Source organism: Halichoerus grypus, chromosome 3 (genome assembly GCF_964656455.1).
Source record: "Halichoerus grypus chromosome 3, mHalGry1.hap1.1, whole genome shotgun sequence".
NCBI lineage: Eukaryota > Metazoa > Chordata > Mammalia > Carnivora > Phocidae > Halichoerus > Halichoerus grypus.
In genome coordinates this window covers 173581230-173653318 of record NC_135714.1, presented here as the reverse complement: position 1 = coordinate 173653318, position 72089 = coordinate 173581230, and positions in this window count along the sequence as shown.

Below are 72089 nucleotides of genomic sequence, written 5' to 3'. Positions count from 1 at the left end.
GATTTAAGTTAGGTTTCAGTCCCTTGTTGTGAAAGTGAGTGAGCTTCCCTTCGTGCTTAGGACCCCTCCCCCAGAGTTTCAGACCCTCAAGGGGATGAAGTGGCCCCAGGCAGCATCTCCTGGCCGAGGTGTCCGAGGGACCCCGGAGACACTACTCTCCTGACCGGGTGGGGAGCCTGCCTGGTACCCGCTGTAAGGCCATAAGGATATCACTTCCCTGAGGCTTAGGCTCTCCCTCTGTTATTCTTCTCCTCTTGCTTCGTTCTGTAGTTTCCAGCGCATGCTTTTGTGTGCGAGCGAGCGTGCATGTCCCCTTTTCTCCTACCTTGCTGGATTACCTTAAGGATCAAATGGGATGATGTAGGCACAGTGCCCAGCTCAGTGCCTGGCACTTACGGCAAACCCTCTTTCCCTTTCCCATCCCTCCTCTGGATTCAGGATGTGATTTAAGAGTCTGTGATATATTCCAATTTTCAATGTCCTGGATAAATAATGGGGAGTTGGAGCAGAGTTGCCAGAAAGTTGCACTAGTTTTAATTAATTTTATCTGTTTAGAGTGAGATACCTCAAAGTCATTGACTAAATCTATGTCACATACATTTATGCAAATCGGTATTTTTCTTTGGAGCTGACAGCTGAAGTCCTTGTTTTGTTCCAGGATGCGGCAGCAGAGGCAAAATGTGCCATGTTTTCTCAAGTGATGGCTGACAGTTCTCCAAATGTCACGGTGGGTGAGGCATTTCCCATGGGGGAGAGCTCCAGGGTTGAGTATGGCCAGTAAACATCTACAAGCCTGGTTTTAGTCTCTTCATTTTACAAAACATTTATTTTTCTTTATCAAAGTTATAAAATAATTCATACTTACAAGTCAAACAATAGAATATATAAAAAAGTACTGTTCTTAATCCTCAGTCTCTGAAGTAAACAATGCAAGCAGATTCATGTGTATCCTGACACATATTTTCCATACACAGTTTTCTACATATACACATTTCCCCACATTTTCTACATATAAACATATATAAACATATATATATAAAGGCTACCTCTTTTAATTTTTAAATACAAAGATCATACTCTGTAACTTGCTTTTTTTTAACTTAATAATCACAGATCTCTTTTTAAGTTAACGTATGTAGATATAACTCATTGTTCTTCATGGTTGCATTGTTTTCTTTTTAAATTTATTTTCTTTAAAAATTTTTTATTTTATTTAAATTCAATTAATTAACATATAGTGTATTGTTAGTTTCAGAGGTAGAGGTCAGTGATTCAGCAGTTGCATATAATACCCAGTGCTCATTACAACACATGCCCTCCTTAATGCCGTCACCCAATCATCACTCCCCCCCCACCCATCCCCCCTCCAGCAACCCTCAGTTTGTTTCCTAGAGTTAAGAGTCTCTTATGGTATGTCTCCCTCTCTGATTTTGTCTTATTTCATTTTTACCTCCCTTCCCCTATGATCATTTGTTTTGTTTCTTCAATTCTACATCTGAGTGAGATCATATAATTGTCTTTCTCTGATTGACTTATTTCACTTAGCATAATACCCTCCAGTTCCATCCACGTTGTTGCAAATGGTAAGATTTCTTTTTTTTTATGGCTGAGTAATATTCCATTGTGTGTGTATATATGTGTATATATATATATATACCACATCTTATTTATCCATTCATCTGTTGATGGATGTCTGGGCTCTTTCCATAGTTTGGCTATTGTGGGCATTGCTGCTATAAACATTGGGGTGCAGGAGACCCTTCGGATCACTTTGGGGTAAATACCCAGTAGTATGATTGCATTGTTTTCTACTGTATGGATGTACCATTATTTATTTAACTAATCTATTTTTTAAAGATTTTATTTATTTATTTATTTGAGAGAGAGAGAGAGCACAAGCAAGGGAGGGGCAGAGGGAGAAGCAGACTCCCTACTGAGCAGGGAGCCCGATGCGGGGCTGGATCCCAGGACCCTGGGATCATGACCTGAGCGGAAGGCAGACGCTTAACTGACTGAGCCACCCAGGTGCCCCTTTAACTAATCTATTAATAGGTTTTACAACAGCTTTTTGCTGTTACATATAATGCTGAAATAAATAGCTTTGGGAATATATTTATTTATATTCAAGGAATCATTTGGCTGTTAACTTTTGGCCCATGAGCTACATGTGAGGGAAACTTACTGTATCAGCATTGACTCAGCGTGTCCGTCTGTCCACCGCACAAGACAGCATCCTCACTCACTTTCCCAAGGCAGTGTGCTTAACAGAGCACTGTTTGAAAAACACCGTTCTGTGAGTGCAGAACTTGGACTCCGATGTAAGTCCAGCCTTCCTCCAGACATGACCTGGAGGAGTGATTTCTCTGTTCCTTTCCTTCGCCTTGCCCTCAGCGTTCCGGCCACCTCCATAGTCAGTGACAAGATGCTACTGGAGTCAAAGGTCTTTGAAGCCCAGATAAATGAGATAATCAATCTCTGCTCTCCAGGGATGCAGGGCGGAGTCTGTGCCTTCTGAATGGACTTACCAGTGCTGTGTATAGAGTAAGTACTTAATTAATATGAAATAAGAACAATAAATCCAGAGGCAGAAGTGATCCCTTTGAAGTTCAGGTCAACTCTGAGCCATGTGAGAAGAATGAATGGAATGGATAATTGAAATTCATAGATAACCCCAAAGCTCATCCTAATACAGTCAGGCTCTTTACCTATTAAACGCTTCCTCAGAACTGCTAAAATAAATCCCTTCCTGTGTTTATTTTTTCATTTTTGTGAGGCAAGTAAAATTGAGCAGTGAAATGACCATCAGGAATGTGAAAGGAGAAAGAATCAGAGTCGTGAGTGAGACATTCATAGATGTCTCATAGGCAACTTCTGAATCACAAAGTGTCAAGTCTGCCAAAAGGCCTAGCTAGTGATGGACACAGAGACCTAAGCATGGGAGCCCCCTAGGGCTCCTCCAAACCTGGGTGGGGTGAGAGTCAGGCTCTGGGAGAAGAGGTAAGATGGCTCTCAGTCTATGGCCACCTAGAGATGCCCCAGCTTTGCTTTTGAGGTTAGTCATGGATGTCAGCCTTTAGGATGGACATCGGTGTTTCTTTCCATGGGAGGGTCTAGGTGCATTTTAGTTAAAAGGAGTGATCTCATGACATCCCTAAGGAAAATGGAAAAAGAACACACTGTGTGGAGGGGGATGGAGGTCTGGGCAGCGAGGGGTGGCGGTGGTTGGCGGTCAGGGCACCCGGGTCCGCACCTGGCTTTGCCACAAGCTGATGGCGTGACTCCAGGACCTTGGCGTTGGTTTTCTCCGTCACAGTTCCTCTCTCTTTAAAATGAAGGGGTTGAAATGTAGGATTCTAAGATTGGGCCATCTCTGACTCTGGAAACAGCCCCATAAGCCTGAAGAATTTCACACTGTCACTCCATAGGGGGGTTTCAGCAGGAAGGCGGGACAGATGGCTTTCTCTGGAACGGGTTCAGAAATGTGGTGTGTGATGTACGGTGTGAATGAAGCGTGGTGCCCTTTAAACACAGCTTCACCCCGGGAGAGCTCTGCACTCCGCTGCGCTGTCTGGCTTTCATTCACATTCCAGCGTCACTCCGGGCATGCGCAGCCCTCACGGGCGGGCTTGTGCACTGGAACACACACGCACACACACACACCAGCTCTGACACGCACTCGATGACTCATGAACTGACAGGAGCATGACACGCATGGGCTGATTCATCAGGGACACTTACACACACAGGCTCACACTCACTGTGACGTGTACGTGTGCCTGAGCCACTGTGACAGTCACTCCCCCAGGAGCCTGAGTTGACTATCACACCAGCGTCTGCAAATGATTTGCGTTCTTGGCTCCTTGGAACTGCCTGTTCTTTGTCTTACTGTTCACTGTTCAACCCTTTCCTTCCCTTCCACCCCCTACGTGGCTGCTTTTGGTCTCTTGCTCCAATGCTCCAAGGCCAGTTCCCTGGCCTGAACCCCACAATCTCTAAATGTCTTTTCCAAGTCTGAGGCTCTTTGTTTCTGATCACTCCTTAGCTGTGCTGAGTCCTTTCCCCATGGGGTCCCCTCCCCTCCCTGACCTGGGCCTGACTTCCTCAGAGGGTCTTGGCTCAAGGGTCTCCAATATCTGGGCCATTGGAGCCAGCGCCCTTCCCTAGATGAGGGGAACCGAGGGCAGGTTACATGATAGAACATGCTGGCAACTTCTGGAGTGTGGTCTCCAGCGTCTCTGAGCGCATGCCTTCTCTTCCCAGCAGTCCAGGTGGAGGGAAGTGTTGGGATGTCCCAAGAACCCAGCTCTAGGAGTTGAGCAGGAGCAGCTGTTTCTGAAGGTGCAGAGAAAAGAAGATGCTGCACATCCAAAAGCAGATGATGGGCTGTAGGCCTTGGCTCTTTCCAGGTGCTTACCCCAGAGTGGGGACAGGCCAGGGGTGGGGAGAGATTGCGGAGGAAGGAGGGGCTCACTGAGCACCAAGATCTGTGTGGGGTTGTCCCTGACCTGCCTTCACCTGAATGTGGCTGCTGGCCATGGTTCTAACAGGAACACAGGGGAACCAGTCCTGGTGCTTGCAGGAGTAGAGCGGTCTCTCCCCGGTGGGTCCTTCAAAAATGAGAGGGAGTATAGCAGAGTCTGGTGACCAGGCCAGGATCAGGATGCTCAGGCACTTATTCAAGCCTTTAAGCATGTCGCTCACCACTGTGAGCGTCTGCTTCTTTGGCTGTTAAGTGCCCTAAAAGCACTCCTCTTTCTGCTCCAAAGATGTGTGCCTGGGGAATCCGGTGAGATTCTGGACATGACTGTGCTTGGACAAATTCCTCTCTCCAGGAGAGAAGACCGTTGGGGCCTTCCTCGAGGATTGCGCCTCCACGGCTATGCTCTGAGACAGTTCACATCTAAGTGCATGCTAGTTCAGTGACACTGAGAACCAAGGGGCCCTGTGTGCCTAGAAGCATGGAAACTCTTGACTAGCTGCTTATAGCTGAGGGTTGAAATGCCCCCTTTCAACTCTGAAATTTTAAGGATCTAGTCAGCCTTGAGAGCATTTCTCCCTGTTTCTGTGTGAGAACTTAACTCTGACCACATTCTAGCCATCTGAAGGCCTAGAATCTGGAAGGAACTACCTTGCCTTAGTTGTAGACAGAGTCTACCTCAAGCCTGTACCCCTTGAATATTGTCTGGGCCCCTCCCCACTTCAACACTGGAAAAGGCCTGAGCAAACCTAGTAAGAGAGATTTCCCCATTAACTACTTCCTTGCAACTGATTTGCTGACTTTGGATTTAAAGTTACTTTGCCTAGAAGAGCTAAGATTATCTTGGAGATACCCTGGCAGGCTAAGCAGGTCCCAGCCTGTTTCTGCCAAGACCCCAAACCCTAAAGGGGAGAAGCTCTAAGATGAAGAAGAAGACAGAATTGATCTGAAGATGCCATGTTGGGCTTTCAATAGAAGTATCTGGAAGTTTCCTCACAAATTCTTTTTTTTTTTTTCAAGATTTTATTTATTTATTTGACAGAGAGAGACATTGAGAGAGGGAACACAAGCAGGGGGAGTGGGAGAGGGAGAAGCAGACTCCCCGCTGAACAGGGAGCCTGATGCGGGGCTCGATCCCAGATCCCTGGGATCATGACCGAAGGCAGACGCCCAACAACTGAGCCACCCAGGCACCCCTCCTCACAAATTCTTAATCCTCTGGGTATAATCTTCCGGAGAATGGGGGACGTAGGGCAGAGACTAGAAAGACCACCCTATATTTAAATATGCATTGATGTGAAGGAGGACCAATTTCCTGTAACCCAGCAAATGATCCACAGTATAACATGTTTGCACCTCTGTTCAGATACATTTGATATATGGAAACCTAACATGATGTTTATTGAACTCTCAGTTAAATATTTAACTTATATAGCACTTACTATGTGCCCGGCACAGCCTCTGTTCTCTTCCCTCGGGTCTACAGAGAGATGCGTCTACAAGAGAGAAGCCGGGGCCCTTTCCCTAACTGCCTTCCCTCGGCTCCAGGGGAGTCCTGCGGAGTCATTGTTCTCCCAGCCCCAGCTCCTGGGCCTCTTTTGGCAAGGGCCCTGCGGCTTCTCTTATTTACCCATTAACAATTAAGCTCTAGGCATTTAACATATAAACACAGAAAACATCAGCATAATTACAGCAAAGTTTCAAAAGCTCTTTGGCAAGGAAGGGCCTGAATATTTACTTAACAAAAGAATTCCTGACTTCAGTCCTTAATAAAGAATTTACAATAAGATTTAACTAGCCAGCTTCTCTAGTAAATTAAAAACATTCTTTTATTCACGAGGAATATGATTTGTGCTTTAACACATTGTGACTCACACACAACTTTTCAAGAGAACACTCACAACTTTTTCTGAGAGTTCTGTTGCCCACGTTATCCTTCCAATGGTTCTCACTTGTTGAGAGGGGCCCTTCCTGAGCAGAGATAGACGGCGTGTGTGAGTGTGAGTGTGAGTGTGTGTGTGTGTGTGTGTGTGTCTACGCCTTTGGGCCTGAAATTGTATCACTAGAGACTCTTCCCTTTGTTTTTAAGCTGTCTTTTACACTTGGACTTCTTTTATGACCCATGAAGAGTGTTTATTCAGAGTAATGACTTTTCATTGAGTATTTCTTCTGTGATTAAGCCAGTCCGTGAAAGCCCAGAGCCCTTGGGAGGGGGAGGGAAGAAGGGGAGAAAACACGAGTGGGTTTATTAGAGACAGGAGGGACATTCACTTGTTCATTTGTCTGTTTTTTGAGTCATCCACAATGATTCTTATAGTCCTACTATCGGCAGACATTTGGGATACAAAGATACTTAAGAAAATAGGATAGTCAGGAAGATAGCAAAGCTACACAGCTAAGGAAGGTGAAAAGTCAGGGTGGAGTTCCTGATTTTCCTTGGCTCAGGGCTGATGGATTAGACACGGGGACAGTGTTGGGGAAGTTTTCACAGAGCTGACTGCTGAGTTTCGAAGGTTGAGGAATAATAATAATAGAAAAATATAACACACATTATATTTGTTATGTGCCCAATACTATGCTAAGCATCTCACATTTTAACTCATGTAACCTTCACAAAAATACTATAAGGAAAGTCCTATTACTATTCTTATTTTACAGGTAAGGAGACTGAGGTTCAGAGAAGTTAAGTAATTTCTTCAAGTCCCAAAGCTAGAAAGCTGCAGAACAGAGATCAGAGCCCAGGCAAGTGCTCATGGCAAGCGCCCTAACCGCTAGGAGGTACTACTGTGTGCAGTGGTAATTATTTTCGTTATGAAATACTTCAAATATCTAGAAAAATTCAAAGAATAACATAACGAGGGGCACCTGAGTGGCTCAGTCAGTTAAGCGTCTGCCTTCAGCTCAGGTCATGATTCCGGGGTCCTTCAATCCAGCCCTACATGGAGCTCCCTGCTTAGTGGGGAGTCTGCTTCTCCCTCTCCCTCTGCCCCTCCCCTCTGCTCCTGCTCACACACACACACTCTCTCTCTCAAATAAATAAATAAATAAAATCTTTAAAAAAAAAAGAATAACATAATGAAGTCCCATGAATCCACCATCCATATCCATTGAATTCTAATATATTGCCTGGCTTGCTTAATTTTTCTTAAAAAAAAAAAAGAAGAAGAAAGAAAGAAAGAAAAAGAAATTACAAATACAAATGAAGTCCCTTTGGATATTCTACCCTGAACACATTCCTCTCCTTCCCCTGAGGTTGTACCTAAACTGAATTTGTGTTTCTAGTTTCCCAGGCCTGTTTTTTTATGCTATTAAGGCATGTGTATATATCCGTTAACAATACATAACATTGTTTTGCATGTTTTCAAACTTTATATAAATGATGTCATTTTACAACTGGCATTTACATTACATTTTTTTAAAGACTTTATTTTTAAGTAATCTCTTTACCCAATGTGGGACTCGAACTCACAATCTCAAGATCAAGAGTCGCACACTCCACCGACTGAACCAGTCAGGCTCCCTGCATTCTTCATTCTATCTTTGAGATTTTATCTATTTCAATTTCACATAGTTCTAAGTTCATTTATTTAAAGTAGCATATCATGAAATAACACTTAAAACAATGTATAGTATTCCATTGTATAAATAATACATCATCTATTAATTCTCTAGCTTCTAAAAATATTTTACTATTATAGACAATGCTGCAATTAGCTTTCTTGGATATATCCTTTTTCTTTCTTTTTTTCCTTCTATGAGAATTTTAGAAGGAGCATTGCTGGGGGAAGAGCAGACCATTTTTAGCTTCATCTTGTGAAATTCCACTCCAAAGAGTGTATTCCTACCAGTAAATGAGAGTCCTACTGAATCCTCCCAATATGATCAAAAATAGTCAAACAAATGACTTTATGGTTATTTTAATTTCATTCTCTGATTACTAGGGAAGGTGAACATCTTTACAGTTTTTGTTGGTTTCTTTTGTGAATTTCCTATTTACTTTTGTCCACTTTGATATTTATTCATCTGGTTTTTTCTTTTTTTTTTAAAAAAAGATTTTATTTATTTATTTGATAGAGAGAGACACAGGGAGAGAGGGAACACAAGCAAGGGGAGTGGGAGAGGGAGAAGCAGTCTCCCCACGGACCCTGGGATCATGACCTGAGCTGAAGGTGGACGCTTAACGACTGAGCCACCCAGGCGCCCCCATTTGGCTTTTTCTGATTTTTTTTTTTTATTTTAAGAATTAACAGTAAAATTGACTTTTTTGGGAGGGTTTGCAGTTCTGAGTTTTAGCACATATATAAATTGTAACCATCAGAACAATAGGGATAGAGAACAGTTTCATTACCCCAAGAAACTATCAGAATACTTTAAATGATGATTTAATTTCTTTACTAGGTATAGGACTATTTGGTTATCTATCTTTTCTTAGGTAAGCTTTGGTAATTTGTGGCTTTCAAGGAATTGGTTCATTCTATCTAAGTTGTGAAATTTCTTTGTGTTGAATTGTTCATAGTATTCTCTTATTATTCCTTTAATGTCTGTGGGGTCTATAGTGAGAACCTCTCTTTCATTCCAGATATTGATAATTTGTGTCTCTCCCACCACCCTCCCCGTTTTTTGTTGGTCTAGCCAGAGATTTATCAATTTTACTTGAAATTTTTAAAGAATCAGCTTTTAGTTTCATCATTGATGTTCTCTATTGGTTTTGTTTTTAATTTTATTGGTTTCTTTCTGGTCTTTATTCTTTCCTTCCTTTTGATTGTTTTGAGTTCACTTTGCTTTTCTTTTTCTAGTTTCTTAAGGTAAAAGCTTAGAATATTGACTTGAGGTCTTTCTTTGTTTCAAATATAAGCATTTAATAGTACACATTTCCCTCTAAGCACTGCTTTAGCTGCATCCCACAAATGCTGATATGTTGTGTTTTTATTCAGGTCCGAGTATTTTCTAATTTCCCTTGAGTCTTCCTCTTTGACTCATGGATTATGATGTTGTTTAATTTCCAAGTATTTGGAGGTTTTCCAGTTATCTTTCTGTTATTGATTGCTAGTTTAATTCCATTACATACTTTGTATGATTTCAAGTCTATTAAATTTATTAAGGTTTGTTTTATGACTCTGGATAAAATCTATCATAGTGAATGTTCTATGTGCATTTGTGAAGATTGTATATTTTGTTCCTGTTGTATGGAGTGTTCTATAAATATCAATCGGATCCAACTGGTAGATGGAATAGTTCAGTTCTTCTGTATATTTACTGATTTTCTGTTGGCTGTTCTATCAGTTACTGAGAGAGGAATGTTGAAGTCCCCAACTATAATTGTTGATTTGTCTCATTCTTTCAATTCTATCAGTGTTGCTGCATGTATTTTAAAGCTCTTTTGTTAGGGGCAGACACATTTAAAATTGTTGTCTTCTTGGTGAATTGACTTTTGTTATTATGTATTGCCCTTTTTATTTCCGGAAATTATCCTTGCTATGCAGTCTCTATATATCCCTTGCTATGCTATATAGCCACTTTAGCTTTCTTTTGATTAGTGTTTGCATGGTGTATCTTTTTCCATTCTTTTACTTTTAACCTACCTGTCTTATAAAATTATAGATGGCAAATAGTTGGATGTTGTTGTTTGTTTTTAAATGTAATCTGACAATCCCTCTCTTTTAGACAATTTTCATTTCATACAAATATTGATACATTTAAAATTAGGCCTATATTTTTAATTTTGTACCCCATTTTAATTTATCTGTTGAGTTTTAAACTGTATCTCTGCATAGTTTTAAAAAAATGCAGTGATTGCTCCAGGGATTATAATATATATACTTAATATTTCACAGACTACTAAGAATTAATATTTTATTACTTCATGTAGAATGTAGAAAACTTACCACCATATAGGTCCCTATACCCTACCACCTTCACTGTGTAGTTATATGCATTATATATACATACACCAAAAATTTAGTGCACCTTGTTATCCTTTTGCTTTCAATTGTCATGCATGTTTTAAATAACTTAAGAATAGTCTATTATATTTAACCATATATATTTTAAAGATTTTATTTATTTATTTGACAGAGAGAGAGACACAGCGAGAGAGGGAACACAAGCAGGGGGAGTGGGAGAGGGAGAAGCAGGCTTCCCGTGGAGCAGGGAACCCGATGCGGGGCTCAATCCCAGGACCCTGGGATCATGACCTGAGCAGAAGGCAGATGCCTAATGACTGAGCCACCCAGCCGCCCCATATTTAACCACATTTTTTTTTTTTAAGATTTTATTTATTTATTTCACAGAGAGAGGCACAGCGAGAGAGGGAACACAAGCAGGGGGAGTGGGAGAGGGAGAAGCAGGCTTCCCGCAGAGCAGGGAGCCCGATGCGGGGCTCGATCCCAGGACCCTGAGATCATGACCTAAGCGGAAGGCAGACGCTTAACGACTGAGCCACCCAGGCGCCCCTAACCATATTTTTATCATTTTTGTTTCTCTTTCTTCATTCCTGATGTCTTAAGTTTCTTTTAGGTATCGTTTTTCTTCCATCTGAAGAACTTTCTTTAGCATTTATTGTAGAACAAATCTGCTGATGACAAGTTCTCTTAGTTTTCTTTTATTTGAGAATGTCTTTATGTCACTTATTTTTAAAGAATAATTTCACTGGATATAGAAATCTTTTTTTTTAATTAAGGTAAAATTCACATAATATATAATTCTCCATTTTAATAATTTTATTTATTTATTTATTTATTTATTTTTAAATTTTTATTTATTTGAGCAAGAGAGTGTGCAAGAGAGAGCACAAGCAGGGAAGAGGAGCCTAGGAAGAGGGAGAAGCAGACTCCCCACTGAGCTGGGAGTCTGACGCAGGGCTCGATCCCAGGACCCCAGCCGAAGGCATACGCCCAACCGACTGAGCAACCCAGGTGCCCCCATTTTAATCACTTTCAAGTGTACAGTTCAGTGGCTTTTAGTACATTCATTATGTGCAACCATCACTACTTATCTAACTGCAGAGTATTTACATCACTCCCAAAAGAAACTTCATACCTATTAAGCAGTTACTCTTATTTCTCCCTCCCCCCAGCCCTTGGCAACCACTAATCTGCTTTCAATCTCTGTGGATTTGCTTATTCTGGACATTTCATATAAATGGAATCATACAATATGTGACCTTTTATGTTTGGCTTCCTTCACTTAGCCTCATGTTTTGAAGGTTCATCCACATTGTACCATGTATCAGTACTTAATTCTTTTCTATGATTGAATAATGTTCCATTGTATGGATATATCACATTTTGTTTATCCATTCACCACTTGACAGACATTTGGGTTGTTTTCACTTTGGGGCTGGCATGAATAATGCTGCTATGAACATTCATGTACAAGTTTTTGTTTGAACACCTGTTTTCAATTTTCTTGGATATATAACTAGGAATGGAATTGCTAGGTCATATATAATCCTGTGTCTAACTTTTTGAAGAACTGCCAAACTGTTTTTCACAGTGGCTGCACCACTTTACATTCCCACTAGCAATGTAGGAGGGTTCCAATTTTTCCATATCCTAACCAACACTTGTTATTTTCTGTTTATTTTATTTTATTTTATTTTGGCCATCCTAATGGGTGTGAAGCAGAATTTCATTGTGTTTTTTTAATTTGCATTTTCCTAATATCTAATGATATTGAGTGTTTTTCATGTGTTTTCTGGCCATTTGTAAATCTTCTTTGGAGAAATATCTATTCAAATCTTTCACCCATTTTGAATTGGGTTGTTTGTCTTTTTGTTGTTGAGTTATAAGGGTTCTTTCTATATTTTAGATACTAGATACGTGATACATAAATATTTTCTCCCATTCTGTAGGTTGTCTTTTCATTTTCTTGATAGTGTCTTTTATTTATTTATTTATTTGTTTGTTTGTTTGTTTTTAAGTAAGCTCTACACCCTACATGGGGCTTGAATTCATGACCCTGAAATTAAGTGTCACATGGTCTGCTGAGAGCCAGCCAGGTGCCCCTTGATAGTGTCTTTAATGTACAAAAGTTTCAAATGTTGATAAAATCTAATTCATGTATTTTTAATTTTGTTGCTTGTGCTCTTTGTGTCATCTGTTAAGACTCCATTACCATATCTAAGATCATAGAGATTTACACTTACGTTTTATTCCAAGAGATTTATTGTTTTAGGTCTTATATTTAGATCTTTGATCCGTTTTGAGTTGATTTTTTCATATGGTATAATGGAAAGGCCCAACTTCATTCTTCAGCATCTGGTTATCTAGTTGTTCGCATAACATTTGTTGAAGACTATTCTTCCCCATTGAATGGTCTTGACACTCTTGTCAAAAATGAATTGACCTGGTGCACCTGGGTGGCTCAGTCGACTGAGTGTCCGACTCTTGATTTTGGTTGGGGTTATGATCTCAGGGTCCTGAGATCGAGCACCCCCTCCCCCGCTACCCCTTGGGCTGTGCGCTCAGCATGGAGTCCACTTAGGATTCTCTCTCTCCTCTCTTTCTGCCCCTCCCCCTGCTCGTGTGCTCACCCTGTCTCTCTCTTTCTCTAAAATAAATAAAAGAATAAAATCTAAAAAAAAAAAGTGAATTGACTCTACATGTATGGGTTTATTTCTGGACTCTCGGTTCTATTCCTTTGATCTTATATGTGTATACTTATGCCAGTACCACACTATTTTGATTACTGTACCTTTATAGTAAGTTTTGAAATCATCAGGTATGAGTCCTCCAACTTTGTTCCTCTTTTTCAAAATTGATTTGGTAATTAGGGCTCCCTTGCAATTCTATATGATATTTAGGATCAGTTTGTCCATTTCTGCCAAAAACAGTTGGTATTTTGATAGGGACTGCATTGAATTAGATGTAGAAGTCTCAGTTCACAGATGTTTTCCTTTTTAGCAATTGAAAAATGTTGTTCCTTCTCCTGGCCTCCATGGTTTCTGATGAGAAATCTGTAGTCATTCAAATTAGAGATCAACAAACAATGGGAATTTGAGCCACATTCTGGAGACCACAGCCTCTCTGTGTTCCTCTGAGTTTTGGCACCTGCCAATATCATGCCTTCGCGTTGTTATTGCCTAGGGGCTGGAGTGGGAGAGCACAAAAGAAGAGGAAAAAAAAATAGGGCAGTGCTTCTGACCCTTAGTAGTTTCCTTTCCCCTTTTTAGCCCAGAGAAAGAAAGTTTGTCTTGCAGCTCTTTCTATCCTCATCTAGTATGTACTTGTGCGTTTCAGGCTTCCTTCCGGTCAAGTGATATTGAAGGGAAAAAAAATGGTAACCTCACCACTAGTTGGGTAGAACCTTGAGTTCTAGTATCCTCCAGTTGACTTATTACCAGTTACTTTTCAGTGTCCTCAGATAGCTAGTTGCTCCGTAGAGTCTGCGTAGGATTCATTGGTACATTCAATGGGAGAGACAAGATGGGGCATGCTTATTCCATCTTGCTGAAACTGGAGCCTCTCTTAAATTGATTTTTAAGAGGTCCTTATAAAATGTGGATATTCATTTCTTTGTCATTATGCATGCTGCATGTATCTTCTGGTCCTTAGCTTGTCTTTACATTTTTAGAAGTTATCTCATTTAAACTGCTGTTTTAGATTTTATTTTAGTCAAATTACCAATCTTTTCCCCTATGCATTAGGCTTTATAGTTTAATGAAGTATTCTTTTTAAAATTGAGGTCATAAAGGTATCCTCTAATATTTTCTCTTTTTTCCTCTTACATTTTCTTCTAAAAGTTTTAAAATTTTCCCTTTTCATATTTGTATCTTTTGAACACCTGGAATTTATGTTTTTTATGTGGTGTAAAGTAGTCATCTAATTTTTTTCTAGGTGAATAACAAGTGCCCTAGTACCATTTACCAAATAATCCCTCCTCTTCCTACTTATGTTTAGGGATATCTCCTCTGTCATTTGTCAAATTTCCAAAGATATGTGGGTTTGGAGGCTCCTTATTCTATGGTGTGTTTGTCTATTACTCTTCAATTATCTTATTGAATTAACTATTAAGGATTTAAAAGGGGTCTTGGCATCCATAGGGCAAGTTCTCTCATCTTGCTCTTCAAAATTGTCTTAGCTTTTCTTGACAGGTGATCTTTTATGTGAATTTTGGGATAAGCTTGTCAAGTTATAAGAAAAAACTAGTTGGGATTTTGGTTGGAATTGCATTGAATCAATATATTAATATTGGTATAATTGATACCTTTATAAGATTGAACTTTCTGTCTGTAAATATGATATAGCTATCCATTTATTCAAGTCTCTTTCTAGGTTCTTTAAAAATATTTTGTCATTTTCTTCAGAAAGCATATCTTTCATGAGATTTATCCCTGGATACTGGATTATTTTTGTTGTGAATAGTATACTTTTTCTTTTCTTTTTTTTTTTTTTTAGGATTTTATTTTTAAGTAATCTCTACACCCAATGTGGGGCTTGAACTTACAACCCTGAGATCAAAAGTCATGTGCTCTACCAACTGAACCAGCCAGGCACCCCATTAGTATGTTTTTTCTATCAGATTTCCTTGCTGAGCTTTAATATTAGTTATAATAGTTTATCAGTTTTTTTTTTAGATTTTCTATATAGTAACATATGATCTGCAAATAAACGGAGTTTTGTCTCCCCAACCTTCAATTCTTATACCTCTTCTTTCTTTCCTTATTTATTGTATAGGTTAGGACCTTCAGTACAGTGTTGAGTAGAAGCACAAGCATCTTCGTCTCATTCTTGACTTTAATGGTAATGCTTTTAAGTTTTACTGTAGAAGGGACTTGAACACTAAGATTGATGACTTTTGTCAGGTTCAGGACATTGACTTCTGTCCCTATTTTCTTTTAAAGTTATGAATGAGTTTGAATTTCCTTAACTCTTCATTAAGAAAATTAAAACACACACAAAAGTAGGCAGAGCAGTATAATAAACTTTTGTCTGCCCATTACACAGCCTCAATAGTTGCTAGCTCACGGTCAGTCATGTTTTATCTGTACCTTTGCTAACTTTTCCACATTTGGTACCATTTGAAACAAATGCTAGACATTACATCATGTTATCTGTAAATATTTCAGTCTGAATCCCTAAAAGATAGTAATTCTTAAAAAAAACTATAGTACCATGATCAAACAAATTTAACAATAGTTCTTTCTCATTATTAACTATATTCTCCATGTTTACATATCCAGTTATATGAGCATTGAATTTTAGTAAATATCTTTTCTGAATCTATTGTGTTAAGTTTTTTCCTTTAATCTGTTAGTGTGCTTTTATAGATTTTCTTATGTTGAACCATTCTATTCTTGAATTACGAAGATAAACATAACTAGGTCATGCTTTATTTTATATATATATAATATATATATGTATATATCCCTGAATTTAATTTGCTAGTGTTTTATTTAGAGGCTCTGCATCTATGGTCATAAATGATATTGCTTTATAATATTTTTGTTTATTCTGTGCTTATTGGGTTTTGGTATTAAAGTTTAGATTCTTATAAAGTGAGTTGGCAGCTGTATTTGTTAGGGTAAAAGCTAAATCCCTATAATCAAAACACCATTCAAATCCCGTTGCTTAAATAAGATGAAAGTACATTTCTCATTTATAGTCTGGACGTGAATGGTCGAGGCTGGTGGGGCAGTTCTGCTCCATGTAGTCATTTGGAGGCCCAAGGTTATTCCAATTCGTGTCTCTGTTTTCTCCTAAGGTGCTTGTCTTCATCTACATGGCCAAAGGTGTTTCTGCTCTATGTCTATGTTCTATCCATAGAAGGGAAAGGGGAAAATAGAGAAAGTGGAGGGCAAACAATTTCCTTTTAGTATTATGTTCCCCCAAATTCAAATGTTGAAGTCCTAACCCCTATATTTCAGAATGTGACCTTCATTTGGAAATAGATTAGTTAAGATGAAGTAATACTGGAGTAGGGTGGGCCTCTAATCTAATATGACAAGTATCCTTATAAAAAGGAGAAATTTAGACATCGACACACCAAAGGGAGAATGCCAGGTGAGCATGAAGACAGAGATTGGCCGTGGAATACCACAGATTTCCAGCAAAGTATAGGAAGCTAGGAGAGAGTGATAAAACAGGTATTTTCTCATGTAACTCTCAGAAAGAACCACCCCTGACGACACCTTGATCTTGGACTTTTATTCTCCTTCTACTGTAAGAAAAAACATTTCTGTTCTTCAAGCCACACAGTTTGTGGTACTTTGTTACAGCAGCCCCAGGGAAGTAAGATAGTGAGTGAAGGAGAATTAGCACACCACTTGTGCTCAAAACTAAAGGTGAGCATTTAGTTACACAGCCACACCTAGTTGCCAGAGAGGCTGAGAAATGTAGCCTATAGGTGGGCAATGTTATGCCTTGCAAAAAATCTTATCAGAAGAAGGATTTAGGAGACAACTGCCACAGGGACTGAAAACATTTGTTTAAGAGAGTTTATGTGGAGTGTCTGGCTGGCTTAGTTGGTAGAACATGTGACTCTTGATCTTGGGGTTGTGAGTTTGAGCCCCACTTTGGGTATAGAGATTTTTTTTTTTAAGATTTATTTATTTACTTTAGAGAGAGAAAGAGGGGTGGGGCAGAGGGAGAAGGAGGGACAATCCCAAGCAGACTCCATGCTAAGCATGGAGCTTGTTGGGGGCTTGAGGCAGGGCTTGGTCTCATGACCCTGAGATCACGACCCTGAGCTGAAACCAAGAATCAGACACTTAACCAACTGTGCCACCCAGGTGTCCCTAGAGATTACTTTAAAAAAAGAGAGTTTATTTGTGCCTTAAATGTTCAAGAAAATGAGTCTCTAATATCATCTGGACCAGATATCTTTTAGGGTGAGAGCCTTTGATTATCAATTCAAAAAATTTTAATAGTTTATTTAGACTCTAGTTGTTTTTGCACCAATTTTGATTATTTATTTATATCTAGAAAAGTGTCCATTTTAACTGAGTTTTCTTTTCTTTTTTTTTTAAAGATTTTATTTATTTATCTGAGAGAGAGAGAGAGAGAACGAGCAGGGGGAGTGGCAGGCAGAGGGAGAGGGAGAAGCAGACTCCCCACTGAGCAGGAAGCCCGATTCAGGGCCTGATCCCAGGACCCTGGGATCATGACCTGTGGCAAAGGCAGACGCTTAACCGACTGAGCCACCCAGGTGCCCCTGAGTTTTCAAATACATAAAGCTGTTTGCAGTATTTTGAAAATTTTCTGTGTAAGTAGAGACTGCGTCTTTTTTATTCTTATTATTGTTTGTTAGTGGGTCTTTCCTCTTCTAGTGGTCAGGCTTGCTAGAGATTTGTCTGGTTTACTAATTTTCTCTCCAAGGAGCAGCATTTTACAATGATCCTTTCTATTTGTTTCTTTGGTTTTTGTTCCATTAATTTCTACTCTTCTCTTTTTTAAAATTTTATCTTTATTTGAAATCATACATACATATAAATTAAAAAGTTAGTCTCTAAGACTTGTTATGAAAAACAGCAGTCCCCTACTCCGTGCCTCTCATTTCCCCTTCTTCAGAAGCAACGTTTTTCAATTCTTTGAACTGATTCTTTTGGTGTTTACCTCTGTATTACTAATAATATGCTTATATTCCTGCCTCTTTATATTTCAGCTATAGGTATTATTTTCAGGTTTCCCTCTACGGACAATAAGGCTTTAGCTCTCTTTCACTGCCTTCCCCCAACCACATACAGATTTTCTTTTGTCCCTTAATCCTATCAATACCGTAGTTATGGTACAACATATTTATATTATAACTATATTAACAGCAAGCCATATTATCATGACTATGTTAGCGCTGAGCTGAGCCAGGCAGTACACTATGATTAATTTTCCTTTTCTGCACAGATTTTTATTTTCTCAGGAACTCATGATTGTCTTTCTTTTTCATTTGCTTAGTGTTCTATATTCATATTATTAATTCAACCCCAGTTATGTAAATCCTCTCTCTTAATGTTCAAACATTAAGCCGTCTATCACATTTAGTTTCCTGAGGAACTCTTCCCTGGAGCATTCTGATCTGCTCCAATCCAGACCGGCTGACTTCTACATTTATTACACATTCTATTATCCTGTTATCTCCTTTTACACCAACCTAGGAATTTTCATCTTTGGGGGGGGGCAGTGTCTGATTTCTTGTAGTCCATGCTTTCCTCTTTCTTGGTTTGCTTCCTTACTTTTGGTAGAACACATGTCCAGTACCTTCCTGGGAGAGGGTACTTAGGAGATACTTTAAAAATATTTCTTTGTACATCTAAAAATAGTTTTTATCTATCCTTACATTTGATTATTACTTTGGTTGAGGGTGGAGTTTTATGGTAGAAATCATTTTTTCTTTAGGATTTTGAGGGCATTGCCTCATTATCTTCTAGATTCCATTTTGGCTTTTGAGAAGTTTATTCATTCTGATTCTTGGTGCTGTGTGTGCGATTGGTTTCCCCCTCTCTGGAAGCTTGTAGGAGTTTTTATTTTTTTTTTAAAGATTTGATTTATCTATTTTAGAGAGAGTGCACGAACAGGGGGAGGGGCAGAAGGAGAGAGAGAGGGGAAGCAGACTCCCTGCTGATCAGAGAACCTGATGCAGGGCTCAATCCCGGGATCCCAAGATCATGACCTGAACCGAAACCAAACGTAGACACTTAACCAACTGAGCCACATAGGTGCGCCTGTAGGAGTTTTTCTGTATCCCTAATGTTTTAAAATTTTATTATGATGTGCCTTGCTACGGGTCTATTTTCATCGTTTGTGCTGTGCATTAGGTAGGCTCTTTCAGTTTGCAAACTTGTATCCTTCAGCTCTAGGAATCATTGCTTGAATGATGTCTTTGTTGAGTTCCTTCCCTCAGTTTCCCCTGAGTTCTATTTCTAGAACTCCTATTATTTGAATGTTGGACTTTCTGGACTTGTTCTCTAATTCTCTAATCCTTCTCTACTATTTTATAACTTTTTTGGGGGGTCTACTTTATGGGAAAAAGTAGTGTATCTCCAAGCACAGCCAGTATACCTTTATCAGGCAGGAACACAGAAACCCCCCGCTGGGTACTACAGATAGAAAGGGATTTCCCATAGGGATTGGGTGCCAACAGACTTTGGCAGGAAAATCAGGGAGTGTGCCTAACGTTCAGATTCACCACCATAGCTATGGCCCTGAGAGTAAGGAAATTGCTGTGACCGTCCCGATATCCGGGAACTAGAGAAATCTCCGCTATCTCTCTTGTCCTGCAGCCCTGGAACAAGTGTGATGACTGGCAGGGCAGTGGAGTCCAGCCAGACCCTGCAAAAATTATGTCTGACTGTGCCTGGGTACCTGCTGCCTCAGCTGGAGGAAGAAAATGACTTCAGGCTTTAATCTGCCTTCTCAATCTTTGGTACAAAGATTGGTAAGAATACTGATAGAAATGGACAAAAACAGCCCTAGAGCACCTGGGTGGCTCAGTCAGTTAAGCGTCGGCCTTCAGTTCAGGTCATGATCCCATGGTCCTGGGATGGAGCCCCGCGCATTGGCCTCCCTGCTCAGCGGGGAGTCTCCTTCTCCCTCTCCTTCTGCCCTCCCCCGTGCAGGTATGTGCTCTCTCTCAAATAATAAATAAATAAATAAATAAATAAATAAATAAATAAATAAATATCTTTAAAAAAAGAAAAGAAAAGAAACAAACAAAATAGCCCTGGGGCTGGCTCAGTCAGTTAAGCAACTGATTCTTGATCTCAGCTCAGGTCTTGATCTCAGGATTGTATGTTCAAGCCCCATGTTGGCTCCATGCTGGGCATGGAGCCTACTTAAGAAAAACAAAACAAAAACAACCATATGACCATTTTTCCCGTTCTATTTCTTGTAGCTCTCCCTTAGATAGAGTCTTTCAGTCTACTTCATGTCTTAATGTCTTTTATTATTTTTCCCTCTTTGCCTCTCTATACTGCACTTTGGATGATTTTCTTTTTTATCCTCTAACTCATCATTTTTTTCTCTTTGACCATACTCAATCTTGAGTTAACCTGAATACTGAGGCTTAAAAAAATTCAATGCCTATTTTTTTATATCTAAGATTTCTAATTGGTTCTCTTTTCGCCCCTAATTGGTTCTTTTCTTTCTTTCTTTCTTTCTTTCTTTCTTTCTTTCTTTCTTTCTTTCTTTCTTTCTTTCTTTCTTCTCTCTTTCTTCTTTCAAGATCTGTTTTATTTATTTTGGGGGGGGTAGAGGGGCGGAGGGATAGGATCTCAAGCAGACTCAGCCTACATGAGGCTCTATCTCATGACCCTGAGATCATGACCTGAGCCGAACTCAAGAGTTGGTCACTCAACCGACTGAGCCACCCTGGCGCTCCAAGTTGGTTCTTTTCTATGCCCACTTGTTCTTGTTATCTGTTTTCATGTAATACTTCTTGCTTATTTTTAATAGACATTATGCCTTCATGATTTCTTTGAGCAATGTAAAAATACCTGACAGTCCTTTCCATGTTACTCTATAAATTGATAACAATTGGAATGAACTCGTGTTATTGACTGATTTTACCATCTTTCTTCATTTTTTAAAATGTGTTTTGGGATTTTGGTTTTGCAGATCCATTTTGAATGCCAGTTTTTCCCTTTCTGATTTGTTTTTTGTCTTTTCTTCCCTCCTCTTCCTGAATGTGCAGTTTATAGTTTTGTAGTTGCCTCCACCAAATCTCCTAAGCCCCACTTCCAGAGCAAAATCTTATTTTTTTTTAAAGATTCTATTTATTTATTTGAGAGAGAGAGAGAGAGATACAGAGTGAGCATGAGTGGGGGGAGGGGCAGAGGTAGGGGGAGAAGCAGACTCCCCACTGAGCGGGGAGCCAGACGTGGGACTCGATCCTGGGACTCCAGGATCATGACCTGAGCCGAAGGCAGATGCTTAACCGACTGAGCCACCCAGGCGTCCCCAGAGCAAAATCTTATATGTTGTTTTCTCGGTTCCTGCTCAGTGCTAGAACAAAGCCAATGCAGATGCAGAGCTAGTAGGCAGTTCCTCAGTGCAAGACCATCCTCTATTCCCACCCCCGTACTTCCCTACCTGGCCCAGAGTATCTGGAAGCAGGGACCCCAGTAGCTGACTGGCAGCCCCAGTCTCTATTCAGCCTCTCTTCATACACAGGAAAGCCATAATCAGGCTCTGGGTTTCAAGCCATGGATATGGATCTGGTCCCCTGTGTCCCAGAAAAACATTTTAAAATCTCCTGCCCCCAGCCAATGTGGAGCACAATGCGGGCCTTGAACTCACAACCCTGAGATCAAGACCTGAGCAGAGAGCAAGAGTCAGGTGCTTAACCAACTGAGCCACCCAGGTGCCCCAGGAACACATTTTTAAAAGTAAACTTTTTAATTGAAGTATAACATACATACAGAAAAGCACGCTAATCACAAGTGAGCAGCTGGATACGTTTTCACAAATGAAGGCCCCTGTATAACAAGGACCCAGATCAAGAAAGAGAACATTAGTGCCCTGGTGCTCTTGCCAGTCACTACCCTTTCCAAGGTAACCACACTCCGGACTTTCATAACAACCAAAGAGAACTTTGAGTCTCCGGGATGCCATAGCAGCCTAGCTTGTGGCGACCGCTGGGACGCAGAGCCCAGCAACACCCTCAGTCATGGCACCACCCAGTGACTTCTGTCTCTGTTCTGCTTCTTGGTCACAGTTGTCTTGTTTTTGAACCCAGCTTTGTGTGTTAGGTGATTTTTAAAAATGTTTTATTCATCATGGCTTTGTGGTTGGGGTAGAGAACTCAACACTCCATTTTTAAAAAATGGAGATATAATTGACAAACATTCCATTAGTTTCAGGCATCCAACATAATGATTCAATATTTGTATAGATTGTGAAATGGCCATGATGAGCTTAGTTAACATTCATCGCCACCCATAGTTACAAATATTTTTTCTTATGATGAGAACTTGTAAGATTTACTCCCTTAGGAACTTTCACATACACAGTACAGTGTTGGTAAATATTGTCACCATACTGTACATTACACCCCCGGGACTTATTTGTCTTATAACTGGCATTTTGTACCTTTGGACTTCCTTCATCCATTTCCCTCACCCCTGCCCTGGCAGCCACCAGAGTCTGTTGTCTGTATTGATGAGTTTGGTTTTTGTCAGCATCCACGTGTAAGTGAGATCATACAGCATTTGTATTTCTCTGTGTGACTTACTTCACGTAACATACTGCCCTCATGGTCCATCCCATGTTGTCACAAATGGCAGGAGTTCCTTCTTTTTTATAGCTGAATATATTCCATTGAGTATATACCACAACTTCTTTATCCATTCAGCCATTGATGGGACTTAGTTGCTTGCATGTCTTGGCTACTGTGAACAACGCTGCAATGAACGTGGGGGTGCAGATATCTTTTCAAGTTAGCGTTTTCGTTTCCTTCAGAGAAGTACCCAGAAGTGGAGCTGCTGGATCGATTGAATGGTAAGTTCTACTTCGAATTTTTTTGAGGAAACTCTGTACTGTTTTCCACTGTGGCCAATTTCACCATTCCATTTTGACTGGAGGTCCAGTAGGACCCACTGAGGGAACTCACTACTGGCTGAGGACCAGGGAAATGGTAGTAGACAGGCTGGGTTGAGCGCACAGAGAGCTTTGCACGCTCACTCATAAAGTCAGACTTTGTCCTCTAAGTAGCAGATGGACAACAGCATGCAGGCAAGTGAAGTGATTTTACACCTATGCCACGTAGAAATACTTCTCCGGCTAACCTAGAGAGGATGGGGTGAAGAAGAGCCACACAAAGTCAGGGTGGCCAGATAAGAGGGTAATGCCAGTAATCTGGGGGAGACATGGCCAAGGCTCCGTGAAAGCAGTGGTGGCAAAGGTGGTGGGATTCTAGAGACACATGTGGGAGAGAAATATGAGAGGGTGAATCAGATGGATGTCAAAGGTGATTTTCAGGTTCTGGAAAACTGGCGGGAGGTCTTGCAGTTTGTTGAGCTCATGGAATGCAAGGGAAGGCGCGGTTTGTAAGAATTCCCTTTATTTCACGGTTTTGTTAGTGGTTGGCTCTGCATGTCCTCGCTCAAGGTTTTGGTCCCATGGCTCACCGGACAGACACATGTTTTTGAGTCCCTGCCGAGGAGGGCTGAAACCTGGGGAGAGAGGGATGAGCTAGAAGACAGTGCTACCCTCAGGCTGGGGCTCATTAGAGTAGGCATTCCTTGGGGTTCAGGAAATGCCAGTCCACAGGAATCTGTGTGGGCGCCCAGATTCCACCAAAGCTTGGGACCCTTTGAGAAAACTAGGGGGTGGGAAGCAGAGAGAGTCAAGTGTATGAGAAATAAATAGAGACACAGAGAAAGACAGACCCGGGGGCAAGGAATTCCACTTTCCTTTCTTTTGGTTAGTCAGAATTCAGTCCTTTACCGCCTGAATAGAAACTTCTGCTCTTAAAGGTTCTTTATTACCTAGAATCCAGCCTCCTACTGTAGATCCCCCCGCCAAAGAGAGATCCACAGGAGGGGTGGATAATTGGATAATTCAGTGGCTGGATACAAAGGAGTCTTGGAGTTAGGAGGGTAAATTTTGCCTTCTCTGTGACCCTGCAGAAGATGTTTGGGAGGTCTACAATGTCTCCCCCTCCTGCCCCTTCTCTGTCTCTCTTTACCCTCAACCTCTCTCTGAACTTCAGTCCTCCTCAGCTTTTCCGTTAGCCAGGCTGGGTGTGGCCGTCCTCCCCCCCTGCGCAGACTGTTATCTGAATCCCTAGCAGTCTGAGCGGGTTCCAGAAACACGTCACTGGAGTCTGGAGCTTCCAGAGTCAGCTGAGACCCTGGAAGTTTATTCTGTGGAGGGCCAACGCACAGAAGGCTGAGTGGGGAATAAGCTGGAACACATCCCCTTATCTCTCTAGGCCTCACGCTAAGCTCCTATGGAAACAGATGGGCCCTGCTGTCATAGTCTTGCTCACACTCTTATTCTCATTATTTATTTTAGACAGAAACAGAATAATAGGATGTTAGAACTGTGAAATTATAATCCAACCCCTGCATTCCGTACATGAGGCTCAGGAAGGTGAAATCACTTGTTCAAGGTCAAACCAGGAACATTTCACTTTGCTCTCCCCCTCCCCACCCCATCCTTGGCTCCCAAAGGGCTTTAGGGCCAACATAGTGAGCTCTGTGGTGGCTTTACTCTTGCCAGGAGAGATGCTGACAACCTTTGTGGGGAGGGCTGGGAGCTCCTTGGTCCCATGGGGAAGGGCAGTGTAGGATCTGAATTTGAGGTCTCATCAAAATCTGGGGTCCTTGCATTTCTCTGCAGCCATGAACACGGGACAGGCTGCTTATATTCAGTGGGTCTCACCCCTGCAGGCCCCTGCACCTGGGATTGGAGGAATGAATAGGGACCTTGTTTGGTAGGAATTTCTTTCCTCTGCTGTTTGCTTTGGGTTTTTTCCCTCTCCATTCCTGGCTGCTAACCCAATATTTGGCTTTCTATGAGCGCTAAATATAATTCTTGATTTAACCCCCAGAATCATGGTTTCCTACCTGCTTCCCACGACCGGATCCACAGCCTGGAATAAAAACAGAACCCAGAGGGCATCAGCAACTCAGGGCTGGGAGGGTGGGGGTGGGGGTTCCGGGGAGGGGGAGGAGGAGCAGAGGGAGGGAGAGAGGGAGGGAGCACTCACCCACACTGGGCATCTCTCAGACATCCTGAGAAGGAGAGGGACAGAGCGAGGGAGGCGACTCATTGGCTTCTGGCCTGCTCCCTGCAACCAGGGCCCTGATCCTCTTCTCCTTACCTAAACAGAAGCCCGGTCCCCGCCCGCGGCACCTCGGGGCATCCCAGCATTCCAGGTTCAGGGAATGGAGGGCCTCTGTGCGGGGGCCCCACCACCCTCCTGCTCTCCTCACTGTGAGCAGCCAAGACAGCCACACAGCAGGCAAGAGCTAAATCAGACTGGGCAGTGGAAAATTCCCCTCTGGAGCCTCCCGGGAAGAGCTGTAGCAGCTGCTATTGACCAGGGCCGGTGAGGCACCTGGCTTTCAGGTCCCCCACGTAGGCCGAGCCCCCCAGCCAGGGAGAAGGTGGCTGGGCCGGGAGGGAGAGTCAGGGGCCCTGCTCCCCCAGCACCGGCCCATGGGAATGCCTGGTAAAAATCTCCTTTTAAATCAGAGGCCGTTTTCCAGATTTGGGAGCCCGTGGCGGTACATTCCGTCTCCCTCTGCTTGAGCAGGAAAACAGGAGACAGAGCTTCCTACCACCTGATTTACAGCCTTGGCGTCTTTTTGACACACAAATCACTCCGGAGAGTGAGGCTCAATTCTGGTTGTGCAGCTGCCGTGCCGGCAGGCGCTTCCTGCCTGGGTGGGGAGGGCCGGCGCTCAGCCTCACACTGGCCTCATCCCCTGAGGCGTGGGAGCCTCGGCCCCGCCTGAAACCCTGTCCACCGCCGGCTCCCACGTGTGCCTGGCACCCCAGTGGACCGTGTTGGGCCCTGGGGTTGGCAGTCGATGGCCAGGCAGGAGGCAGGTGGTTAAGCAGGCCATTCTGACCTCCCTCTGTCCCCTTGACCTCTTCCTCGCTTGGACCTGACTTCATTTCTTTGCCAGGCGCTGAGCACTGTGGTAGCTGCTGAGGACGCAGAATAACAGCAGCAGCAGCAACAACAACAACAATAATGCCCTGCTCTTGGTGCCATAAGGAAGATGAGACAGGAACGCATGTGCCTGCAACAAAAGGCAGAATGCAGTTAGGGCCACAAAGCAGGTTCCAGACAAGGGCCCTGGGGATTCAAAGATCTCCCTCCCCAGCTGGGGGCAGAGGAGGCTTCCCTGGGAGGTGACAGCAGTGTTTGTGCCTGGGGCAGGAGATTCCCTCTCTACAAGGCTGACGTGGGTCTATGGGGATTTCCTGAGGAAGGCCAGATCTAGAACTTTCCTATTTTCTCTCTACACCCCACTCCCAACTAAAACCTGCTCAGAGCGCCTGCTCCTTTTTACTCTTAGATTAGTCAAACCCAGGTGTCAGGGTCTGCCCTTCTGTCAGGAGCCATGGGGTTTCTTCAAGGCTGACACCAGGCAGGCATCAGCCCTCTGCCTGCCCCACTCGCAGCACACGTGCGCTCAGCTCTCCCTGTAAAGTAAGGAGTGCTTTGGGCATCCGTTCAACTCTTACCTCTTGTGAGAGGGTCTTCCTGCAAGACTTCAGTGGATTTGGCTGATCCAACTGACTAGCTTTGGTTGTGGGGGAGGGTGTGTCCTTATCTCCTTCCCATTCCCGGAACTGGGTGCTGGTTCTCTGGCCAGGGTGGTCTGCCACTCAGTGCTAGCTTCCCTGCCCCCACTCCTCCCAACCCCGCAGACAAGGGGAAGCCTCCCCTGTGCTCTCCACGGGATGTGGTATGGGTGCTGCTTTATCCCACACCAACGTCAGTAATAGAGCCCAGGTCACATCCGGGCTGATCTGGGTGCCGGGGCCACAAAGATAAAGGAGAAGATTTCCCTGCCCTGGAGGAAGTTACAGCCCATTAACATTTGGATGTTGCTCTCCCGATTAGAAAGCACTTAGACTCACGGGCTGCATTTGGTTTCCCTCACAGGGCTGGGAGGTGGCTTGGGAAGGTGCCGTTGCTGCTACTCCCAAGACGGAGACAGGTGATACAAAGCTGAGGTTCTTGGTGTTTTGCCCACATCTTGCCATCAGCTGGGGGGACTGGCTTTCAAGTCCTACTCTTGCTACTGTGATCTTGGGTCGTTTTCCATAAAAGACCAACCTCACCAGGTTGTTGTAAAGATCAAACATGGGACATAACATTTGTCTGGTGCGTAGAAGGCATACACCGTGAAGTTCATGTTCCATTCTCGGGCACAGGGGCACATTTTATATTTAGGTGAATCTCCCTGAACGTTGATTGAGATGGAAGTCCCTGCTTCCATCTCTCTCCCCTTCCCTTGATTCTTTATAAGGGTGAGGGGGGCTGGGATGAGGCTGGGGCGAGGGAGGACGGTGCTGCCTACAGGGGAGGAGAGAATCTGGGGCTTTATTAACACAGGAACCGCATCCCTGGCTCATCCCAGTGGGCGGAGGCTGGATGTGTTGGTATCCTGCCCCGCCTGCTGGCGGAGGCAACTTATGGATTTGGTGACAGATTCTTCCGAAGACATGAATGAAGCAATTGTGCACTTGGTGTAGAAAAGATTCCAGATAGAGGAGATGTTTTCAATGGCAATAACCCTGAGATGAAGTATTTTGCCGAATCAACAGAGTTATCGGCGCTGGCTTCCCTTTGATGGTCCTGTGAGCACCTGTAAGCCTCCGAAGCTGTTCTTGGCACGGATGGACCATGTCTGAAAGCTTTTATTCTCTTCTTCTCTTCTTCACCCCTCCTACCTCCTGGGGGGGATCCTAACTCAAATCCTTGGACAACAAAGGCAGCTAATGGAATCCCAGAATCCCGGTAGGTGAGGTCCCAAAGCAGAAAAATCGCTTCCATGTAACTCCACAGATGACCCTCCTCCCTCAGCACTGGCTTCAGAAACATCTGATGACCGGATTAAGAGAGGCCTCTGAGGAGTTTGGGGGGCTTTGTGGGGAGAAGGGCCCCCATCACCTGTTTATCAGAGTTTAAGAGGATAGGTGAGGGCTGGCTGAGGGCAGAGATGGACTTGCAGAAGGTTTGCTTGGTGAATACTAGATTTTTAAAAATCCTCTTCTGGAAGGTGGCTGTGAGGGTGGCCGGGCCAGAGCGGTGGAGAGCCTCAGGCTTCTCAACCGTGGAGGGCAGGCCCATTTAATGCTGAGGAGAACCGTACAGCACTGAGCATGAAGCAGAAAGAATGGGGTGTGGGTGGGGATGGAGGGTGAGATTTGGGGTTTGGAGGAGGGGACAGTGCTGGTCTGGAGATTTCAGGGGAGGTGATTACCTTCTCTTCTAAAGACTTAGAATCCTCTTCTATCTTGGCCTTAGAATTCTTAAGAAGGTACCCTCAAACCGAATATTCTGGATGTGCCAGGGATTGCCTGGGGATTGCTGAGAAAGGGGAAGGCTTGGCAGTGCAGATGAGCCCCCAGGTGCCAAGCCCCCCTAGGTGGCACTTTGGCCTGTGGTAGTGTCAGCCAGGCCAGTGTCCTTTTACTGACACCACAGCCAGGCAGGGCAATGTGGTGGCCCTGGGGGGGGGGGGATGGGGAGGGGGGAGTGAGGTCAGAAACAGAAACTGTAATTAAATCTTTTTTTACCCACCCTCACCCCCAGCAGGAAGTTATTCTTGGTGCTCAGTGAGGGGGAAGAAGGGGCGGAGTGTGAGCAAAAAGGTCGCTTTTGACCTTGTGGCCTTCCTGGTGATGGGGTGGAGAGGTTTTTAGATTGAAGAAGAGATTTCCTAGAGCATTTTCTGGAAATAGTGACCAAGACCTTGAGCTTGCCTCTTGCCAGACTCTACTGCTACTTTGAGGCGGAGGGGAGGCCAGAGCATGGGACACTGGCATTCTCTGGCTAAGCCCAGCTCCCCACTCTTCTTCCCTTGGACGTCAGGGTTGAGTGGGGACAATACCCTGGAGACACAAATGTTGTCACCACTCTTGTGTAGGTGGAGGCAGGTGTGACTATGGGTCAGCCAGGGGCTTGTGTTTTCCAGATCAGGGGCCTGTGTGTTGGCCATGGTCTTGGAAACACGCTCCATCAGCAGCCCCTCCTGCACCTCCTCCTCTTCCCCTGCAGTCAGACGAGGGTGGGGACGCCGGGCCTGAGGATGCTGAGCGAGAAAGCAGAGGCACAAGGTTAGGTGTTTTGCCAGGGCTCCCCTTCCTGTCTCTGCTTGCAGGGGCTGTTGGAAAGGGCTGTCCGTCCCTCCTGTGTGCTCTCCACCCCCCCAGCCCCCAAGCCCTGTCCTCTCCCCGCCTCAAATTGAAGCCAGGACCAAGGAACGTGGCCAAGAGTGCAGCTTGCTGTGGTCCCCTGCGGAAAGGATTCTAGCATCTCTCATCTGACAACAGCCAGAGTCGACAAGATATAGAACGTGGGGTTCAAGCTCTTGGAGCAGGGACCGCAAACACTTCACCTTCAGGAAGAAAAATGACCGGCCACGCAGGGAGTTGCCTCCAAATGAAGACTCAGGATCCTGTTCTGCACCAGCTGCTCCTTGGGGCAAAATTCTCTTCCACTTGCATTTATATATATATATATATATAATCTCCGGGGCGCCTGGGTGGCTCAGTTGTTGAGCGTCTGCCTTCGGCTCAGGTCATGATCCCGGGGTCCTGGGATCGAGCCCCACATCGGGCTCCCTGCTCCGCGGGAAGCCTGCTTCCACCTCTCCCACTCCCCCTGCTTGTGTTCCCTCTCTCGCTGTGTCTGTCTCTCTCTCTCTGTCAAATAAAATAAAATCTTTAAAAAAATAATAAAATAAAATCTCCATCTCATGGGGAGCATCTGTCTTCTTTAGTTCCTTCCTCCTGGAGCTCACCCTCTCCATACCCCCCGCCCCACCCGTGGGGCCAGCTGGAGCCGGAAGCATTTCCCACACGTGCATGTTCAATTTCCTTTCGGCCAAGAAGCGTTCATCGCCCTGACCGTGGCAGCGTGCTGCCATCCCCAGCATCTCCACCGAGGCTGCCCGGGCTGGGGAGGGGAGGAGGGTTCTGGCAGGGCGCTTATCTGAACGGTGGCTGGGGCTGTCCAACTCTGCCCTCACATCCACGATGCTTCCCCTCCTCACCCTCCACCTCCACCCACTGCCAGTCCTGCTGTGTCTTGTCCGTGTGTGGCGGCCCCTACGCATACACGCACGTTCGTGCACACACATGCTATCCAACACCTCTGCGTGGTTTGCCTCCCTTATGGGACTACAATTTCCAGGAAGAACTTCCAAATGGACCCCCATCCCCCCAGCCACTACCATCCCACCTCATTCAAAACACACCCATTCAGTTTAGGTGTCCCTTGATCTCTCTGTTTTTTGCTGCTATTGGCCACTTCCTCCTTCTCAAAAACTCTCATCTGTAATGCTTTCCATTGTGATTGCCCCCCTAACATCTATTCTTTCTATTTTTGGTAATATGGTAATTACCTTGTTTTTTAAAATTATTATTATTTTTTTAAGTAATCTCTACACCCAACATGGGGCTCGAATTTACAATCCCGAGATCAAGAGTCGCATGCTCTACTTACTGAGCCAGCCAGGTGCCCCTACCCTGTTTTTTATTTAAGGAATCTACTCCTCTGTCTATGTGTTTTGTGGAAAATCAGCTCTGTCCCATGCTCTGAGTCTGGGGAAAATGGTTTTGGCATAAACTGATCAGAGACACAGAAATTGGTTCAGGGGCGGGGATGTGACCAAATTCGAGTCAATGAGCTTGGGAAAAATTGGTGTGTTGGTCTCTTTGCCCCGGACTTGGAGGGGGTGGTATGAAACCTAGGAGCCTGGGCAGTTGGCATTAGAAGAAAGCCAATCCTGCAGAAGGCAGAGCCAACAGCCTGAAAGAAGCTGGGTCCTTGAAGTCCGTTGAGCAGCTGAATCAAACTGAACCTGAAGTCTCTATACACGTACTTTTTTTTTTTTAAGATTTATTTTTTTATTTTAGAGAGAGAGAGAGCACAAGCAGGAGGGGCAGAGGGAGAGGGAATCTCAAGCAGACTCTGTGCTGAGCGCAGAGCCCATCGCGGGGCTCAATCTCATGGCCCTGAGATCATGACCTGAGCCGAAACCAAGAGTCCGACACTTAACCGACTGTGTGACCCAGCTGTCCCTACGTGTACCTTTAAATCGCTTTTATTATCTAGGCCAGTTTGAATTGGCTTTTTGGGTTACATGCAGGAAAGTCCAATTGCATTCACCCTCTTTCTCCCCTGATTTTTCTCCTATCTCTTTGTTCACTCCTTTCAACTTTTCCTAGGCTTCTCTTCCTTCCACTTTCTATTATATGAGGATGTTCCTGGGTGGTGGTGGGGGAGTTATCCTCGTTGTTCTTTACAAACTGGATGACCTCAGTTATGTGTATGACTGCATTTGCCATTGTCTTCCAAACCTGTAACACCAGAGGTCCAGGTAGGACTATCTAACAGCTTTCCAGAATCTCTTACTTGTCCCACAAATACTTCAAACTCAGTAAGTTCACAACTGAGCTTTTCATCATTCTCCACAACCCTGTTCCTTGTCTGTGTTTCTTACCTTTGTTAACAGCTCGACCACCTCCCTGCTGATCAAGCTGGAAGCTGGGTGTCATCTCCCTTCTTGCATATCCTCACATCTGCTTAGTCACCGTGTCCTGTCCATTCTCCCCCCTGAGGTCCACCCGATCTGCCCCTTCTGTCCTGTCCTCACCTGCATTGCTGTACTTCAGCTGTCCATCACCTCTCACCAGACACAGGCAGGGTCCTGCACCTCTCGCCACTGTCTAAAATGTTAACCTGACCATGCCTGCACTCTGCCCAAAGCAGAGGTGTTCTCCTTTCCCATCTAAGCTCCAGCTCCCAGAACCATCACTGTTCTAGGCCTTCCTATCTTCTGGAAGATTCTGGGTCTTCTGGCCCTTTGCCTATGGCTCTTCCCTTGTCTTTAGCTCTCACCCTCCCCGCTCTCCTTTCCCTAAACTTTTACTGTTCTTCAGGGGGTCTACCCCCCTCACCCCCCGGCTTGCAGCCCCCAGGCTAGCTGTTAACTGCTGTGTCTAGGAGCCTTCCATGCTGACTCCTCAGCCTTGTCACGTTGCCCAGCTTTGAGACTGTAAGCTCCTTGAGGGCTAGAACATGAACTCCCAGCCCTTCCTACAGCGCCTCATATACAACTGATGACCTATATCCCAATACCTGCTCCTTAGCTCCCACCTCTGGCCGTGAGCAAAGTGAAGACAAAGCACTTGGCCTTTAGTGAGTCCTCAGTAGCTGTCCAGAAAGCCAGTAACTGAACAAATGAATGAGTGAGTGGGCCGGGAGCTTGCGCCTTGGAGCTCTGCCCCAGGAGCCCACCACCTGCCGCGCTGTCCTTGTTTGTGAGGACAGCAACCCCATTCAGCCCTGAGATGAGTTTCTCCTGTGGCTTCTCCTCCTAAGGTACTCCCTGAGGCTGAATTGTCCCCCGTGCTTAGGTCATCACAGGAGACCATCCCAGGCTGGAGCAGGAGGGGGAGGGTGGAGCACCCTGGAGGTCAGCCATCTGACAGATGGCAGCAGGTGTGAAGGGGAATGGAGATGTTTTAACCTCAACCCCCCCTCCCCCCGGGGCCTAGGAGGGAATTCTAGGGACGGTTAAGACCACTTTGATACCCAGAATTTCCAGGAAAGTCCTTTTTGCCGCTTTTGGGGCAGATCCAGAGAATCTTCCAGGCTGCTGCGGAGTACCAGGTGGGGGAGCAGAGGCATAGGCTTAAGGGGGACAGAGAGTCTCTGGCTGCTTTGGCTGCTCCCCCCCCCCCACCTCATTCAAGTGCCCTGCCCTCATTCTGCCAGACCCAGCTCTGGCCACCTCTCTCCTGAGGCCTTCCTGGACCACCAGCACATGAGCCACCCTTCTGGGGGCGGGGACACTCTGTTCCTCTTTCAGGCAGGTCCTGAGGCCTGAGCACTTGAACCTGCAAGCTTGCAGATTCCAAGTGGGAAGGTAGGTATGGGGGAGCCTGACGCCGGTCAGCTGATCCCAGGGCAGCTGCGGCGGGCGAGAGGGCACCTGTTCTGGACTGCGAGTTCTGAATGATGGTGAACAACCACATGATGGGAACTCACTATGATACCTCATCGTCTTTCCAGCAGGCCGTCTTAATGAGGTCGCGTTCTGTGGAGTGGGACAGGACTTCCAGTGAGAGTTGGCGAGCCCCTCCCTCCCTCCAGGCCCGCCCCTGGGTCCCCCTTCGGCAGTAGGGATGCGGCGGGAGACAGCGCAGCCCGGCAGGGCGCTGGGAGGAGAGGCCGCAGGGCGCCCTGGCCTCCGACATCTTGCAGCTTCAGCACCCCGTCGTCCCCTCCCACCCACTGTGAATTTTGGTTCGGACCCTCCTTTGGTGGTGGGGGGGCCCTGCTCTTTGCCGGCACTGGCGGTGAGAGGGGGATGCGGGCCGGGAAGCCGTTTAGGACAAGCAGAGCTCAGCAAGCAGCGGTTCAGAAGCCACGTGGAGCAGCGTCCAACGGCTGTGTAGCCACAGGACCCACGGGGCCCTCCCCACTGCTGCTGCTGCTGTGTTCCCGCCCAGGGCCCCCCTCCGCCGCACTGCTCCGCACCCTGCCTCCCTCCTCCCTGCTTTCCTTCTGCCTTCACCAGGCTCCAAGCACCACCCTTTAGCTCCCTGGAAGAAAGCTCCCAGAATTACCATTTCCAGGGATGCTTGAATTTCATTAGAGCTCTTGAAGAAATGAAATAATATTGATGGAATCTGACTGGTTGTTTTGAAGGAGATTAAAAGAGAAAAGGGTCTCTCTCCTCCCTCCCTCCCTCTGTTCCTTCTTTCCTCTTCCCTCCCTTCCTGCTTCCTTCTAGGGCTTACTTTGGGCTAGGCCCCCGGCTTAACATTGGGTTGCAAAGCGGTCTAAGACCTGGTTCTTGCCTTAAAGAAGCCCTCCCTCTCCCTCCACGCCAGACTCCCTGCTTTAATAAAGGGCTGGTTTTCCCAGAGGAGGAGCAGCGCTTCTGCTGGGAATGAGGCTGGCAGGGATTTCTCTGGATCACACAGAGCCTTACATGGGCTCCCTCCGGGGTGGCCTCAGCGCTGGCAAACGGGGGTCCCAGTCCCGGCTTGCTGTGGCTGAAGGCACCCAGCCAGCAGCAGCACTTTCCTGAGAGTTGGCTTTGTGATGGCTCGGGCTGCAGGCCTAGCGCAGGCCGGGTGGATGGACAGAAGCGTGTTAGCCCGGGCGTGAGCCGCCCCGGCTCTCCGGGTGCACACCCAGGGCTGGGGGGAGGGACACTTTCTGACGTCCTCCCAGGGGCACAGGGAGACTCAGAAGCTCTCAGCTCAGTGCTCTCTGGCTTTGGTGACTTGAAAAAGGCCTCCAGCAGTTTCCCCGAGCTGCTGTGGGCTGTGGCATCTTGTGTTTCATAGCCTGAGCGGAGGCCAGTGAAGCTAGTCTTTTCTCAGGGACAGCCCTGTCAGCCCTGACAGCCCCCTGCTACCTCTACCCCATCGAGAGCCTGTCCTGTCCTGTATCTTGTTCCTGAAGAATCTTGCTCGCCTCGGATCCCCAGGACAACCTGATTGCAGGGCCCAGCACACAATGAAAACGCAGGGTCTCTCACTCAAAAATTATGAAGAATCTCAATGGCAGAGCATTAAACCAGGCGCGGGGCCCTCCTAAGTGCCAGAAAGCCAGCTCTGGCTGTCCAACAGTTGCTTCTCAAAGGGAGACTTTTGGGCCATCTCAGAAAACAACTCTAAATGAGAAGTTTCAGGCCCTGGTGACAGGTGGCAGAGGAGTTAGTCCTGCCGATACTCCCAAATGGCATCGTGGGGACCCGGGACCACCCACCCCAACTCCCTCATGAAAGGTACTTTCCTTGGCTTTTCCTTTCACCTGTGTTCTGAGTTTTCATGTCAGGGGGCCCGGGAAGGAGGGCGTGACTATATCTGTAGGGGGTGTGTGTGTATTGGGGAGCTGTTGGAGGCAGGGGAGTGATTTCAACAAGGACTGGCTGTATATAATTGGGGTCTGGGTTTCTATGAACCTCGGCCCAACCCTGTTCCCTGGGGCGGGGAGGTGAGGCTCTAGGGATGAAGTTCCTGTTGTCCTGGCTCCAGGTGGAGTCTCCTGCTTTCCGAGGGCTGAGGGGGAGCCTCGTCACGCGCGCAGCTGCTAGGTAGGGAAGACAAATACTGCCAAGTGCCCAGGAGCTGGCGCTGAGAGCAGAGATGGAGGTTTAATGGGCTTGTTACCAGGCACCTGCTGTGCTGCACGTCCCTCTCCCAAGAAGACAGGACATCAAGATAAATCACCTGGCAGAGCGGCCTTCCCGGTGGGAGGAGAAATGCCTCAGAGCAGGAAGATGAATTTACAGCTCGTGCGGGTCATAGGGTACAGGCAAAGAGTCAGTGGCACTGATTGTGGGGGAGAAAAGCATCCCTCCCTGCCAACCATGCAACTCGGAAGGTAATCCAGAGATATTTGCTGTAGGGCTCCCGGGTTGCCAGTGAGGGGTTGGGGGCTGGGGGAGCTATGGAAATGTGTCCTTTAGGTCCCTGCCTCCAATGAGTTCACAATCTAGTTGGAGACACACCAAGGCATCCCCACCTTGAGGACTGGGGCTGGGGATTGGGCGTCTGGCAGGTCCTGGCCCACAGAAGGTGCTGGAAAAAGGCTGGTTGGCTGAATGAATGAATGAATGAATGATATTGAAAAGTAGCTGTGAACTACAGCAAGGACAATAAGCTCTCCAGAGTTCTGACAGTAAGGATTCAGAATGATGTCAGATGACTCGTTTGGTTGAAGGTGGGGAGCTGCCAGAAGAGATGGGATTGGGGCTGCACCTGGATGGATTCAGAATGTTGGGGGCTGGAGAGAATGGGGGTGTCAGGCGCAGGGTAGGGATTGAGAGCAGGAGCGCTGGAATGACATGGTTTCCAATCCTGGCTCACCTTTGACCAGCTGTGTGGCTTTGGGTAAATCACTTAACCTTTCTTTTTAAAAAATTTGCTGAGTCACTGGAACACATTTTGGACTATCACCAAGTGGCAGTTGTCGTCTTACCAGGCTCTGACTGAAATGCAGTTCTCTAGATTTGTTCATGATGCCGCGGGCTCCAGCCTCTGTCCCAGGGCTACCAAGTCCTCCCTAGAGCTCTGCCCTTGATTTCACCTTTCTGAGCTTCCTTCTTCCATATGTATGATGGGGAGAAATAGTACCTACCTCACAGATTTGCTGTTTAAGGATTGCCCACAATATCCCCCAAAAGCCCTTAGCTGGATGCTTGGCATATAATAGATGCTTAAGAAATGGTGACACGTGGGTGGCTCAGTCAGTTAAGCATCTGCCTTCGGCTCAGGTCATGATCCCAGAGTCCTGGGATTGAGTCCCACATCGGGCTCCTTGTTCAGCGGGGAGTCTGCTTCTCCCTCTCCCACTCCCCACGGCTCGGCTCGTGCTCTCTTTCTCTCTCTCTCTTTTTCCTGTTCAAATTTGCATGTGAGAGAGAGAGAGCAAGCATGAACTGTGAGCTGGAGGGAGCGTGAGGGGGGAGCGAGGTGAGGGGTGGGGAGGGACAGAGGTGGGCGAGGGGCAGAGGGAGGGGGATGAGTAGACTCCTGGCTGAGCAGGACCCTGGGATCATGACCTGAGACAAAGGCAGCTGCCTGACCCACCCAGGTGCCCCGACAACTTTTTATATTCACTACGAAGACACAAAGCAGGAAAACACAACATGTTTGAGGGCGAGGCAACTACTTCTGTTTCACTAGAGAAAAATGGGGTTTACTTAGGGGGATATAAGGCTTTACATTTTATGATGGGGCTAGACTATGTGAGGTCTTCAATGCCAGGTTCAGAAAATGAGCTTTTCCTGGAGTCAAAGAAAACAAAAAAATAAGTGACCTTTTGGAATCCTGGAGGGTTATCCCTTTCGCTCTCGCTGGCTCTACCAAGTCATTGTCACGCTGGTACTTGCGTGCTGTGCTCTCTGTGAGCACCGTACACATTCACATAATGCAGAAATATTGTTTTCAGACTTTTGCATTTTGTCTAAATATGAAAAGAACCGTGAAGTCTTTGGACTGTATCAGCAAAGAGGTTATTAGAAATTGAAAGGGGAAGCCCTTGGAATCTTGGAATTTAAAACATAGTCCTTTGGGGATTTGCCTGGTTTCCACCTGTGCGAAGACACAAGAAGGTGTGCGAAGATGTGACGTTCCCATCTGCCTCCTGGTGGGAAGTGACTGGACAGCCGAATGGAGCCCTTTGCCATCCCCCTGGCTCTTGATACTCAAACAGGGAAAATGCTTCCTCACATAGGATCTTCATAATTAGCTTCCTTTCTAGAAGTGATCTAGGAATATACATCAAAATATAAAATGCACAACTCTGTTGGTCCGGCATTTCTTCTCCTGGGAATTTATCTCAAGGAATGTCCATTGTAGTCTTGTTTCAAATAGCAAAAGCATGAAAACAGCTTAAATATCCATTACCATGCTGTTGGCTAATAAAACTGGGGAGTTATCTATTCAATAGAATATTAAGCAGTTATTAAAAGTTATGTTGTACATCTATATGTTTGGTCACTGAAAGCTATCTATGATAGAATGTTAAAGAAAAAAGCAGGTTTCAGTAGAACATATTTGGATGATCGCATTGGTACAAATTATATCTATATTTATATATGCATTAAAACTGAGAAAGTTATAAACCAACCTATTATAGTGGTAATCTTTGGGAAAGGGATTATGAGTAGATAGATGTTCGGTATTTGCCGTAATACTTCTGCATTTTATGAATTTTTAACCATGATTCACTTTTATCATAAGAAAAACATTTTTTCAGATTTGAAGAAAAAAATCTTTGTGCCTTTTTTTGTGGGCTTGAAAGGGGAAGAAATTAGTAAATGCCTTGAAGTAGTTGATTTGAGAGTAAACAATGTGACAAAGAGTTACAGTAGAAGAGATGTCTCAAGGGTTGGCATAATTCAAATCAATATCAATTATATATATATATATTTTAAGATTTTATTTATTTATTTGGCAGAGAGAGGGGTTGAATGGGATCTGGGACTTGGGTGGTGCTCAGTGGCCCTTTCTGCTGGTGACACATTTCAAGAGGGCAGGATTTTACAGGGAACTAAGGAGGCTCATGAGAAATGTGATTACTTCCGATCCTTTGCCAGTCCTTGTCTTGGCCATATATCATATGTATTTAGTTGGGACCTTAGTTCACGTCCCACTGAGCTGAGGAGTTAGATCTGAAGAGAAAAAAGAGTTCTTGCTCTCAAGGAGCCTGTAACTACCCCCTTCTAGGGCATCAGCAAGAGTGGGCAGTATTAGAGTAGGGATTCACCTGGCAGGTTTTTGACTAACTGGTACATTAAGGGATCAAGGAGAGGGAATGGTCAAGTGAGTAAGGATGTCTATGCTGGAGGCAATGAAGATTGGGAGGTGTAGACTCCCTGCCTGAGAGGCAGTTGCTGTGATTTCTGAGGTGAGGCATGGTCCCCTGAGAGTGAGAGCACTGTGTGGTGGCTCATCAAAAGGAGGGCTAACTTGGGTTTGGATCCTGGGTCTGCTGTTTACTAACCGTGTGACTTTGGGCAAGTGACTTAATTTTTAAACTCAAATTTTTCACTTGTTGAGAAAAAAAAAAAGGAATAATAATGTGGGAACATGTAAGTAAAACACTACACATGAAGTTAGTTTTTTAATAGCTTTTCTGGTTAGGTATGATCATACCCATTTTACAGAAAGGGAAACTGAAGCTAAGGGGGAAAAGTGAGGTCTAACTCCAAAGCTTAAGCTCTTCCCTCCCTATCAGCCTCCCCTCCCAGCCTCCTCGTTACACCTACCCCGATTCGTCCAGATCCTCCTGACTGTCCGGTCTACCCCACTGCCCTCTGCGTGTAACCACACACGGTCTTGGCTCATTCCCCCTCCTTCACGTTTTGTTGAGAGACAAGACTGAACTCTAACGTCCTTGAACGGGCATAATTACAAGCCCAGAGAGAAGGGTCAGGAGGAATCAGGCAGGAGGAGTGGGAAGGGAGAGGCGACTCAGCAGGGGCAGCGTCTGAAAAGCAGAGGAACAATGGCTTCTCTGGGATGGAAGGTTCGGGAGAAATGGGGCAGGAGTCTGGAGGACCAGTCTGAAGAGCTCCCTGTTGCCTCGGCTTGGGAGAGACTGGGTGGGCCAGAATTAGAGAAGGAAGAGCAGGCGTCTTGTCCAACCCTGGGCCGGGGGAACCAGGCACAGAGAAGGGGCCTACTCAACAGACCAACGGACAGTTAGAGGCTCTGAAGTGGGGACGAGGCCGGAGTGCCACGACGTCATGTCCCTATCATTGGGGGGCCCCACACTCTAGGGCTACATGGGATATTTGTGTGTGGAATGAGGCGTCGGGAATGTATTATTTTCACTGCTTAAACTTGTGAGGATTTAATGTCCAAACCTGATTTTTTTTTCTTTTCTTCTGTGTCTTCTGTCACATACTCCTTTTCTCTGATGTCACGCGGGCAAGGACCTCTCTAGGAAAACAACACACCAAAGCGCTGCCTGTTCGGGGATCCATATCTTATCTTCACTGAAGGAAGAGTGTTCGGGAAGTGCGCGGACGCCTGCTCCGAGGCTGGCCTGCCCGCCCTGGCGCTGACGACTCCCTGCTGGAGCGGTTGTGCGGAAGGGAAAGAGCTCGGCCGCCACACCCCGCGGCCGGGGTGGGGGCGGGGTGGCCGGCGAGGAGCAGCGCGAGCCCTTGGTTTGGCTGGAGGAGGGGGGGCTGCCTCCAGGGAGGTGCCGGGAGGGCGGGTGTGTGCAGGCAGGTGTGGGCACGGGGTTGCGGTCGGCTTCGGACCTGTGAGCCGCAGTTTCCTCTGTAAATGGAACATTCTCGAAGCAACGGACCCATGGTCTGACTGATTCTCTGGACACACTTGCTTCCCTCCCCTTTTGAGGATTCTCTGAGACCAGTGTCTTTATGTGGCAAAACTCTCGTGCCTGCTGATACACTTGGAAACCAGGGGATAGTTACGCAAACCGCAAAGCTGCCAAAGGCCTCCTCCGCCAGTTCCTGCTTTCTGACCCGGCCCACCTGGCTAACTTCGGTCTGGGCAGGTGAGACGGCTGGCAGCAGATGGGTAGGTTATTTTTAGCATTCTGCATAGGATGACGTATGGGACTTTCAAGGCCACCCGAGCTGCTCGGCGCTTACCAGACAGGCGCACAGAGGCCGTGTGCAGTCAGGAGCCTCCGGGAGCATCGTGCCAGGAAAGGGGTCTCCTTCTGGACCAGGCACAGCACAAGCCTTCTCCGCTTTGCCCAGCTGGACATGCAGGTGGAGGTCCCAGCCTGTGGAGTTTCTTCTTTGTTAAAAATTTTTAATTTTATTTACTTGTTTTTTCAAGATTTTATTTATTTCTTTCGGACAGAGAGCGAGCACGAGCACGGGTGGGGAAGAAGGGGCAGAGGCAGAAGCAGGCTCCCCGCTGAGCAGGGAGCCCAACGCCGTGGGGCTCGATCCCAGGACCCTGGGGTTACAACCTGAGCCGAAGGCAGACGCTTAACCGTCTGAGCCACCCAGGCGCCCCAGTGTGGGAGCTTATTCTTGAAGGTGCCACCTTTTTACACAGCTCTGCAGCTTTGCACACACCATCAATCCCTACACTTCTTGTTCTTAGGTCCTGGTGAATTCCTACTGGTCTTCCCACAGCTTTCCCCCCCGAGGACAGCCACAGCCGCTCTGTTACGGCCCTTCACACACATACACTATAGTCACACACTGGGACAATCCTCTGCCTCTTAAACCAAACAGAGACCTTGCCGAGGCCAGGGCCCTGCCTGATTCTTACTTGTACCTCCCAGACATAGGACAGCACTTGGCACTTGGTGGGTGTTTGCTGAATGAATGAATGATATGAATTTGTCAATTTTGTGACATTTTCCCTTTTTCTTCGTTCCCCAAAACATTCTATAAATTTGTATTAATTCTTTTAATGAAAATGAATTCAAATTGTTTTTGTTTTGGGGCGCCTGGGTGGCTCAGTCGTTAAGCATCTGCCTTCGGCTCAGGTCATGATCCCAGGGTCCTGGGCCTGAGTCCTGCATTGGGCTCCCTGCTCAGCGGGGAGTCTGCTTCTCCCTCTCCCTCTCCCCACTCTTGCTCTTAATCTCTCTCTCTCTCCCTCTTGCTCACTCTCTCTCTCTCAAATAAAAAAATAAAATCTTTTAAAAAATTGCTTTTGTTGTGAGAGTTCCACAGCCACCCACGGAAGCCATTGGAGATCTGGAGAATCCAAAATATGAAGATGAGAATCCTTGTTCCTCATCCTTGAGTTAGAAGATGCTTCTCTCTCCCTCTTTTTAAAAGATTTTATTTATTTATTTGTCAGTGAGAGAGAGCACAAGCAGGGGGAGCAGCAGACAGAGGGAGAAGCAGGCTCCCTGCGGAGCAGGGAGCCTGATGTGGGACTTGATATAAGACTGTGGGATCATGACCTGAGCCAAAGGCAGACACTTAACCAACTGAGTCACCCAGGCATCCCTAGAAGATGCTTCTCAGTGTTACCTGCTGTCCATAGGGTGGAGCAAGGCAAGGACCACGGCAAAGGAACACAGACTCAGGTGGCTGTGTGCCTGGGCCTGAGCTGCTCCCGGCAGAAGCTCCTGCCCTGGGTCACTGGTGGGCTGGCTGGGCGGGCTTCCACAAAAGAGCTGCCATCATAGTGGGAAAAGCTTCACCCCTAGGATTCAGGGCCAACCTGGGGTCTCCCCTTGGGGTTTGGGTTTTTGTTTGGTGTGTTGGGCTTCCCAACTTGGGCTTGATGAACACTGGTTGGATTTGAATGTACAAATGGCTGGGACAGGTATATACCCTTTTTCCCCCCAAAAAGGCTGAGACTGGTGTACACTTCAACTTCCCCCAGGGCCGTCATGGGGAGACCCTGCCCATATCTAGAATGGAGTGGCTGATAGGGTCCCTGCTATGCTTGCAGGCCCCCACTCTGGACAAGTGTGGCGCTTCTGCTCTGGTTGCTGGAGCTAGACTCATGGATAAACTGAGTTTTCATTGCCTCTGAGGGGTCAGGATTCACTGGGTTTGAGTTTCAAGGATGCTCCGAGGAAGGTGCCCAGAGAAACAATGAGCACTTTAAGGGGAGGGTGTGCAGATTACAAATATGCCAAGAAAAAGAATAATTAAGCCCTAACTTGGGCTCCAAAGTATCTTCCTTATAAAATCTTGGAGCTTGATTTTGAAGAGCTTGGTAATCACTAGGGCACCAACAGCTGCGGGGTGAGAACTTGCCTTAAGTCCTGTCCCTGGATTTTCCTCATTGCATCAACAAAAAGAGATACCAGAAGCTCTGAGAACATGTTACTTCAGAAGTTGAAATTACAGACTCGTAGCAGCCAAAATGGCTATTTGCGGTAATAACTATTCTTGTGCAGGTTGGAAAAGCCTAGTAAATGTTGCCCTTGTTTGAAATCTTCCCCTGATCCCCGCCCCGCCACCTCCCCAGTGCTGAACAGGTTGGGAGGCAGAGGGACTATTTTCTGTTTGTTTGTGTTTCAGAGTCAAGCTGTCTGGAACTACTGTCTGGAAGATTCTCTTCCCCATCCCAGCAAGTGAACCCAGCAATCAGGAGCCACTGTTGGACCCGGGGCTGCCGGGATAAACATTTATAAGATCCGGACGGATCATTAGCAGGGGGCAGAGGATGTCTCTGTTTGAACCTCTGACAATCACCCAGAGCCCCAAACTGAACTCGGTTGTTGCCCTTTAACTCATAGGAGTTCAAGTGATGCATGGGGAAGGAAAGAGAACACTTTAAACCAGAGATTCAAGACCTTGTCTGCACCTTGGCACCTTACCCAGGCTGCACTGCAGAGGGTTAAATCAGAACCTGAGGGAGCTGGGGGGACGGCGCAGGTATCTGTTGTCTCTCCCCCAGGTGATTCTGTTAGGTTGAGAACCTCTGACTTAAATGGTGCTTGGCGTTTCTGCTCTCCGTTCCACCTCCAACTGAAATTTCGCCCTGGAATGAGGACGAGACGGAGGGCAGGACTCTTTGACTCCTGCAGGGGGCCTGGTTCCTTGTGTTTCTCAGGCAGGGAGCAGATGTCCGTGCTGAGTGTGATTCTGGTTGTGTGTGTGTGTGTGTGTGTGTGTGTGTGTGTGTGTGTTCCGGCTGACCGCCAAGGCTGTTGTTTATTGCATGGGAAGGGGTGTGGGGTTAGGGGGCATGAGGAGCATGGTGGGGGGCTCGCCAGTACATTCCTCACTGCTGTGCCCCGCCCCTCCATCCCAGCCCGGGTCCCAGCCAGAACTGCAGCCCCTGGGGGCGTGGTGCTGGAGGGAGCTGGGTGAGCCGGCTCCGGGGAGGTCACCGCAGGCCGCCCGCATGGACAGGGGCAGCCAGTTATGGCTCGATGGGACTAGCAGGAAGCCAGCAGGCCAAGTATTGTCTTTAAAAAACAAAATTCTCATCAGGTGGTTCTGGGGTTGAAAGATCATGTATAACATGGCCCTGGAACTTCCTCTAATTCAACCAAAGCAACTGGACTTTATGGGCAATCCAAAGGATTTTCAAATAGAACATTGACCAAAGGAGATTTTACTTACCTGCAGTCTTTGAAGCCTAAGCCCTGCAGGACTCCCCAGCATTCTCTTTATCAGTAGATAGTTAACCATTCACCAGTGGCCCTGCGGGAAATCCAGGCATTGTCTTCATCCCCTTACATTCACTCAGCCCCTACCTCATCGTGGTCATCGGTCCTCAGGTCTCATGGATGCCACTTCCCAGTCTTTCTCTGTGCCCTCTGCCCCTGCTTTGGGCCAGTCCTTCCTCTCTCATCTATTACCGTCACCTCCTCACTGGCCTCCCCATGTCTGATCTCATTGCCTCTGCTCCATCATCTGCTGCCTTCAGAGCAAAGGATCCAGATACACACTGCCACGTAGTCCCCTGCTTAAAACCCATCAGTAGCTCCTCGTTGCTCTCCTAAGAAAGCTTAAATGTCTGGGCATGACCTTCAGCATCCGACTGCCAGATTCCAGCCTCATCTCCCAACATATCACCTTAAGGACCCTATACTCCAGCTACGGAGAACTTTGCTTTCTCATGAGCCTTAGCATAGGCTGGTCCCCTTCCCTGGCCTGCTAGAGTCCTTACTTGTCTCTTAATTAATTAGCCTGTGTGACCAATCCTTCCCCTCCCCCAGGCTGCATCAGGTCCCCACCGTTCACTGTGCCCCTCTTCTGTGTGAAGCACTGTATCATGAACACTGATATCCTTGCATTTTTGCCAACTAGACTGTGAGCTCCTTGAGGGCAGGGGGCTGGGTCTTTGCATCCTTGGTGCCTACATTGTCCGTGGACTCAAGGAGGCCCTTGAGTTCAAGGCCTGAACTTGCTCTAGTAGATCGCTCCCCTTTCCCCTCTTGCTAATTTGAGACCTGGCTCAGATTCACTCGGCCTGTGCAAAACTCTGGGACAGGGGAAGTGTGGCTTGAGCTCTGGTCCCTCTTTCTATTCTGCAGTTGTCTCTCCTTCTTTGAGGATTCTCTTAACTACTCCCAACTCCCTTACTCTCAGATTATTTCTCTTCAATTCTTTCTCTATCAAAGTGTGTTCTCAGAGTAAGCACGTTTGTCCTGAAACACAAATTCCTGCTGTTACCTTCTCCCTGCCTATTAGCATTTTAATAGAAAAAAGGGCCAACAAGCTAATTTCTTTTCTTTTTTTAAATATTTTGTTTATTTATCTGACAGAGAGAGAGAGAGTACAAGCAAGGGGAGCAGGCAGAGGGAGAGAGAGAAGCAGGCTCCCTACCGAGTAAGGAGCCCGATGTGGGACTCGATCCCAGGACCCCAGGATCATGACCTGAGCCGAAGGCAGATGCTTAACCGACTGAGCCACCCGGGCGCCTGCAAGTTAATTTCTAATAATGGAACTATCTGGCCATAGGAGGAGAAACCAGAGAAAGAATTGAAGGTGAGACAGCTTTCTGTGGTGATTTTCTCCAAAGACCGTCATGCATTCTGTCGTACCAGGGTATGGATTGGAAAAGGTTGAATTCCACTCTGGTGGAAAGAAGCACAAAGAAAGGAGATATTTTCCTTGGTTGCTCTTCTTTTTTTTTTTTTTTTTTTTTTAAATTTTTTTTATTGTTATGTTAATCCCCATACATTACATCATTAGTTTTAGATATAGTGTTCCATGATTCATTGTTTGTGCATAACACCCAGTGCTCCATGCAGAACGTGCCCTCCTCAATACCCATCACCAGGCTAACCCATCCTCCCAACCCCCTCCCCTCTAGAACCCCCAGTTTGTTTTTCAGAGTCCATCGTCTCTCATGGTTCTTCTCCCCCTCCGATTTCCCCCCCTTCATTCTTCCCCTCCTGCTACATTCTTCTTCTTCTTTTTTTCTTTCTATCCTTGGTTGCTCTTCTGGCTCACCCCACACACCTCCCTGTGGGGACTCTACACAGGGACAACATGTCCTAGGGCTTGTAAAATGTGCAGGTCATGGCAATTAGATCTTTCCACGGAATTAGCACAGTAATAGGCAAGGAACACGAAAGCCAAGAGGATGGAATCACAACATTAGAACAAGAAGGCACCAGTTGGGCCCTCTCCGGGTGCTGGAGGTATAGAAGCGAGACAACTCTCATCAGGGAGCAAGCAGAGTGAGAAGAAGTGAGCACAGGGGAGGTGGGCTGCTCATGCTCTAGACCGCCAACCTTGGGCAGCGTGTGGTATGCCTTTAGGTCAGTGGGTCCTGGCGAGACTCACCTGCTGGGTGAGACTGTGGTCTGGGCAGGGTTCAGGAGTCACGTTCTACAGATGGGCCATAGCAGACCTCTGCTTCCATGGTCTTGGGCTGAGATGTGACCCAAGGCCCCAGAAGCTGTGACTCCTGTGACCTGGAGACCATTACCAGTGGGTAGACCATTACTGAGTACTTCTGATATCAGCCACTGTGCAGTTTTCAGATTCACCTTTGGACTTGCAGCCAGTGCCCAGTGGTCTTTGGGCCAGGTCATCAGGGTGGCGTGCAGCTGCCAGGCAGGGTGTCCCACTTTGGCCATTATTGAAAGATGCTCATACCTGCTTGATCTCAATTATTCCCTCTGACTGTGGCAACTGCAGTTTTCTCCCCCCACCCCACCCCCAATTCAGAGGCGGAAGGCCTCCAGCAGAAGGCAGATAGGGGCCACTCAGCTTCATTCTCCTTTCCCCATATTCTCTTACAGTTTGCTAAACCCACCAGTTCCTTATTAGGATTTGACCCTAATGTGAAAATGCAAATAGCCTGACATGGTCTTCAGCCATTTAGCTTCTGGGTGTGCTCGCCAGGTCCTAACTGGGGGTTTTCATCAAAGGGGAGGCAGAGAGAGGATGGAGGGGGGTGGGCAGCGAGCGGCAGCAAGTTGCTGAAAATGGGCAGGGGGACATTATGAAGACCAAACACGCCTTCTTTCCAGTCAGCCTCTAGCTCCAATGATCAGAGCTTCTGAAACCCAGCCGGGACATTTGGGCTGATAAACACTTTTTTACCAATTCCAAGTGCGAGGACGCAGTTTGGAAACTGAGGTTTGGACATTGAAATATTACCATTTCCAGGCTGTTTGGATTTTTTATGGGGTTAACATGACGTTTGAACTGGAACTGTCCTAGAACACCCAGCCTGCCTGGTGGCCGTGATGGTGGTAGTGAGGAATGACAGGTCCCCCTGGTCCAACCTTTGTCTAAGCCTTTGTTTAGTAAGCCTTTAGAGGGTCAGGGGTGGACGTGTCTGCCTGGGGTCCTGTCCTGGTCGGTCGGACCCTCCTCCCTGCACAGGCTCTGGCTCAGCCCTAACATGAGCCCTTGTTGCCCCAAGAGTTCAGTGAGATGCGTGAGAATCCAGGAGCTTCTCTGCTCTCGTCTTGACGTCTAATCATAAGTTTTCCTTCTGCGGGAAGGAAAAAAAAGAAAAGAGGGGTTGGAAAAAGTTCTGGGTGGGGTGAGAAACCAGCAAAACACGAACAGAATGGGGACACATTAACCAGAATCTCTCTGAACTTCTTGGAGGAGACCGCAAGTGTCTGGTTTTTAGCAAACAGCTTGGAGGCCAGCCGTAAGCTTACTTTGCTTTTCATGGGGGCGGGGGGGGGGGGGGGTAGGCAGGAATTCTCTAGTTCTCAGATCGAGAAAGAAGTTGGTTAGAATATGGGGTGTCCTGACACATTGTGCAATGCTCCATGTTTTTATCTAAATCCCTCTTACCCTTGGAGACCCAGGGGAAGATCTATAGATGACCTCACACCCTCGCTGACAGATGTCGTCTCTACAGAGCCTTGTGAGTTAGTCTCATGCTTGTTGGTAGACCTGGGTCTTACCCACCCTCTTCCTCCCTGCCGATGCCTTACAGTGCTGTGCATGCAGCAGGGGCTCTGTAAACTCAGCCATAGCCTCATTGGCTTATCTTTAGCCACACAGTCTGTGATCTTGAAGCTCTTAGGGACCTCCCATAGCACAACTCTCTTCAGAGCAGAGAGGCTGCGTGATTGTAATCAGGTGGGAGCGGCTCTCTCAAATCCACCTGTGTTTCCATGTGACCTTGGCGGAGGCACCTTTTCTCTCTACCGTGCCCTTCCTGGCCCCCACAGCTCCCTGTGCACACACGGGCTCTCTCATCTGGGCACAAAATGCTCCAGATTCTGGGATGAAACATAGGCTGCCCAGGTGCAAATGACTGCTACTTTACTACTTCAGACATCCTCCCTTTTTCCTGTTATCTTTGAAATTAAACTAAAAGAGAAATATTTGTGCAGAGATTTCCCCCAAGGCCATTTTTAATACACCTGGTAATCAGCACTGGCTTTCAAAAGTATGGTTATTATTGCCTTAAAACTATTGCATCATTTGACTAAGATCCTTTTGTGAATGTTTCTGATAACATTTTTTTTAAATTGAAAAAAAAAATTTTTTTTAAAGATTTTATTTATTTTTGACCGAGAGAGAGAGTGTACAAGCAGGGGAAGCAGCAGGCAGAGGGAGAGGGAGAAGCAGGCTTCCCGCTGAGCAGGGAGCCCGATGCGGGGCTCAATGCGGGGCTCGATCCCAGGACCCTGGGATCGTGACCTGAGCTGAAGGCAGACGCTTAACCGTCTGAGCCACCCAGGCGCCCCCAAAAAATGTTTCCTAATGAGGCAATTTTCTACCCTTTTCATCAGCAGGGCAATTACCTCACTGCTGCCGCTTATTTAAATGGCAGAAGGCTTCATTGACCATATCCTACACTTTTTCTACTGAGGACCTTCCTAAGATGATTTCTGTATCCAGGAGAAACTTTGAGTTTTGCATCTGGGATGAAATCCAGGCTGTGAGGAGGTTGCTGGAAATCATGCAGCGGTCAGTCCTGGAGCAGGGGAAAGGACCCACACCTCCAGAATCTCCCCTGGCTTTTCTTAGGAAAGTGCCTTTGGGGAAATGATGTTGCAAGAGAGATTTATCTTTGTCCTTGTTCTAAACCCTTCTTCTCACCCACCCCATGCCGTCCTTCAGACGTTTGGGAATTGGTAGACCTTGTTAGCTGTCCATTTAGGAGTAGTTTCCATTTTATCTTTTTCTTTCTGAAAATCTGAGTAACATCGCAATGTCCTTTTGGAAAATTAACTCTCCTGCACTGGATCCCTTGCGATGGTTAATCAGATGCCTTCCTGCTTCTGACCAAGGGGCAGGTGCACGAGCTTTGCTGGGCCAGCTGGATGCTTGTACTTCTGAGTAATATTTTAATATTCTCATAGAACTCTTATTTAACCGGACTATTTGATATCTTCTTAGTTTTGCCAAGTTTAGTAAATAAAGCACAGTACACTCAATAACATGTGAATTTCAGGGGCGCCTGGGTGGCTCAGTCAGTTAAGCATCTGCCTTTGGCTCAGGTCATGATCCCAGGGTCCTGAGATCGAGCCCCACATCGAGCTCCTTGCCTGGCATTGTAGTCAGGCTCCTTGCTCAGCCGGGGAGTCTATTTCTCCCTCTGCCCCTCCCCCCACTCGTGCGCGCAAGCACTCTCTCTCTCTCTCCCCCCTCACTCTTTCTCTCTCAAATAAATAAATAAAATCTTAAAAAAAATAAAATGTGAATTTCCAATAAACAACCAGTACTTTAAAAGTATAAGTAGGTTTTCAGTATTGCATGGGATTGACTTATACTAAAAATGTGTTCATTGTTTCTGTGAAATTCATCCTGTATTTGAATCTGCCAACCCTCTCAGTATGCTGAGGGACACCCTCTCCTGAAAACATTTAGCTGTTGGGCCAGCAGTCAAATGGAGCCCAAGCAACCAAATGTTGCTATTACAGTTTTCTTGTAAGCAGATACTAGATAAGAACAGGGTCTGTGTGGAAATGCAGCCCCTTTCAAAGTCCAGACAGCAAATTCATACAAAATAGTGCCCCTTCTGTTAGTAAAGAAGAGGCAGGCCAAGGACTCTGTTTATTTGGTCAAGTTTCACAACCAGAGGTGGAAATAATGTAGAGGCTTAGGGATGTGTTCCTGGATTCGAGGCGAGGGATCTTTAGAAACAAAAGAACCATTAGATGCCAGTGAAAATACTGGGCCAGAACATCATGACTTTTCAGTTTTAGGGCAGTCGTGCATGGGGTTGGGAGAAGTACAATGGGGATTGGAAGGGAGAAGGTCTGGAGAAGACAGGTGCCAGACCGAAGGTTCTGGGGCGCGCTGCTCAGGGCTGCGGGAGAAAGTGGGGATGAAGCCCTTTTGCAGCTGGAGCCTCGGCCAGCGTCTCAAGGGAGCTGGGACCTCCAGCAAGGCCTGTCACAGATGGGAGGGACGGTCGTCTGAACCAGAGGCAGGGCCCCAGCATTAGATTGGTGGATGTTCTCTGCCGATGAGGTTTCACACACAGGCACCGAGCCACCAGACAGGCGTGGCACTCAACCCTCACGTGGCAGACCGTTAGCCACGCACTCAGCGGAGCACCGAAATCACTGGAGTTTTTCTTTTTCTTTTTTAATATTTTTAAAAATATTTTATTTATTTATTTATTTGAGAGAGACAGAGATAGTGAGAGAGAGCATGAACGGGAAGGAGGGGGAGAAGCAGACTCCCCGCTGAGCAGGGAGCCCGACACGGGGCTCGATCCCAGGACCTTGGGATCATGACCTGAGTCGAAGTCAGATGCTTAACCGACTGAGCCACCCAGGCGCGTTTCAATAAATCCTGTAATCTATCATCTTGTGAATTTCACAATGATATTGAACTGTATGTTTATTTGGGCATTAAATGTGTCTGCTTGCTTAATGTCAACATTTATGATAAGCTCCTCTTTTGGAGATATCTTCAAAACCTCAAAGCTGCCCAGACCTACCCTGACTTCCAGAAAGGCCTACCATCTAGGAGACAGCCCTTGAGAACCCTGTGTTCCTAGCTTTCCCACCTCAGCTATTGAAAAACAGTCAAGAAGTCAAGACCTCAATTAAAGTCGGGTATATGTTCATGGTCAGCTGGGTCTGCCTGGAATGGTCATAGGCCCTCCACATTGACTGCCCCAAATCTCTGTGCTTCTGAAGGCTGAAATTATGTTTCTAGGCAAGGGAACACGTCTCAAGGTGAATGGGGGTGATGAGGAGGAAGCAGAAGACCTGAAAATTGGCACCCGACTGGGGGGAAAAGTTTCAGGAAAAAAAGGTGGTTGAACCCAGAACACTGATTCAGAGTCTGTGCAAGTCACCCCACGGCATGCAGTGCAGTAGGGAGTGCAAACTTTGGGGCCCCACGCTAGGGGTCGATCCAGGCTCTGTCACATTCTAGCTGTGTGACCTAAAGTAAGTTACCTGACCTTTCTGTGCCTCGGTTTTCTCATCAGTGAAATGAGGATAATAATATCTTCCTTATAGGTTTGTTATAAGGGATGAAATAATAAATATATGCAAAATGCTTATGACACAGCGGGGCAGATGATAAGTGTTATGTTAGTTATTAATATTTGGCCTCTACTGTTTGCCTTCAGCTGTTTGCTCAGGTACTCCTGTATGAGGCCACCAGCTGATTCTCACCCAATTTAGGAAGATTTGGGGGAGTTAGTTGTCTTTAACATGCTCACTTTCAAGTAACCAACACCATTCCCACAGGATTGATTGATTGATTTAAAGATTTTATTTATTTATTTGAGAGAGAGAGAGAGAGTGAGAGAGAGCATGAGCAGGGGGGAGGGGCAGAGGGAGAGGGAGAAGCAGGCTCCCAGCTGAGCAGGGAGCCCGAGGCGGCCTGGATCCCAGGACCCTGGGATCATGACCTGAGCCGAAGGCAGACGCTTAACCAACTGAGCCACCCTGGTGTCTCCAGTATTTATTAATTAATTATCTCTACAAAACTGTGGCAAAATACCTTCTGAAACATTTGCATTATAATAGATCAAGAAAGCCTGAAGTTCCGGAATGCAATGCTAGGGAATTTTAGGCCTCCCTCTGTTGTCGCCACTGGTACTGGAGGGATGGCTGGGGCCCCAGTAGCTTAGGAGACAGAACTAGGATTTCCTGAGTTAGACTGGAGTTCTTGCAGAGGGGAGAGCTGTGATACACCTAGAGCAATGTGGTTCCTGGGCCAGCCACAGCAATGTCACCTGGGAACTTGATAGCAATGCAAATCCTTGGACCCCACCCCAGACCTATTTAATTCGAAATTCTGGGGATGGAGACCAGTAATCTGTTTTAACGAGTCCTCTTGGTGATTCTGATGCTTGCTAAGGTTTGCAAACCTCTCTGGTCTTTGGGAAAAGTAAAGCCAAGGTTCGAATAACTGAGGTGAAGTCAGAGCCAAGAGATTGGAGGAGAGTGGGATGGAATCTGAGCCAAGTCAGAGAATGGAGATTCTGAGGACTGACTGGGAATACCCGTGGCTATTTCCAGCTGGCCTTTATCTCCTGCAGGTGCAGCCTGGGGGTGGGTTGGGCTAACTTAAAGGGCCAAAAGAGAAGTGGGGAGGTAGAGAAGGCTTTGCAGGTGTTTTTGTGGGTCATTCTGATGGCTTTGGAGTGACAGGTTATGGTCTGTCACCTTTTCTGCATTCAAAAGGATTAGGTCTTGTCAGTGCTTTTCTGAGAGAATTGGCCTGTCTTGAAATTCTAGTATTCTAGAACCAGAATTTTCAGATAGGGCCTTACAGGTCAGAGTCTGTACCCTTCCTCAGTGCAGGAATCAACTCTGTTGTATTCCGGATAAGAGGTCAGGGATCCCCCTCCAACACTACAACTCGATGGAATTATTTGTATTTGTTGGAAAGTCTTTCCTTGGGATGGCCCAAGGCAACTCTCCCTTTGTTGATAAGTGCTTATACACATGAATTGAAACACTGATGCCTTGTATTGAACAGACATCTGATCCTTGCGACTCTCTGCTCAGTTCTAATACAGCTGCCTGGAGCAACACAGGACATGGGGGCTCCCTCTTTCATTTGGAGATGCCCATTACGCTTCCATAGGCTCCTCTCTAGGAGGAAATGTTTCCTTTGTTCCTCCCGAAGTTCCTAGCATGACGTGGTTTTCGGAGACCCAAAAGATTACAAGTGAAATGACTAAGGAGCAGAGCTGTGAAGGGATGGTCCAGGCAACCAAGTTGTGCATAAAATGAGAGGGGTTAGGTTGGGGTCTAGAAGAGAATGGACAGAGGTCAGAGTAAATGTGGGGCTGATGAGGCAAAGTTATTTAGGATGGAGCCCATGGGTGCGAGACCACTGGGGAGTTCTTTTTCTCTGGGCCCTGTGTGTCTCCTCAAAGCCAGGAGGGTGTGGGTAGGAATTGAGCAGGACCAGCTGGGGTTAGGTTGAAATTACGGTCACTAAAACCCCCAGGTTCTTTGTCCATGGATTGCTGCCAAGCCTGGGCACAGTGATCCTCTGCTTCACAATTGGTATTTTGGACCTAACTTCAGGGCTTTACCTAATCCTTATTAAATTTTTTCTTGTTTATTCTAATCAGTTGAAACCATTTGAACCTCGTTTCTGGAATGTGTTATCTGTCTCTTTCAACTTTGTGTCATGCATCGAATTTATAAACTGACTTTGATCTCTATTTCTAAAATGCTGACAAAAATGTTGACCAGCAGCCCATTAGAGACAGCCTTGCAAATTGAACTTATATTAACCATCACAGTCGGCCATGAGGTCTGCAACTAGCTATTTGTCTATTTATTCATTTGTTCCTGGGTAAAATGCTATTCAGTGATGATGGTATCTTGTTCTGGATGTACTGGAAGGAGGTGTGTTAGAAACATCTGTGGCCCGCTGTATCCATAGGCCCTTCTAAGGAAATTATCCTCCTTGAGGCAGCAGAAAGCAATAGTATTTTATACCATGAGACCCCACTCCTCCTCCAGTGGTATCCAATTGGACCTGGCTCGGAAGCAACCAAGTCATGGGCTGCCCATAGTCTGTGTGAGTCTTGGAGTGAAGAGAGCTGCCTACACCGGTTGAGTTGGTTCAGTCAAAGACCAATTCCCAGGGTTTGAATAAAGAACAGTAGAGAGGTCAGGAATTTAGCGGGAGGAGCTGAGGTTGACATATTGCCCAGAGAGACAATAAAAGTATTGAAATGGAAGTTATAAAGTATCTGAATAAGCAAACAATGGGGAGGATTAGAACTAGTATGATTTGGGAAAGCTTTTGCTACAAAACACCCTTTTAAACACAAAACTGAGCTTGTAAAAAAGTGAAAGAAACCCACAGAGCCAAAACCGAAGAGCAAACTGAAAACCAGACTGGTAAGTATATGTTCGAGGACCGTGGCAGCCTCAGGAGGAGGATGGCCTATTGTCAGACCTGGAAATGGCTCCAGGTTGGATCTGAACCTTCGAGGAGACAAAGCCTGGAGGCTGCATCACACAGAGGGCTTGCAACTGGGGCTCGTGCCCAAAGCTGGGATCATTTATAGGCTAAATGTTTAGTGAAATAATGGATTAAGAGATGTCCACTCATTATCAGAAGGAGCCAGTAAAGACACTTGTCTGCTTTGGCTTGGGTCTGGATGGGAAAAATACCCCTTGAGAATTTGTAGTCACAGCCTGTACCTTGCCTGAATTTGGTTCTAATTTATACTATCTGGGTGGTCCAGGAATCCTCAAGTTATGACATTAACACTCAAGTGGCCCAAGGCTGATGATACCTCTGGGGAGACTGGTAAAAGTAAACACAAAATCCCACTGGAAGGACACACCCCAATCCCAAGCTTTACAGGACTTCCACAGATGGAGTTCTGCTGAATATGGGCTCAAAATTAAAAACTCACGAGGAAACAATCCATCATCAATGTGTCAGTGGACATGACTAAGAATTTTGGAAAATGTAATTATTAGATAGAAATTCTTAAAAATGTGTGCTTAAAATGATTAAAGACATAAGTAAAATAATAAAAAAATGCAAGAAAAGAAAAGATATGACAAAAATATAGGCATATGAAATGAAAAATATAGGCACTGAAATTAAAACCTGATAATTATACAAAACAACAAATTTATACAAAAGAATAAATACATTAAAAGCTAGAGATGAAAAAATTGTCCAGAATTCATTGCAAAGTGTGAAAGAGATATAAAATATTAAAAAGATGTTAAGAGACATGGAGGGTAGGCTAAAAAATTTCAATATATATTGAACAGAAGTTCTAGGAAAAAAATAAATAAAAGAATGAAAGAGACTCAATGTTTAAGGGGGGGCAATGACTGATAATTTTCCAGAGTTGATGAGAGACATGAATCATAGATTCTTAAACCACATGAGCTCCAGGCAGAATAAAATAAACTAACTCCACAACTGGACACATTATGGTAAAAATGCAGAACTTTGGAGACTAAAAGGAAGTATTAAAAGCGACCAGAGCAATCCACAAAGGAAGAACAATTAGACTGTCACCCGATTTCACAACAGTAATGACAAAAGCCTGCAAATCATGCAGTGAAATTTCAGAATGCTGGTAAAAATTTTTATACCTGCCTAAACTATCATTCAGGAATGAGGGCAAAATAACATTTTCAGAACAAAGACCGAGAGACACTAATACACTGTCATTGAAAGACTTAGATGTACCTCAAGAAGAGTAAAATTGAAAAGGAAGGAAGGAAGAATTAACGTTCAAGAAGAAAAAGTGATGGACAAAGACATTATTAAATGTGTACAAAAAATCTAAACAAGCATTGACAATATAAAACAATCACAGTGATTCATTTGGGGGGGTGTAATAAAGGGTAATTACTGGACATTTACATAAAAGGTGGGTGGAAATTACTGGCGTTAGAATGCTAAAATCCTAATATTATTTAGGAAGGGGATAGAGATATTGAGGAAGGCAAATATGCATGCCATGGCAGACATGGAAATGTACAGCCTAACACTTCCTTCTAGAAAAGACTTGCTGCCCAGCTGCTAGGATACCTGACAGCCTTCATCCTAGCTCCCTTAGGATCTACCTCAGCTGTCAATACAGACTCCCGCTATTCTCAGAGCAGCCTCTGGCCAATGACTGAGCAAAGTGATAGGAGCTAAGGTGGGTGGAACAAGAGCATGTCTATTTCTGCCTGTTCTGGGACTCCCCAGCTCCACGTGGGACTGATAGAGACTTTGTCGAAACTGCTTCACAGTCCAAAGACTTCTCCTTGCCCATTCTGCTTCTTGCTCTTCTCTTTTGCTGTGCTACATCCCCCACATCCTGTTGCGTATCTAATTCCATCTCAGCATTTCCTGGAGAACCCAAGCTTGTGACACACTACAAATTTTAGAGAACCACTCAAAAAGTAGAAATATACAATATAACTTCTAAAACAGTGGAGAGGAAGAACATTAAATTGATATGGAGAAAAAAAATCAGTGAACTAGAAACATAATTAACATGGTAGAGATAAATCTAAATACAGCAGTAATCATATTAACTATAATTGGATCACTTGCCAATTAAAAAACAGATTGTTTTAAGGGGAAAAAAGCAAAATCCACTGATATGCTCATAATGAGCACACCTAAAATATTAATCTGCAGGAAAAGTTGAATGTAAAGGACAATACCATCTAAGGAGAGCTGGTGAAGCTATATTGATGACTAACAAAATGGGATTCAAGGCAAAAAGAAAAATGATCAGGGTAAAGATACATAACAATAAGGTACAAATCCTTGGGAAAACAGCAATTCTGAACATGTATGCATCAATAATCTAGCCTCAAAATATATAAAGAAAAATGGACTGACTCAAGAAAATGGTAATTTTATAATAATAGTGGTAGCTTTTTACATTTCTCTTTTGATAATAGATTAATCAGACCAAGAAATTAGTAACAGTATAGAAGATTTGGATAATACAATTTTAAAGCTTGATCTCATGGACACTTTCTTTTTGGGCACACATAAAATACTTACAAAAATTGACACGGACTTGCATAGAAGGCAAGGTAATCAGCCAGTATCAGGAGGAGGATCATGTATACTCAGGGAGAAAGAGGCATGTGAAGAGTAACTGAGTTTCATTATTAACACAAATCTTCAGGGGAGATCCAGGAACTCTTGCTGGATTTTTTTAAAAGATCTTATCTCCCTTATGTGACTCCTCTAAACTTACAATAACCCTTCATTACTCGATGTAGTCAGAATTAAGTTTCTGTTCCTTCCAGCTGAAAGAGACCAGCTAAATCAGGATGTTCCAAAGGGAGTCATGAACATCTTCCAGGAGGGCTGAGAAGTCATTGTCTCACCCATGGAAACCAAGTGACAGAATGCATGTTGGAACTTATCAAGGAGAAACTCCAGTTTCTGAGATACATTCCTCCAGATTCCATACTATGTTTTCCACTGCTAACTAACTGTCTGACAGAGAGTCCTGGAGTCTATTTTCTCCGTGGGCTGTTATAATCATATCACTTGTTTCTTTGGTTACTATCACTTCTATCACTTTGCTTTTATCTCAGAATCATGGATTTCCAAAATAGGTATAGCCTTTCTTGACACAAAAATAGTGAACTGCCCTTTGATTTAGAAAAAGATCTATTTCTTTTGAACAGGTGTATGTTCTTTTGCAATGCTGCAAATCTGGGTCCTACCTCATTGTCTTCTTGACTTAAACTGCCGATTCCCTTCTGATGGACTATATTCCATCCACAGACATGTGGGCATCTCAGGCCTTTAATTAGCCTATTTCTTCTGATCGTGTGATTCAATTTACTTTTCCAGTCTCACCTTCCACTGCTGTACTTCCTCACCTGCTTTATGTTTACTTCTCATTCTTGATAGTGCCTCATTGTTTTTTAATTTGCATTTCCCCAATGACATACAATGTGGAACATCTTTCCAAATGCTTATTTGCCATCTGTATGTCTTCTTTGGTGAGGTGTCTCTTAAGGTCTTTGGCTCAAAAATTTTAAAAAATTTTTTTATTGTTATGTTAATCACCATACATTACATCATTAGTTTTTGATGTAGTGTTCCATGATTCATTGTTTGTGCATAACACCCAGTGCTCCATGCAGAACGTGCCCTCTTTAATACCCATCACCAGGCTAACCCATTCTCCCCCCCCACCCCAGAACCCTCAGTTTGTTTTTCAGAGTCCATCGTCTCTCATGGTTCGTCTCCCCCTCCAATTTCCCCCCCTTCATTCTTCCCCTCCTGCTATCTTCTTCTTTTTTTTTTCTTAACATATAATGTATTATTTGTTTCAGAGGTACAGATCTGTGATTCAACAGTCTTGCACAATTCATAGCGCTCACCATAGCACATACCCTCCCCAGTGTCTATCACCCAGCCATCCCATCCTTCCCACCCCAACCCCCACTCCAGCAACCCTCAGTTTGTTTCCTGAGATTAAGAATTCCTCATATCGGTGAGGTGACATGATACATGTCTTTCTCTGATTGACTTATTTCGCTCAGCATAACACCCTCCAGTTCCATCCACGTCGTTGCAAATGGCAAGATCTCATTCCTTTTGATGGCTGCATAATATTCCATTGTATATATATACCACCTCTTCTTTATCCATTCATCTGTCGATGGACATCTTGGCTCTTTCCACAGTTTGGCTATTGTGGACATTGCTGCTATAAACATCAGGGTGCACGTACCCCTTCGGATCCCTACATTTGTACCTTTGGGGTAAATACCCAGTAGTGCAATTGCTGGACCATATGGTAGCTCTATCTTCAACTTTTTGAGGAACCTCCATACTGTTTTCCAGAGTGGTTGCACCAGCTTGCATTCCCACCAACAGTGTAGGAGGGTTCCCCTTTCTCCACATCCCCGCCAACATCTGTCCTTTCCTGACTTGTTAATTTTAGCCATTCTGACTAGTGTGAGGTGATATCTCATTGAGGTTTTGATTTGGATTTCCCTGATGCCGAGTGATGTTGAGCACTTCTTCATGTGTCTGTTGGCCATTTGGATGTCTTCTTTGGAAAAATGTCTGTTCATGTCTTCTGCCCATTTCTTGATTGGATCATTTGTTCTTTGGGTGTTGAGTTTGATAAGTTCTTTATAGATTTTGGATGCTAGCCCTTTATCTGAGATGTCATTTGCTAATATCTTCTCCCATTCTGTCGGTTGTCTTTTGGTTTTGTTGACTGTTTCTTTTGCTGTGCAAAAGCTTTTTATCTTGATGAAGTCCCAATAGTTCATTTTTGCCCTTGCTTCCCTTGCCTTTGGCGATGTTTCTAGGAAGAAGTTGCTGCGGCTGAGGTCGAAGAGGTTGCTGCCTGTGTTCTCCTTTAGGATTTTGATGGACTCCTGTCTCACATTTAGGTCTTTCAACCATTTGGAGTCTATTTTTGTGTGTGGTGTAAGGAAATGGTCCAGTTTCATTCTTCTGCATGTGGCTGTCCAATTTTCCCAACACCATTTGTTGAAGAGACTGTCTTTTTTCCATTGGACATTCTTTCCTGCTTTGTCAAAGATTAGTTGACCATAGAGTTGAGGGTCCATTTCTGGGCTCTCTATTCTGTTCCATTGATCTATGTGTCTGTTTTTGTGCCAGTACCATACTGTCTTGATGATGACAGCTTTGTAGTAGAGCTGGAAGTCTGGAATTGTGATGCCGCCAGCTTTGCTTTTCTTTTTCAACATTCCTCTGGCTATGCGGGGTCTTTTCTGGTTCCATACAAATTTTAGGATTATTTGTTCCATTTCTTTGAAGAAAGTGGATGGTATTTTGATGGGGATTACATTGAATGTGTAGATTGCTCTAGGTAGGATTGACATCTTCACAATATTTGTTCTTCCAATCCATGAGCATGGAACGTTTTTCCATTTCTTTGTGTCTTCCTCAATTTCTTTCATGAGTATTTTATAGTTTTCTGAGTACAGATCCTTTGCCTCTTTGGTTAGATTTATTCCTAGGTATCTTATGGTTTTGGGTGCAACTGTAAATGGGATCGACTCCTTAATTTCTCTTTCTTCTGACTTGTTGTTGGTGTATAGGAATGCCACTGACTTCTGTGCATTGATTTTATATCCTGCCACTTTACTGAATTCCTGTATGAGTTCTAGCAGTTTTGGGGTGGAGTCTTTGGGATTTTCCACATAAAGTATCATATCATCTGCAAAGAGTGAGAGTTTGACTTCTTCCTTGCCAATTTGGATGCCTTTGATTTCTTTTTGTTGTCTGATTGCTGTGGCTAGGACTTCCAATACTATGTTGAATAGCAGTGGTGATAGTGGACATCCCTGCCACGTTCCTGACCTTAGGGGGAAAGCTCTCAGTTTTTCCCCATTGAGAATGATATTCGCTGTAGGTTTTTCATAGATGGCTTTTATGATATTGAGGTTGGCTCAATTTTTAATTGGGTTGTTTGTGGTTTTTTTTATTGTTGAGTTGTAAGCATTCTTTGGAAATTTTAGGTAATGGTCCCTTATCAGATGTGTCTTTTGCAAATGTTTTCTGCCAGTCTGTGTCTTGTCTTCTCATGCTCTTGACAATGTCTTTTGCATAGCAGAAAATTTTAATTTTAATGAGTCCAGTTTATTAACTCTGATATTGTTTTCTAGCTGTTTTATAGTTTTGTGTTTCATGTTTAGGTCTTCAATCTATTTTGAGTTAATTTTGTGAGGGGTAGAAGCTCTGTGTCTAGATCCTCTCTCTCTTTTTTTTCCTTCACATGCAGATGTCTAGTTGTTCAGCACCATTTGTTGAAGACTATCTTTGCTCTATTGTATTGCTTTTGCTCCTTTGTCAAAGATCAGTTGATTCGGGCGCCTGGGTGGCTCAGTCCTTAAGCGTCTGCCTTCTGCTCAGGTCATGATTCCAGGGTCCTGGGATCGAGCCTCACATCAGGCTCCCTGCTCAGCGGGAAGCCTGCTTCTCCCTCTTCCTCTGCTCCTCCATCTGCTTGTGCTCTCTCTCTCTCGCTGTGTCTCTCTCTGTCAAATAAATAAAGAAAATCTTAAAAAAAAAAAAAAGATCAGTTGACTATATTTATGTGGGTCTATTTTTAGCTTTCCATTCTATTCCATTGATTTATATATCTATTCTCCCACTGACACTACACTGTCTTGATATTGTAGTTTAATCATAAGTCTTGAAGTTAGGTAGAGTCTGTCCTCCAGTTTTGTTCTTCTCCTTCAATATTGTGTTGGCCATTCTGAGTCTTTTGCTTATCTATATCAACTTTAGAATTAGTTTGTCAGTATTCATAAAATAATTCGTTGGGATTTTTAAGTAAACTCTACCCTCAACATGGAGTGCTCACAACCCTGAGATCAAGAATCACATGCTTTACTGACTGAGCCAGCCAGGTGGCCCTAACTTGCTGGGATTTTGATTGGGATTGCATTGAATCTGTAGGTCAAGTTCAGAAGAACTGATATCTTGACAATATTGAGTCTTCCTGTCCATGAATACGGAGTATCTCTCCATTTATTTAGCTCTTCTTTGATTTTATTCAATAGAGTTTTGTAGTTTTCTTCATATAGATCTTGTATGTATTCTGTTAGATTTATAATTAAGTATTTAAATTTTGGGAGGTGACAATGTAAATAAATGGTATTTTGCTTTCAGTTTCAAATTCCACTTGTTCATTGCTGGTATATAGGAAAGCAATTGATTTTTGTACATTAGCTTTGTATTCTACAATCTTGCTGTAATCAATCACTTATTAGTTTCAAGAGTTGTTTTGTTTGTTCTTTCAGATTTTCTGTTTTTTTCTTTAGAGTTTTTATTTATTTATTTAAGTCATCTCTACACCCAACGTGGGGTTTGAATTCATGACCCCAAGATCAAAAGTCACATGCTCTTCCAACTGAACCAGCCAAATGACCCTCTTCCAGATTTTTAATAGACGATCATGTAATCTGTGAACAAAGGCCTTTTTATTTCTTCTTTCCCATGTATACACCTTTTGGTTCCTTATTTTATCTTATTGCATTAGCTAGAACTTCCATTACAATGTTGAAAAGGAGTGGTGACAGGGGACATCCATGCCTTGTACCTGATCTTAGAGGAAAAATTTAGAATTTCTCACCATTAAGGATTATTTTTTTGGAATTAAAAAAAAATGTGTGCATGTATCATCAATTAAAAGGTAGATCTTTGACTTCTTTCAAAAATGAAAAGCCAGGGCGCCTGGGTGGCTCAGATGGTTAAGCGTCTGCCTGTGGCTCAGGTCATGATCCTAGGGTCCTGGGATCGAGTCCTGCATCGGGCTCCCTGCTAGGTGGGGAGCCTGCTTCTCCCTCTGCCTCTGCCTCTCTCTCTCTCTCTCTGACTTTCATGAATAAATAAATAAAACATTTAAAAAAAATGAAAAGCCATTAAATGAGAAGCCAGAGGCAACATGATTTATGGGAATGGAAGGATCATGGTTTTAAACATCTCAAAATAGAATGCTCTTTACAAGAGCAAGGATCATGCTTTATTTCTGAATGCCCAATGCCTAGCTCAGCATCTACTAACAGTAGGACTCAATAAATGTGTCTTGAATGAAAAAAAAATCTTGTTATCCATTGTCCAAATACTATCTCCTCCCTTAAGCATTTCCTGACTCTCCCAAGCAGATTTCTCCTTCCCTTGAAAATCTCATGCCGTTAATTTTTATCTGTTAGACATACGTTATAGCCTGCCCTGTTTTTTAGTTACTTACAGACTTTTTCTAGCATCTTTTTCTGGATTTCAAGCTTGAAAGCAGAGACCTTACTCATCTTTGTATTCTCAACTGTGCCAAACATTATGCCTTACACATTGGGTTCTTGATAAATATTTGATGAATTGATTCTAATTGAATCATTTGACCACATACTCCTGCAGTTTTTATTTTGCTGTTGCTGACTGCCAGCAGTAAGCAAGTTCCTCCTACTCCTTCTCCCACCACATTTCCTTAGTGCAGCATCTATCAGAATGCCTTTTTCACACCTGCCCTGGAGGAGTAATAAGCTCAAGAAGAAGTCATTTGCCCATAGCAATTTTTCCTCCCTGGTCTATGTCATTCTAAAAAGCTTGGTTCTGGGGGTGCCTGGCTAGCTCAGTCAGTGGAACATGTGACTCTTGATCTCAGGGTCCTGAGTTTGAGCCCCACAATGGGCATGGAGCCTACTCTAAAACAAAAGAGAAAAAATAACACCTGGTTCTGTGAAATACATGGTGGAGCTGGCTTCTTGGTAGCCCAGCAGCCCTTATTTAGCCGTGCCTCTTTGGATAAATTTCTTGATTTCTGACACTTGCAATCTGAGGAAAGGAGTATTGAGATCCTCTGAGGATGGAGGCCAACAAAGACCTCTTGGGTGCTGCCCCAGTGTCAGTTGGTGTCTGGCTTTGGAGTGATGAGGGCTGGGACCTGTCTCATTTTGGCACATCGCTGTTGCAGGAAGACAGCTGTCTGAACTCAGGTCCCAAGCGCATGATGAAGGGCACGGTCTATCTGGTGGCGGCAGCAGACTGTATGCTATACTTTTACAAATCAGGTTCAGAGAAACTCAGTGTAGCTGGTAGATGGAGGAATCTCTGTTGAAGTGTTATCTTGAAATGGCACGATTTTTTCCCCATCACTGCTGTTATTTATACAGTGTAGACCTTATGTCCTGCTGGTTAGCACATCCCTTAATGACTCCTTGGGTGGGTGCTGTCTTTTCTGGCACTTTGAGTCATTTGCACTTTCTCGTTCCAGCATTTAAGACTCAATCCTGTTTACTTTTCAAAACTTCAATCTTAAGCACAATGCAGTACTTATCTCCTCCCTGCTGCTGGGCTGGCAAGACTTTTGGCTCCCAGCTGCTTAGAGCAGGGGGAGGGGGTGTAGTCTGTTTCTGAGACCCTTCCTTCTTTTCTTTCTCCCTGAAGGGATTGGGGGGCCGGAAGGAGGGGTAGAGGAAGTGGGGATTTCCTTACCTTAGCAGCCCGGTGTCAATGTGGGGAGGTGTTCCAAGCCTGTGGCCCCCTTCAAGGTGAGGAATAATTTTCAGGAGGGCAGCAGTTTCCCTTTGGGCTGTCCAGTGGAGCATACCCCACTTCTGGTTTCGATGTCCTATTATTCAGCTCTGTGGCTACCCTGGAGCCCCTGGTTCCTGTCTCTCCGCTAACCACACGTTCCTTCATGCACAACCACAGGAATCCCTGGGTTTCCTTCATATCCTCTGGAAGCCATGTAGCACTAGAATAGATAGATGGGAGTTACCCACCGTCCTTTTAGACACTCTAGGCTACAGTCCCTTCAAGTCCAGCTGACACTGCCCAACCCAGTGAGCCTCCCACTCTCCCACTTTCAGAAATATCTGGTCCCAAAACAATATACCAACAGTATCTGTTATGGGTTGAATTGTGCCCCTCCCCAAAGATATGTTGAATCCTAACCTCTAGCATCTCAGAATGCCACCATATTTGGAAATAGGGTCATTGCAGATGTAATTAGTTAAGATGAAGTCATACTGGAGTAGCGTGGACCCCTAATCTAATCTGACTGATGTCCTTACAAGAAGATGACCATGTGAAGACACACACACAGGGAGAGTGCCATTCGGTGACAGAGGAAGAGACTGAAGTGCTATAGTTACAAGCCAAGGAAGACTGAGGAATGCTGACAGACCACCAGAAGCTAGGCAGAGCCAAGGAATGATTGTCCCCTATAGGTTTCAGAGACAGCATGGCCCTGCCAACACCTTGATTTTGGGCTTCTGATCTCCAGAACTGTGAGACAACAAATATCTGCTGTTTTAAGCCACTCTGTGGTTCTTTGTTATGGCAGCCCTTGGAAATTAATAGAGTGTCTGCTCACAAGGGTTTCCAAATATAAAGGAATACCAAGCACCCTCTTTTGGTCTCTGTAGGTGGAGGGGAACCAAAATGCCATTGCACTCTGCTGCTAGGCTCCCAGAATGTTCTCTGCAGTTTCTCATCTCCTTGCGATCCAACGGGTTCTATAGCTCAGCCATTATCTAGTAGGGGGGATGAGATGACGGTCTTTCCTTCTTTCAGACATCTCTAACTTTTATGAGTGCTTCTCTTGGAGTCCCCCTCACTCCTCTTTTGGGCACAGGCAGCCCCTTCATGATTACTACAGGCTTCTGAAGTCCAGTGACCCTGCTTCTTGTCCTTGGACCCTTCTTATATGGACTAGGAGCTGGTTTTGGCTCCTCTCAGCCTGTCCTATGTGACCTGATTGGTAACCTTGAACATAGAATGTGAGGTCCTAACTGTAGTTTGCCTTTCTTGCCCTCATGTTAGGTCGTGGCTGTAATCCTCGAAAACTCGGAAGAGCCCCATTCAACATCTTGTTCCCTCATTTAGCGCAGACCCTTTGCTTTACCAAAGGAGTCCAAGTGGGCTAAGACATGAGACTGACTGCTTCTGGTTCTCTAGGGTGAGAGAGCAGATGCCTTTCTAAGAAGAAAGCGTATGAAGACAGAGATAAATTCCCAAGATCTCTGTTGCCTCAGAATGATGCTCACCTAGGCAACCTCCAGGGAGGGCTGGGTCTTAGACCATCTCTGAGGGGAAATTGGAATCTCTCAATCAATATTTTTTTAGTGAGGAAATCCCACTACTGTGACTATCCAGGGCAGAACTGAAAGTAGAAAGGATCACAATCCAGGGTGAAGCCCGAGATGGGTGTGGAGATGGGGAGAGCCAAGCCTCAAGCCTTGCCTTGGTTCTAGTAGATGAGGAAAGGAAATGTCACTAGTGGAATCAGTTTTCCACCCATGCCTTCCCCACATTCGTCTCTGAGGGGCTGCCTGCTTTTCACAGAGTGGGGCTAATGGTTTGCTGAACCCCAGATCTCTCTCTTGTCTGGGTTACCCTGAAGACCATGGAGACAGATACTGATGTCCTGTGGGGGCCAGAGCAGGCCAAGTTGGCTACTCTGAGGCAATGGATGTGGGGTGGCCTTGTCCACATATCTGCCCCCCATTCCATATCTGAGGAACCATCTGGAAAGAAGTCAGTTAAGCTAAGGTCTGGTTTTGCTTGGCTCTATGGTTTGCAAGGAATCACCTGGAGAACCACCTGGCTCATGCTGCCTCAGAACTAGAACCAGACAGCTGTAGTTGCCCGGAGGCTCTAGGAAGTGGCTCCCCACAGTGCTCCCTCAGGCATGTGGTCTCCCTGTGGTGGTGCGCTCCCTTCTTTTTGTGGGTCTCATTTCTGACTAGCTTCCCAACCTTCCCTTTTTGTCTACATCGCACGTGAAGGAAGCTGGTCCAATAGGCTGAATTCTTTACTTCAGGCTGCCTCAAGGGTTGCCAGCTGGCCTGTGGGTGGGATGCCCTGGGGTCAGGTGTCCAACTCTGGTCCCGTTATAGGCCAGGCCTGGACAAAGAGCAGCTTAGCTTCGCGGCCCCCCTCCCACCCCCCGAGAGGCAGGCAGACCGAGCTGACAGGCCAGAGTGGGCTTGGCAGTTTGTAGCTGACACATTTAGCTTAAGTGTTTATTTCACAACCATCTATCTGTCCCTCCCTAACTTCTCTTCCCCATCCTAAGTCAGCCCTCTGATTAGGCTAAGGCTGTAATTTCTCTCAGTGTTAAGTTCCTCGGGAGACAGGAGAGGCAACAGAACAGTGGGTGCTGGTGGGAGAAGGGGTTGCTGAACGGGGTGAGAGAGGTCTACAGAAAGGGTGGTGAGGCCCATGTGGTGACCAACCTAGCTCTTTTTGTCCTGCACAGAAGGGTGAGACCACAGGCTCTTTCAAGGTAACAAAATCCCAGGAATCCCCCTTCCACCATGCCTGTGAGATGAATAACTTAAGGCGGTCTCCCAGAAGTTCCCATCTTCTCCTTGCCCCGGCTCTGGTGCCCCCAGCCCCTCATTCCACCTTCTGAAAAGAGGCAGCAGGAGGAAAAACCCAGCAGTGCTAAGTGTGATACCAAGCCTATGCGTAGACATGGAGACCCCAGGACATGGCAGTGTAGGCTGGGGAAGGGGGTTAAGGAGAGCTTGGTGGAAGGAGTCAGAGATGGGCCCTTCTCATCTGGGACTCGGAGTGGGGATAGGAGCAGTACCAGAAATCCCTGGAGGTTTAAAAAATTGTAACAGGTTTCCATCTCATCTTCTCTTGAACTTGTGATGGTTCCGGGCAGGAGGATAGATGAATGTATTTTGAAAAACTTCTCTCCAGGGCATTCTGATTCTCTTCCCCGCTTCCCATGGATCTTTTTGAGAGCCACTGTGCTATACCTGTCATCTCTAAACTTTTTCGATCAGGCATCCCATGGCTAAAAAATTTTAAGTAGTATCCTTGATGTTTGGATATTTATTTTAAAATCATACACATATACTCCTGTTATTAAATAGTCATCATAAAGACTTTCATCAACAGAAAGCAAACTTAAAATTAAATACCAACAGAACTTGTAATATTTTCTTACTGACCCCTAACTCACCCAGTGCCCCTCTCCAGGTGTGTGTACCCTTTTTGGAGACCTCTGCTCTCGGTTCATATTTGTACCTCTGTGCCTAGCTCAGGGCCTAGCATGCAGTAGGTGTTCAATAAATAATTTTGTGAAAAAGATGAATAGCCAATGGATGAGTTAGGGCTAGATCTTGAAGAATATGAATATTTTGAAAATCTGTAAGTGAGAAGAGGGAGTGAGCTGAGAGCCTCCCTCATAGATTAACATTATGATTTATTGAGCTTTCTTAACAGAAACATTAGATTCAGACCTTACGGGAGGACTTTATGTTTGAGTAATGATTGATTGTTTAGTTAATGAAATTAAATGTATTTATTTATCCTTCATCCTAGTATAGTGGCCCCATATTCCCACATTCTAGTTGTGTGAGCATCTCCTGGCTGGGTCAATCCACCTTGTGAGACAGGCTCTATCAGCAAGACAACCAAGGGCAACAGGGAAGCTACTCGGGGGGAAAGGATTCAGTGAGGAGTCTCCCGGGAGAAAGAAGCCCCAAATCTCGGCTATTAGTTAATTAGGTGCCGAGTAAAACAGGCTTGAAGGACCGAGTGAAAAGGATTATTACAGGCTCTTAATGGTTGGGAATTGATTTATTAGCGTGGCAGCACATTTGCATGCGTCAGAAAGTTGGTAGTAACCCAGAGTGGGGTTTTGTAGGCAGAGGGATGGAGAGTTCAGGGCCACTGGGATGGCCTCTCTGAGGATTTCTTTGGACTTTAACCTGCTCACCCACTCCAAGAGACTTTGTTGGGGGGGCGCCAAGAGGGCGCCGAGACCATTCTCAAACCCCGCCTTCAGGAGTGCCGCACACTTTACCAACAGAATGCCAAGACCGCCCTTCTTCCTCCCTCGTTTTGTAGATAATAATTGCAACACGTATATGTTGCTTACTTACAGTTTCTGTGTTGGACTCTGTTCTCAAATGCTTTACACATGCGTTGACTTACTTAATCCTTGCAACAACATAGGAGGATGGTGCCAAGAGTTTCCTTCTTTTAAAGTTGAGGCAACTGAGGCACACAGTGGTGAAGTAACTTGCCCAAGCTCGTTAGGGTTAGGGAAGCTTGTTAGTGGCTGGTAAGTGGCAGCTCTAGAAGTCAAACCTCAGCAATCTGACCTCAGTGACTTGCCCTCAACCACAGTGCCATCGATGAGGGAGTAGAACTTCCCCTGACTTAAAATGATTTAGTTTGTTTTGGGCTCAGTTCACGACTTTCCTCCCCCTCAGAACCCTGATACCCTAGGCTCCTGCTTCCTAATTTTCTAAATTAATCTGGTTCCAGATCCCTCATTCACACTAAAGTGTAAATGACTGAGAATCTGTTAAAAGACTACCCCTCTCCGGGAAACTTTTTAGCAGGATCCAGAATGTTGAACTGAAAGGATGAAGCTTTAATGATGGAATCCGAAGCAACTTCTGGAACATTTGTTGTGGGTATTTGATTGCTTCCGGGTCTCACTCTGCAGGCTGGAGGGCAGGCAAATGCTTTCTCATTTGGGGGCACAGTTGCCCAGAGGCTGGAGCTGCACAGAGCCTCAGCCTTGCCCCCGCCCTGGCTGCAGGTTTGTGTTCATGGGCTCCGCGGGAGCCCCTGGGAGCACTGTAGAGCAGAGGAGCTGCCAGCCACCACCAACTTCATCGTTAGAAAACCTGGTATAAAGTTTATAGTCTATTTCACAGTTTTAAAAGTGTGTGTCTGATGTCAATCTTCTCAAACTACTCACCCTCATGGAGCATGTTGGCTTGGTCCTCGTGCCAACCGTGCAGCCGTCCTGGACACATGGGACTTGGAATGGCAGTCCCTGCAGCTGGGATCAAAGGCAGGGGTGGGGGTGTGCTAGCAACAGGAATGGCCTCTTGGAAGATGTGGGGAGAGAACAGAGACCCCACTGAGTGGACAAGAGAGGTCCAGGTCCTCATCAGGTGTCATTACACATGTGGTCTGCAGAGAAGAGCCTTTTGATGGAGTCCTGGGGAGCCCAGAGTTGCAGGCAGGGATCACAGAAACTTCTAAAGCTCCCCCTACAAGGGAAGCAGGCCCCGCCCTGGCTCCATGACTCGTGTGTGGCCTTTATGGGCCGTGACCAATGGCTCAAGGCCTGGGCTGGCAGCCGTCAGCCTTCATCCCAGGCAGGAATTCTAATTAAACTGGGACTCCTGGGTCTCACTTACAAAGAGCTCAGCACCAGATTCTGCCTTTCAGGCCCCACCCGCTGGTCACACTTTTGAATGCCACCTGCAGGGACACCCAGCTCAGGGATTCCTGGCTTGCCTTCACAATGGGCTGCAGAGGATGTGATCCAGGTTGATCCTTGTGGCGGGCCCTGAGCTTTGATTCTAACAGAGCTTTAAAGAAAAACATCTGATGGCCTCTTGGATCATTCTGGTCCTTCTCTTGCCACTGTCCTTGCTATTTGTACCACTCTTTTGTATTTGTTATGAGCATCTCTTGTCTTCACAATAAATTGGGTTGGTTGAGGTATTCAGGAATCCAGGGAAATTCAGAGTGGTAGAATCCCCCCATTTGGGCTTCTCCAAGGAACCCATGGGTGGGGACTCATTTAGAGAGACCCAGCTGAGTACCAGGCAGACCATGAATTAACATTAGGTCCCAGCTCATGAGGGATGGGTGCCAGAGAAGCTGGACCCGGAGCTGCATCCTGAGGGATTGGTAAGGATTTGTGGAGGCAGAAAGGAAGCCCGGGGCACAAGGAAATAGCTGCCTTGCACATTTTAAATAAAATGGGAGGTTTAACTGCACATTAGAAATCCTTGGTTCCCAAACTTATCTAGTACCGCTAATTCCTAAAGGGAACAGTCAGAGCAACCCTGCTCCCTTCCCATATTCAGCAATCAGATTGTCCTGTCCCTACCTGTTTCTGCCTTTCAGTGATGTCCATTTTAGTCTGGCTTCAGCAGTATAAAGTGAGAATGTGTGTGCGTGTGGCTGATGATGGCTGTGGTGGGGGGTGGGGAGGCAACATCCCCCTGGAACTTTGACTGAAGTTTTGTCAGCAAATGTATCACTGTGGTCAGTCTGCCCCCCGGAACCTCCTGTCCTCTTCACAACGCCCCTCACCCTAACTGAGCCCAGGCCTGGGTCCCCTTTTCCATGCCCTCCCCCCAAGTCCCGTTCCCTGGTGAACAAAATGCTTGGTGAAAAGAGGGTGGAAGGTCAGGGGATGAAAGAAGAGATCTAAAGGCTAGCTGGTGCTGCATTTGGGGAATAGAAACTCCCCAGCCTCTGTGGGTCTGCACAAGCTAAGGCCTGGGCTCTTGGCTGACTTTCCTGCTGGTCCAGAAGACACCCACACACCCAAACCACGGGGAATGCAGCTTGCTGACCTTGGCAGGAAGGAGGGCTGACTCGGCCTTTTGTGTAACATAAATACTCAGCACAGCTGCCTATGACCTGCCCATTTCTTGTCAAATCCAAGAGGGAAAGACCTACTGGCCAAACCCTTTACCCCACTGCACCTCAGACCCCAAGAACTTGGGCTCTGCTCAAGTTAGTAAGCTGGAGCTTCCCCCACACACAAAACTAGCTCCCCCCTACAAAACTGGAGGAAAAACCTGGGTGAGGAGGACAGTAAGAAAATGTGAGGAGCTGCCTGGTCTAATGGAAAAATAAAAGGTCTGCTGTTGGTAAATGTGCTTGGGAAGGCTCCTGTTGGGGAATCTCCGGGCCTTTCTGCCCTGGCTGTTGGGGGGCTGGGGGAGAGGGAGGAAAGAATGAAAGAATTTAATTTGGCAAAAGAGATTGTCTCTCCCAGTACTTTTCTCACCCATCCTCAGCACCAAAGTTGGACCCCTCATCACCCTCCCAACCCCATTCCTGGCGTTGACCTGGATTCAGTCCTTTGTTCGTAATGCACCGTCACCCCCCTCCACCACCACCACCCTTGCTGCCACCACCTCCTTCCTCCTCTCTGCTTGTCTAGGTCCCATGAATCCTTCTAGACCTGACTGGAGTCCCATGACTTCCATGAAGCCTTCTCCCACTCCTTGATTCCTCACTTCTTTGAACCCTTGACATCCTGGAGTTAGTCCCACACATGCTGTTAGCACTTAATTTTTCTCTAATAGTTGCATGAAAGTTAGCTCTGTCTTACCAGCTTGTTGTCATCACTTAGCACAACCCAGTTGCATCCTGGGATGGGCTCAGTAAGTACAGAATTGATGGACGGGTTCTTGGAAAAATGGCAAGTTCTTCCAACATATGGCCACTGTGGTCATTTTCCAGGGTCTACCAGACCACAGGGTAAATTGGAAGGAGGGTCTTTGGTCTTGAAATTTGGAGATGAGTCTCCAGCAGGAAGAACTGAGCTACTAGATGTATGTAGGCTTTTTTGGTTGGAGCCCAGCTCCATTCCAGGGTGGCATTGGCAGCCCTTATGTGAGGGCTTGTCAGGAGGTGAGTGGGCAAGATGTTGCCTCAGCATTTTAGGGCCACAGTTTCCTTATCTGGATAAATGGTTTGAGTAGGTTATCTCCAACATCCTATTGCTGTGAACTAAATTGTGTCTGCCCAAAATTCATGTTGAAACCCCAACCCCAATGTGACTCTTTGGAGATAGGGTTTTTGGGAGGTACATGAAACATTGTGGCATAATGGGACATTACTGAACTGGAAAAGGGGAGCCTCCTCTCTGCCATTAACCTCTCTAGGTCTCCATTGTCTCCTGTGAAAAGTATGGATAATAACACCCACTCTGATAAAAGGCAGGGACTAACCAGATGATTGTTTGAGGGTCCTTCTTACTCAAAGATCCATTAATCTAAGTTATAAGGAGGGAGACTGCAGCCTATCACAGAGAAGAACACTTCTAACCCTAAGTGCCATTTGACAATGGAAAGGGTATCGTGTCAATGGTTGTGTTCAGTAGAAGCTGGGTGACATCCCATGGGGATACACTAGAGGCTAGATGACTTCCAAGGTCCCTTCCAGAACTAAGGGTCTCCTACAAGGCTATGACTCATGCCTCTTTATGCTCCTTGCCCTTTCTTCAGCTGCCAGCAGCCACTTGTAGTCAAATGTGACCCCATATTATGTCTGAGTAGAAAAACAGAACACAGCACAAAGCCAAGTCCAACTGTGAGGTTCTCCAGATTCTCAACCTGATAGTTGTTACCATTTGCCTCTTGAGTGAGGAAGTGGTTTGTGTCTCAGGGC